The sequence below is a fragment of the Schistocerca piceifrons genome, chromosome 2, assembly GCF_021461385.2.
Source record: "Schistocerca piceifrons isolate TAMUIC-IGC-003096 chromosome 2, iqSchPice1.1, whole genome shotgun sequence".
Lineage (NCBI taxonomy): Eukaryota > Metazoa > Arthropoda > Insecta > Orthoptera > Acrididae > Schistocerca > Schistocerca piceifrons.
Window position 1 is genome coordinate 837,935,885 of NC_060139.1, and position 72,089 is coordinate 838,007,973.

A 72,089-nucleotide genomic window follows, 5' to 3' on the forward strand; every position below is an offset into this window, starting at 1 on the left:
ACATTTTGTGTCTCTTACAACACTGCACACAGCTGCAGTCGAATGATTCGGCATAGGCTTTTAAGACAATCATGTGACAGCGGAAATTTTTTATATCCTAAAATTCTGAATATGTTAGGAGAAAAAATTGTTACCTTCAATTACGGTAAAACTGCCTTTGGCTGGAGAAATTTTAACGAACTGGGAGAATCAGGGACCTGAACAATATTATGCCACCTTAACCAATCTGGTCTCCTTGTGACGGTTCTTTCTACAGTCTTCTCGATTATCCTTGCCGCACCGATCAAGGTGGGCACATCGGTTAGCACATTGAACCCGCCTCCGGGAAGACGACAATTCAAATCCGCGTCCGGCCATCCAGATTTAGGTATTCCGTGATTTCCCTAAACCGCTCCAGCAAATATCCTTTATAAGGCATGACTGATTTTCATCCTCACTTTCGCAACAATCCAAGTTTGTGCTCCAACTAATTACCTTGACGTCGACGGGACGTTAAACCCTAATCTTCTTTCCTCCTTTTCTGTAGATCCTTCTAAAATAGTCATCTTTAGACGCAGGAGAAAGTTAACATCGCAGATAAACATTAATCCCTAGCTCGCCCGTCTGAAAGAGGAAGCACCATGTCATTGAAATTACTGACTCTGCGCATGCTGCACTGTAGTCAAAGTTCGTAATAGTCAATGTGAAGCTTCGTGGCGATTTGTCATAGGCACTAGGCTGTACTACCAGAACAGTGAGCGTCAGGACGTAGCAACGGATCTGGCAGCCCGTCGTTCAGTTGCGCCTCACTGCCTCACGGCGTACAGATCAATACGGGCTTCCCGTTTCCGGATGTGTCCGCACAGGTGGAACGCATGCCTGGCCGCCAGCGTCGAGTCGCTCTCGCACTCTACGAGGGAAGGTATTACAAAGAAAGAAGGCTGAAATACGATTTACTCTCTTGATAGCACTGTCCCTTTGATAACGAACAATAAAATTTTATTAGAATTATTATTTTCGTAATATTGGTATAGTCTGTAACAAACCAAATATACACAAGTAATTTCGACAAAAAGTGCTTTACAGTATTTTTGTTCTGCGTGGTTTCACCTTGAAACCACAGGAAAACTAGGGACTGTTCATTTTTTATTCTGTTATTTTTATTTTTTTATTTTTTATTTTTTACTCTGTAAAACAGCTACTACTACAAATCTGGAGTCCAATTCTTCATGTCTGTCACGTATGCTTCGTATGATGTGGCACTAATTTCGTTAAAGATTATGATGGTACTGGATACTACCACATCAGGACAATGATCATGACGCAGTACCACAGTTTTCATTTTCATTGTCACCGTCAGAGGTTACTGAATTTTGATCACGTGGTAATTCGTATAGTAGCTGATGAGATCAGCACCACAGGATTGCGTTCTATAAGACCATCGCCGAGTAGAGGGTATGACTCAACTCTTACCAAACGGCGGTTATAGACTGAAACTGGACATCATTGCCCCGCTTAGAATGAAAGCTGACACATAGCAATAACTTGCACCACGTAAAACGCAATTTTAAAAACAAATCAACACTTAACAGCAACAAAAACTGAAGTTATCTGGACTGTACACTCTCACACAAGAGGATAGCGGAAGACTCAAGAAGGTACAGCCAGGAAAATCGGAAATTGTGTGGTCTTCAACATGCAGTACCAAAGGTAACTGCTAGCGATCTGCAGCTACAGGTGAGCGTCGTGATTCATTTAGGAAATTCATGTTGTCATTCTTTATGTTATCATAGATTTGAGTTTCTAATAATGTATTGAGTAATTTTTTTTTTCTCGGTGTAGAATTTTTCAATCGGATTAGAAGCAATTCGTAGTTGAAATTAATTATAAAACAATGAGGGTCAGAAAGGCACGTTTATTACAAGGTGACCGGTTTCGATCATCACATGATTAGCTTCAGACCTTGAAAACCATATTTCTGGACAATGGCTGTACAAGGAGCAGGAGCCGCTGAATTACATTAGTCAACTGCTGGAACTCTGTGTACAGCCATTGTCCGTCAGTATGGTTTTGCAGATCTGAAGATGATCATATGAAGACCGAAACCGGTCACTTTTTATAAGCGTTCCTTTGCTTTCTAGACTGTTTCATAATTAATATCAAATATTCTATTTTGATCATTGACTTTCTCCAGTAATACTTTCACAAATAAGCAATTCGTAGTGTAGCCAGTGGTCATGATGTGATCGCCGTGTGCTTTTTTATCACTCCTTTACCACAGGTAGCGTAGGTAAGGCAGAGAGAAATTTTTGGCACAAGACCATGGCGGGGCAGTTGGCATGACTGCAGCCAGAGCGCAGCTTCTCTCCGCCGCGGCACTAGGAGGAGTCCCAGAGCCCAGCGCCCTGGGTGCCATTTACAGTGTGGAAAGATTCTGGGTACTTATTTGACAACCGACTGAGCGGACCTAAAGCCATCCTGGATGTACTGGAACGAGGAAAAGTCGCCGCACCAACCCAGGACCGAACCCGTGACCACCAGGGCCGATGTCTAGTGCTTTGCCCTGTAGAATACCGCAGCCACGGTCATCTGGAAAGTCGACTTAAACGCAGGTGATTTCGCACGGTAACCAGTCGTAAACAAAAAAAATAGTTGTTGACGAACCATCTACGGATTTACGAAATATAGAGAGAAAGAAAAGCTACACTGATGGAAGCACAAAATATGTTTTTTTAAACTTTAAAAATTTAAGACAGGGTAACGTACATATACATAGCTTCTATTGCAATTGGTATCATAACGCAAATTGTATCTAATAAGGCTGCTTTACAAAGAGCATACTGTCGAGGCGTTAAAAATAAACATGATAAGTAGCCACCATAAGACTGTCTGCTGTACTGCCCTGTGTGCCATCAGTTAGAGTTCCAAACTCAGTAACTAAGAGAGACGGTCTCGGTAAGTTACAATATCAGTACAATATGAGGGATTACGCTGTAGTTAGAATTCCAGCTAAAAGATATGGAAAAATCCAATTTACAAAAAGGCAACATTTGTACAATTCTAATGAAAACAGCGTTACAAAAAAGCTGTCTGAGTATACACTGTCATAGTAAGAAAAAGAAATTACACAGGAGGAGGCAAAACACGGATACGTTTTCACAACTTACCTTGTTGATAATCTTTTGTCTCTACTTCTCGTTGATCTGAAGACAGTTGCACAGCAGCTGAAACAGGTTATCTAATTTCTTCTTGATACTGCGATCAGAACGAATTAATACTTAGTGAACTGTTACAGACTGCGTCTCTCTTCAACTGTCAGGTCTTACAAAGGGAGGTACATTTACTGTCCTCTGCTATACAGACAAATGAACATACTGTAACGGGTATAATTGCAGACATTTTTATGTGTGGTACCTTAATGAGTACACACGTCTCTGTGTTGGTTATATTTTCTCTGCATCAAAGAGTCTTCCCACAAACAAGTCAGGAACCTTACGACCTTATGTTTTCTGCATGGCGTAACTGCACCATTAACTCGACCATGCCTGTCAGTACAGCCTTACCGTTTTGTGTCCACATGTCAAGAATTGATCACCTGACCTTTAATCCAGGGCAACATAATAGCTTGCTCGTACAATACGTACTTGGAGGTACTAACCAACCTAAAACAAATTAGTGCCGGCCGGAGTGGCCGAGCGGTTCTGGCGCTACAGCCTGGAGCCGCGCTGCTGCTACGGTCGCAGGTTCGAATCCTGCCTCGGGCATGGATGTGTGTGATGTCCTTAGGTTAGTTAGGTTTAAGTAGTTCTAAGTTCTAGGACTGATGACCTCAGAAGTTAAGTCCCATACTGCTCAGAGACATTTGAACCTAAAACAAATTACTCCTAATAGCTATAATTATTAGTCTGCAAAGGAAGTAAATACTGATGCAATGTTGTTCAGCACACTGTCCTCCGTTAACAACAGAATAATCTGCAAATATACATGTTACATCATGTATAGATGTGAGCACCGTGCGATTCTTTTAAATACGAAATCTCACATTCCGTTACATTTTTACAGCGGTTTAGCAAATTAAAAAATCTTGGCCTGTCTCAAACCCGCATCATGCTTCACTGAAGTTTAAGGGAATTATTGAACTGTATACTGTACCAATTGCTTCTTTCTTTCAGCACGTATTATCACAATAGGTTTAGGACGCCTTTGTAACCAGAATGCGTGCCAACCGTCGCTCGATTTGGAGGCATCTGGCTCGAATTGTGTTGGTGAATAAGAAATTTTCCTCTAGAATTTAGCCGGACTGATGGTGACCTCTGGTCCTGTGTTAAGTGCTACGTTCCTCTGTAATGTCTCAAACACTTCTTTTGCTTTCTTGCGACAACAATTAAAAAATGTATTGAAAGTGCAGTGGCCAGTTTCGACCATCCAAGGGTCATCGTCAGAATGTCTGTAGATAAAAAATAGAAATGCTCAGAGCCATTCTTCTTCTAAATAAACTGTTAACATGGTGCTCGGTGCACAGTCTCAGTTGCAGGAGGCCTCTCTAGCGGTTTCCATAGGCAATATAAATTTGATTTTCCGTATTTTAAATAATTATTCACCGAATTTAAAAAAATTTAATGCTCTCATAGTCCGTTCATTAAGAGGTATGCTCTTCAGTTAAATATTTAACACAATACGTTAAATTCTAAAGCTGGAAATTGTTTAAATGCCTTGATGCAGCGTAACTCACAGCGCACAAACTACCCCTAACACATTCACCTACTATTTCAGAGTGAGAGTCGTTAGCGACTTCCAAGAAACTTTGCAAACTGTTTTCTCTCCAAATCCCTCACGAAATAATGAAAGAAAAAAGTTTATCGCCTACTACATTTTTGTTTCTCACGCAGTAGAACTACTACTTCAAGCGTGAAGTTTTAATTTTACTAATACTACAACCTTTACTTTGCCTTACTTCTAACTCTATCCGCAACACATTCTGCAGATTATGTATGTATATATGTACGTATGTATGTTTTAAAACTGGGGACTTAGAAACGACGGAAAGGCTTCGCCCCACCGTAGCCCTCAGTGGTTCACGACCCCACAATACGCCACAGCAGTCCACCCACCCCACTGCCGCCCCACACCGAACCCAGGGTTATTGTGCTGTTCAGCCCCCAGTGGACCTCCCCCCCCCCCCCCCCTCCCCCGGAGACGGCTCATACCAGACGAGTGTAACCCAAAATGTTTCTGTGGTAGAGTAATTATGGTGAACGCATATGTAGAGATGGTGTTTTGAGTAGCAACTGAGTGTAACTGAGGCGAAATAAGGGGAACCAGCCTTCATTCGCCGAGGTAGATGGAAAACCGCCTTAAAAACCATCCGCAGGCTGGACGGCACACCGGACTTCGACACTACTCCGCCCGGCGGATTCCTGCCTGGGACCGACATGCCTTCCTGCTCGGGAAGCAGCGTGTTAGACTGCGCGGCTAGCCGGGCAGGCTTCTGCAGATAATACCCAGATACATTACTGTACCATTGTATGACGCATAGTTCAGAAGATACGACATAATAAACACTGAGATGTGTGAAAAACTAGCTCCCATAAATCCGAGTGCGAATCATGCAGGCTATACTTATTTGGTAATGAGAGCACACGGCAGCATCCAACGAACTCATTTCTGAATTAGACACTTGAAGCTCTTTTATACATTGGGGCTCGATTAGGGGTACCGGCGTTATTGGTTATACCTATAAGCAACTTCTACTAGCCGTAACTCAACCTTACCTTTGTGTCGACAATGTAAGTATATGGAGCAGTAAGTACAGGTCATGGTTTTATAAGCGGATTGAAAGCTTCACTTTGTCTACTCCTGACGTCTACATTCGTGAAATGAATAATCATTTCGCCAAACTTTATTGTAATATTCATTAAAATTTCAAAAACAAAATTTCAGTTTAAACATTCGTATATAGTGGCAGGAGGGGGACATTTTACCACCGGTTATCCATAATAACGTTGACAATGCAAAGTGGCCTTACGCACTGTACAGAACATGAAGCCTAAAGTACAGTTTAATTCCTGTTTTATCATAACATAAACAGTTACTTCGCAAATTTTACAGATCCAATGATTCAAGGGGTTTCCTATTTTTGGTCTATAGACTGCCTGATCGAAACTGATAATTACATTTTGAAATACTTTTGTGACTGTTGTCGCAAGAAATAATTCCATCGAAAATGTGTTACTTTTTTTCCAAAGTGTCTGATGGAGTGAGGGCATGTGACAACGTTGGTGGTGATTTCTCCGCCGTATTGTGGCTTTAAAATCGTCGGCAAGACATCAAAGGATTGCACCAGACGTAAGACACCACCATCATCACCTTCATCATCATACCAACATACCAGAAAATCCAGAAACATCAGACATCAGTATACGAAACTTGTCATTGTCAGGTTAAAGAGACATAGTGAGCTGTTTTATTTATTACTGATTTTAACCATTTTAATCGCAGTCCACTCTAATAGCAACGAGATAACCGGTTTCGACTGACCGACAACCATTTTCAAGTTTTGCGAAAGTACGACCTGAGGATGGTAGATGGTCCTATGAAACCTATTATCTAGTTATCACTTGACGGTATTGCGGTTATTAAAAACACAGATAACTGAGGGCGGAGGTAGAATGGACGCATCGTGAACTGCTTACAACAGTCTGTTCACAAACATCGAGAAAGAGATACGAATTCGTGAACGCTCTTTAAAGGAAGTTGTCAATAAGGGGGTGGTAGAAATCAAAGAAACTTGTGTGCATTACCTGCTGACCGTTAATGTAGAGTAATGACATTTCGGGAATGCGTTTGTCTGGGAACATATTCAAGTAATTAGCACTGCAAGACCACAGGTGAATGTAAGCGCGAGATGGGCCATTACAACTGTGAAATGCTCGTACATATGTGACTGGTGTAACTGCCAGAATGTTAAATTCAGGCGTGCAAACGTGGATGCATGGTGTTGTACAGTTGCCGGATATCAGCTTGTGGCAAGGAGTTCCATGCCTGTTGCACTACGTCGGTCAATAAAGGGACGGTTAATGCTCGTTGTGGATGAAGCTGGAGGTTTCGCCCGATGATGTCCCATACAAGCTCGACTGGAAACAGATCTGGTGTTTGAGCAGGCCAAGGCAACATGTCGACACTTTGTAGAGCATGTTTGGCTACAACTGCGGTATTTGGGGGAGTGTTGTCCGGTTGGAAAAGATCCCGTAGAATACTGTTCGTAATTGGCAGTACAACAGGTCGAATCACCTGATTGATGTACAAATTTGCAGATGACCCAGACTGTAACTCCAGATGTAGGTGCATTTTGTCTAGCCCACAAAACAGGTTTGTTGTAGGCTCTCAAAAAGCCTCATTCTAACCACCACACGGCCATCACTGGCGCGGAGGCAGAACCAGTTTTCATCATAAAATACAAGAGACTTCCATCATGTCGTCCTTGAGCTGTCGCTTGACACCACTGAAGTCACAAATGGCGGTGGTTTGGGGTCAGTGGAATGCACGCTATAGTGCATCTTGCTCAGGACTGTCCTTGTAGTAACCGGTGTACAACAATTCGTTGTGTCATTGTGGTGCCAACTGATGCTCAAATTGGTGCTGCAGATGCAGTACGATGCGACAGAGCCATGAGCCGAACACGATAGTCTTCTCTCGGTGGTGCAAAGTGGTCGTCCGGCGCCCGGTCTCCTTGCTACAGTACACTGTCGTGATCACCGCTCCGACCAATCACGTGCAGTGGCTACATTCCTGTCAAGTCTTTCTGCAGTATCGCAGAAGGAACATTCAGCCCACTTACACGACCTGGAATCAATGAGTTGTTGATAATGGAGTCTTTGTCGTCCACCTTAAAGGTGTTTTTAACTAATGTCAACTACTATCTCCAGTCTTGTGCGACTGGCGCGAAATTTGAATAAACGTACTCTTTCAAATGTAAAAACAAGCCTACCAACTTTCGTTTAAGTAACACATCTCCTTCTTGATGTTTCGGTTGTTTTCCCATCCGTGATTGTACATAAAGGATGGATGATGGATGTGAAGCATTACTAGATTGCTTTCGATGCTGTGCACCGTGTAAATATTTGCATGAGGTGAGCTTCGAAGGCAGATTTACTTCCTACTTTTTTTTTTCTTTCCTCTTTAATTCGGTGTGTTCTGTACATCGTGTTCCTTCTTGTTTGTCGATGTCGGTAGCCCTACTATCAGAGCAGTAAATTTGATTTTGGGAATTGTTTATTGGACATCTGCCATCGATTTATTGACAATTTCCTTTAAAGTTTCTCCGCAAGCTCGTAACTCTATCCACATATTTCTAAAAATGCTTTTGTGAGCAGTCCATGATGCATCCAACCAACACTACCACTCATTACAGTTCCCTGTGGTTCAACTTTTGCAGGCTAGAAGACGGAACAGTACACTCTATTCGAAGGCCCCGTGGGCTACCACTATTTCACACTTCTGTTAAATCGAATAATTACTTTTCGCCTTTTATTGATGGGGCGCGTAATTTGAAATTCCGAACATGTCAGAATATAACATTTCTTAAACCTAAAGCATGCCAGTGCTTTTAATATATTGATTTATACAGTTTTTGTAATTATGATACTCCCATACTTCTCACAAAGTCATTGGGAATTTAATTTTTTCAATATAGATGACTTTTTCTTTTCTTATCATTTGACATAACTTCAACATATTGTAAGTATTATTCCCGCACTTATACTGTAAGTTTTATTTTACACTTCCTATTACGTAAAATATTCATACAAGCATCACATTATGCATTAAACTCAACATCCTCTTTCTTCCAACATCTCCTATTTAAGTTCCCAACAATTCCTATTCTATCAGCCTTACTGACCCGTTAACATACTAGCAGTGGACATATGAAGTATTTTCATGTTTGTTCTCATGCCTGCTTGATAAGAATTTAAAACACTGGAACAGGATTCTAGGACTGGATGCACTAGCGTCTTATGCGATTTCATTTATGTTTGCCTTGCATTTTTCCTGAACCCTTCCGACAAATCTAAGAATTCCATACGCCTTTCCCAATAATGATTTTACCTGATCGACCCATTTCACATCGCTTATTATTTGTTTCCTCTACATAAATAAATTTGGCAATTTATGGTAAGATCTTATGGGACCAAAATGCTGAGGTCATCGGTCTCTAAACTTACTCACTACTTAATCTAACTTAAACTTGCGCTAAGGACGACACACACAGCTATGTCCGAGGAAGGACTCGAACCTCCGACGGGAAGAGCCGTGCCGACCGTGACAGGACGCCCGAGATGCGCGTCTACCCCGCGCGGCTTTCCTCTACATAATTATAAGACGTAACGTGCACACGATATTCACCACTTATTTTGAAATATGAAACTATCGGTTTCTTCCCTAAGCTATAGGCAATATCTTACATTTAAAGAGGACTGTCATTCACTACAGCGAATGGACGTTTTGTCATCGGTAAGCTAATCAAATTTAAAATGATTAGAAAGTACGTGAAATGGACCACTATTTCAAGTATGTACACATCACCAATACAATATGCTTGTGGAAAGACACGTCTTTCTCTGCCATCCCCCCCAAGACCACACATCATGTCACAAGTAAACCGTTACTTAAAATATGAAATGTACGCAAACATACCAGCAATATTGCACTGTATTTAATGGCGATTCAACTTTTACGTATACTGCTATTAGTTTCAAGTAACTTGCGTATTAATTATAGGCCAAATGAACTTTAAATTAATTAAATAATAAATCATTTAAAAAACTGTAAATATGATACATGTTTCCATAGGGAAAGGTTAAAGACATGTCACGCTGTATCACTTTCTGTGTAAGAGTCTAGCATACGATACTGTGATACATTTGCGTAATTAAAAAGATATAAAACGTACTATACTGAAGAGCGAAGGAAACTGGTACACTTGCCTAATATCGTGTAGGGCCCCAACGAGCACGCAGAAGTGCCGCAATGCGACCTGGCATGGACTCGACTAATGTCTGAAGTAGTGCTGGAAGGAATTAACACCATGAATACCGCAGGGCTGTCCATAAAATCATAAGAGTACAAGGGGCTGGAGATATCTTCTGAAGAGCACGATGATGGCATCACAGATATGCTCAATGATGCTCATTCTGGAGAGTTTGATGGGCAGCGGAGGTGTTTAAACTCAGAAGAGTGTTCCTGAAGCCACTCTGTAGCATTTCTGGACGTGAGTGGTGTCGCATTGTCCTGCTGGAAATGCCCAAGTCCGCTGAAATGCATAATGGACATGAACTGGTGCAGGTGATCAGATACGATGCTTACGTATGTGTCACCTGTCAGAGTCGTATCTAGACGTATCAGGGGTCCCATATCACTCCAACTGCACAAGCCCCACACCATTACTGAGCCTCCACCAGCTTGAACAGTCACCTGCGAACATGCAGGGTCCATGGATTCATGAGGTTGTCTCCATACCCGTACACGTCCATCCGCTCGATGCAATTTGAAACAAGACCCGTCCGACCGTACAACAAGGTTCCAGTCATCAACAGTCCGTCGTCGGTGCTGACGAGCCCAGGCGATGCGCAAAGCTTTGTATCGTGCAGTCATCAAGGTTACACGAGTGGGCTTTCGATGATGTTTCGTTGAATGGTTCGCACGCTGACACTTGCTGATAGCCCAGCATTGAAGTCTGACGCAATTTGTGGATGGCTTGCACTTCTGTCATATTAAACGGGATTCTCTTTAGTCGTCGTTGGTTCTGTTCTAGGATCTTTTTCCGGCCGCAGCGATGTCGGAGATCTGGTGTTTCACCGGGTTCCTGATATTCATGGTACACTCATGAAATGGTCCTACGGGAAAATCCCCACTTCATCGCTACCTCGGAGATGCTGTGTCCCATCGCTCGTGCTCCGACTATAACACCACTTTGAAACTAATTTAAATCGTGTTAGCCTGCCATTGTAGCAGCAGTAACCGAACTATAGCTGCGTGGCCTGCCAGTGTGGCCGAGCGGTTCTAAGCACTTCAGTCTGGAACCGCGCGACCGTAAGGTCGCAGACTTCGAATCCTACCTCGGGCATGGATGTCTGTAATGTCCTTAGGGTAGTTAGGTTTAAGTAGTTCTAAGTTCTAGGGGACTGATGACCTCAGATGTTGAGTCCCATAGTGCTCAGAGCCATTTGAACCATTTGAACAACTGCGCTAGACGCTTGTTGTCTTATACTCGTATATGCGTTGCCGACCGCAGCGCCCTATTCTGCCTGTTTACATATCTCTGCATTTGAATACGCATGCCTATACCAGTTTCTTTGGAGCTTCAGTGTATAATGCATAGATATTATAAAAATGAATGTACATATGTACGTTTTATGTATGTGCAAAAATCCCTCCTAACCTACTGGACCGATTTCAAACGAATTTGGCACACACATCACTTACTGTCCCGAAGAAAACGCCCTGGGGTAAGAACTACCGAACTATGAAATGGTTGTGGGTGGAGGTGAAAAAGCTTTGCAGCCCGCAATGCGCAAATATCCATAATTTAGTCATATGGTATTCTAAAATGATAGCAAATGGAGGGGTTAATGGAAGAGTGTAAGGGAGGAGATAGATGAAAGGAATGAGAGATGGACAGTAAGACTGGAGAGCAAGACATGAGAAAATAGAGGGAGAGGAGGAAACGGTAAGAGAATGGTAGAGGGGGAAACAGAGAATGAGCTGAGAAGAAGATACAGAGAGAAGAGGGAGGAGAGGAGGAGTTGGACGGAAAGGAGGAGGAAGGAGCAAATAAACAAGAGGGAGATGGAGGTGGACAGAGTGAGGGCAATAGGAGATGAATAGAAAGAGACGTGGAGTGGAGGAGAGTAGAGAAAAGGGATGGTAGACCTGAACACACAGTACGGTAAGGAGGAGATGAGCAGAGGGGAAAGGAGGAGATGGACAAGTAGAGACTGGAATAGATACATATCCAGGTAATGCCAAGTACTCAGCTAGTTCAATAAATGAAATTTCTATAGATGTATTGACTTCACTGATGACAGCAAGTGCACACAGCTACCATCCAACACTGTGAAGATCGCTAGATGCGTTCATGAGTTATTAGTTTATTAAGCGTTGACTATTACTAAATATTTAAAGTGCCATTGTTACTACTGTAGTTCTTGTAATATCATTGATATTAGTCATTACACTCGCCTTATCGCCACGATTATTGTGCCATTCTTGGATTTGCAATACGGTGAATTTGTGAATTACCGGTTGATTTTGGGGGAGGGAACCAGACAGCGAAGTTTTCGGTCCCATTGGGTTAGTGAAGGCTGGGGAGGGAAGTCGGCCGTGCCCTTTCAAAGGAACCATCCAGGCATTTGCATGGAGCGGTTTAGGGAAATCACGGAAAACCCAGATCAGGATGCCCGGACGCGGGTTTAAACCATTGTCGTCCCGAATGCGATTCCAGTGTGCTAACTACTGTGCCTCCACAATTTCGAAGTATTTTTTAGTCGTCATCGTGAGGCAGCCGCCGTGTTTGGAGACACAATCTGAACACATGCGATGCGAAGCGGGATTTGGCCTCATTCCTGAGTCGCTGGGATACCCAGCCCCTATTTAACCAGCTCGCCCACAGCTGCCGCTTGGCGCCGCCCACAGCTGGCCCCCTCAGCACTGCCAGCATAACATTTTCAGTGATTCTGCTCCAACGACAGCTCGACACCATACATATGATCATAATTTGGTCATTAGTCGAGGGTGTGGCACGGTGGCGAAAGACTTTCGGGATCCTAGGAAGACAGAATCTATTTGTTCACCTCCATCTGTTATTTGCTAGATCTGTACGAATAAAGCAAGCTGTGTTCGTGAAGATCTCATTTTCCCCCTATCCGTGCTGATTCTTTGTGGGAAACCTATTTTCCTCCAGGAACGCCTTAATGTTTGAGCTCAGAATATGCTACAGGATCCTGTAATAAATCAAACACTTACAGCTACATGTACATAGAGCGGTTGGAAGAAAATACGCAAAAGTCAGAAACACAACACATTACCGTGCCTAAAACGGCGTTGGGAACACTTGGTATTCGAAACAGCTTCCAGTCGTCTCATACAGAGTTCAAGGGAATTTTATTCAATTCTTTATACAACAGATTTGCATGTTCAGGTGATGATGATGGAACCGGATAGCGATCACGCAGCCTTCCATCCAAAGTATTTATTTATTTAACTTGATCAGATTAGGGCTGTCAGGCCCTCTCTTACATCGGACCAGTGTTCCACACATGCAGCATTTCACACATCAGAGTTACATCATGACAATAGTTTAAATAAGAAAATTAGATTACTCTAGTGGCAATATGAATAAAGAGTAATGACTACGACCTAATAAAGTAAATGCTGGCAGTAGTTTTACAACAGGTGCCATACATACAAATTATGATAAAAACGATAATAATAACAGTAAAAAAATCAAATAATAATGATAAACATGAGAAAAATTGGCAACAGTAATGAAGATTCGTGCAGATGTAGATTAATATCTTGGTGTGTAAAGTAGATGTTTAGTAGTATAGCGAGTTTTGGGGAAGGGAGATTTAAGGAGGGGGAAAGAGGGAAGTAATGAGGTGAAGTGCATTCATGTACAGAGGAAGGCATTACTGTTGCTTAAGTAGATACGCCATTAACTGTTTTTTGAACCCGGACATGTTTTTAAGTTCTCTAACATAACGAGGCAGGTTATTCCAGAGTCGGATTCCCGCTACTGTAAAGGACTTGGAGAAGGTGACTGAGTGATGCAGTGGAACAGAGAGGATTTTATTATGATGGGAACGTGTGTTTCTCTCAAGTTGTTCGACATATGCGTTAACGACGAGGAGAGATATGAGGGACAGTGTACATTTATAAGGCAGTAGATGAGACAGAGTGTATGGAAATCTCTGGGTTTGTCTGCACGCAGCCAGGACAATTTTGCATATGCTGATGAAATGTGATCAAAAAGTCGAACGTTACAGATATATCGGACGCAGGAATTCGTGACCAGTTCCAGCCGTCGCGAATTTTCCTGAGAGAGGCCTTGTAGGATAATATCGCTGTATTCAATGATTGGGAGTATAAACGTTTGTACTAATTTCTTTTTCAGATCGAAAGGGAATAGTTTTTTTTATATTTTTGTAGGACATGAAGGGATGCTGATGCTTTTTTGCACGCTGCAGTTACGTGCTCTGTCCAATTTATATTTTCATCTATTATTACTCCCAAACTCTTTGCTGAGCAAGAGAAGTTAATATTTGTCCCATTTAGGATAAGAGATGGTACGGATTCCCGATGTTTTGGGCTAATGAGCTTAGAGTGACGGACAAGTACCGCTTGGGTTTTAGATGGGTTTAGTTTTAGTCCTATGTCCTGTGCCCATTTTGATAGTGCATCGAGGTCAGTATTGAAATTTTCAATTGGTTTCTTAAGAAGTAGACCACGAAGACCAAATAACATTATGATCTGGTGCCTGTGGTGACCAAGGAAGATGCGATAATTCTTCCTTGTCCCACAAAACCAGTCCGGGAAGATGCGAGCTGAGTGAACAGGGACCCTGTCATCTCAGAACACAGCATCGCCATTGGGGAACAACGATTATACCATAGGGTGCACCTGATCAGCGACAGTGGTCACGTAATGGGTCCCAGAGTAGCCATGTTTCACTCTTCTGACGTAAGTCCGGACAGAAGTGGGAAACAGACTGCAAGAACGCTCATCCGACCGACTGACTTTCTTGTATTGCTCTCCAGTCCAGGTTTTATGACATTGTCCTGTTACGAGCATTTACATTACTTATGAGTCGTTCTGGAGTTCCAGCTCGCCCTGCAATTCCATGCTTATGGAACTCCCTTCGTGTTTTTACGATGCTGACACGGCTAGCAAGTGCGACATTCAGTTCTGCAGTAACATTCCCACTTGCTCTTATTTTTCGTCACAACCCTCTTAAATGATCGTCTGTCACGATCATTCGGCACATACTTCCCTCCGTGTTGTGAATTCGAAGATGATACGATACTTCTTAAAACACCGAACACTTCAGCTCCCTTGGTTCGGAAGCATCCAATATATCTTCATTAAGAATTCAATTAGCTCCGACATATGCACTCAGAAATGCATAGAACACTGTCCTGGCTACGACTGATACTTGCAACGTATTGAGGACATTGCGCAGGTGCCATTCGTGGTCAAATACAACATCGCAATCTGCATTTATGTTCAAGCACATATTCTCCATGTTGTTTCTTCATACTTTTGTCGAACCCCAACAGCAAGCCAGAATAGGGTGCACAAAGTTTTTTTTTTTTTTTTTTTTTTTTTTTTTTTTACAATGAAACGAACACCCTTAGCTGCTTACAGGCGTTGACATACGTCAACGGGGACAGATGAAAATGTGTGCCCCGACCGGGACTCGTTCGCAGGATCTCCTGCTTATATGGCAGACGCTCCATCCATCTGAGCCACCGAGGACACAGAGGATAGTGTGACTGCAGGGATTTATCTCTGGCACGCCTCCTGCGAAACTCACATTCTCAACGTACTGTCCCGCACTACATTCGTAGTGCCCCCGCCCATTATACTCATTACTCGCGGCGCGTTGCTGATTCCCATAAGAGTTCGGGCACTGTTTGTGCATTCGCACAGAAGAAGAAGAAGAAGAAGATATTATACGTATAGTTAAGGTTCACCGGCCACTTGGTTCAAATGGTTTAAATGGCTCTGAGCACTATGGGACTCAACTTCTGAGGTCATTAGGCCCCTAGAACTTAGAACTAGTTAAACCTAACTAACCTAAGGACATCACACGCATCCATGCCCGAGGCAGGATTAGAACCTGAGACCGTAGCGGTCTCTCGGTTCCAGACTGCAGCGCCTAGAACCGCACGGCCACTTCGGCCGGCCCGGCCACTTGACCATCTTCTAGTTCTTCTGTGCGAATGCACAAACAGTGCCCGAACTCTTATGGGAATCAGCAACGCGCCGCGAGCAATGAGTATAATGGACGGGGGCACTACGAATGTAGTGCGGGACAGTATGTTGAGAATGTGGGTTTCGCAGAAGGAGTGCCAGAGATAAATCCCTGCAGTCGCGCTATCCTCTGTGTCCTCGATGGCTCAGATGGATGGAGCGTCTGCCATGTAAGTAGGAGATCCCGGGTTCGAGTCCCGGTCGGGGCACACATTTTCATCTGTCCCCGTTGACGTATGTCAACGCTTGTAACCAGCTAAGGGTGTTCATTTCATTGTAATTTCATTCTAACGAGCTGCATAGTCACCGATGGTATCTGTTCTTTCGGACTTTTTTGTCGGAGCCACAGCTTCTAAATGCTAAGTAAAAGGAAACAGGGCCCGCAGTGGGCATTAATGTAGACGATTTTCATTTAACTCGTACGACTAGCTAATTTCAAAGAGTTGTCATTTTCAAGCAGATGTGTAATATTACATTTGACATGCCATAATTGTCATACTGTTTTTCACTACATGTAAAAAAGTAAGCGTTATATACCATCCTTACTTTGTGAATGGATCAACTTTAACGTGACAACTTTAAACATCATATTGCGAACTTTGCTCTCAGTACTACAGCTTGACAATTCCACGGTGCATTGCAGAGGATACCTTGGGCCACTACTTTTCTTTCCTGTTTCACTCACAAATAGTACGAGGAAGAAAAGACTCTATGGACCCGTTCAAACACTAATTCCTCTTATCTCGTCTTCGCAGTCCTTACGCTACGTGCGCGTTCGTGGCAGTGTAATCGTTCTGCAGTCAGCCGCAAATGCAAGTTCTCTAGACTCTCTCGGTTGTGTGTCGCGAAAAGAACTTCACCTTACCTCCAGGGATTGCCAGTGGAATTCGTGAGGCATCTCTGTAATACTTGTGTTTTGATCGGACCTACCAGTAACAAAGTTAGCAGCAGATTTCTGAATTACTTCATTGTCTTTCTTTAACCTGAGCTGGTTTGGATCCAAAACACTCGAGCTGTAGTGAAGAACAGGTCGCACAATTTTTCTAGGGGATACCGGGGAGGAATGTTCTACTGAGGCAGAACGGTGTTGGTGGTCTAATGTCATCTAAGGGTGCTAGATTGCGGTTCAAATGGCTCTGAGCGCTATGGAACTTAACATATGAGGTCATCAGTCCCCTAGAACTTAGAACTACTTAAACCTAACTAACCTAAGGGCATCACACACACCCATGCTCGAGGCAGGATTCGAACCTGCGACCGTAGCGGTCGCGCGGTTCCAGACCTAAGCGCCTAAAAGCGCTCGGCCACACCGGCCGGCACCAAAACAACGTCTGTTATGGTGTAACAGGGGTGCAACTGTTGTCGGTCGCCAGTTACGTAGTCTGCCTATAAAAGTGAGCGAATTCGTTGTTCTGTTACAACATTCTGGGCCGTTTCCAACTAAAGTAAATCTGTCATAACTTTTTTCTTCACAATCAGCGTTTAGTCCACATCAATCAGCATTTTCTTGTCTATCTTTGTACAAAATGTAGTTGGGATAAAGTGTTTACGATGTTTACTGAATATTTTTCCATTAGATATGCATTGCGGGAGGAATGATTTACTGCTACAATCCGTTACGCCCCGGTCACCTTATATTCTTTATTTGATGAACATTCTTTATTTGCCTTTCTCGTTTGCAGACGATACGTCATTATGTACGAAAAGTGGATAGACTAAACTGGCCCACGAAAAACATGAAACAAACTGTTGAGTCGATAATTAATAAAACGGTGACCCACGAAAAAACATCTGAAAAATATGTCGTGTCTTTGCCTACTATGAAAAGATATCTAAAAAAGAAAGAAGACAAGTCCATCTCAGTAGCTGAAAAAGCTGAGGAAAATATCAATGTGTTTTCAGTAAGGACCAAGATATCTCAAGGATCTACAAAAGCCATGTTATGGTATGACTGTGAAAAAACTGTGCAGATTAGTGTATCATCTCCTAGAACGGAATGGATGCACGCAATAGAACGAAATGGATGCCCGCAGCCCTTCAACAACGAAACGGAAACGATTAAAGCAGATTTGTTCCTTGGATTTCTGGATCGCCATCCAGAAGCACTGCAAGCAGTGGGCTCATAATTTACGTGCTGGCATAGATAGTGAAAACGACGAAGCCCAACTTACTTACACTTACTGACTTACTTACTTACTCACTTACAGGCACTTATTTAGTTTATTAATCTAACAAGCGAAATATATTATTTCGCGTTAAATTTATTTGAAAATTTTATTGAAAAAGTGTCTGAAAAAGCTGTTCCTAGTTTTTATATTTTTTTTCATCACTGAGACCTCCAAAATTTGCTCCTAAGTTAGGTGGGTTGTTTCGCCTCAGTCTCCTTCAAGAGCTACACATATCTACAATTCTCTCAACAAAAGTCGACCTTTCGCCCTTCCTACTGTAGCCATACTCGCTCATTTCATTTCGTATCGCTTTAGTGTATGTGACTTTACCTATTCATTGCCACTTCCTAATTCACTAAGTTAATATTCCCTGCGCGTAGCCTGCACATTTTTGGAAGCTGGAGTGCCGACACTCGTTGGTAGCGGGAGCCCCGAGTCGGGCCCTCGCGAATCGGAGAGGCGTGCAGTGGTCGGCCAATCTGAGCCAGCTGCCTCTGTTAACTGGATGTGAATAAAATTGTCGGTGGGACTGCGCGCCGCTGTGTGCCGATAACAGCGCTCCAAGCGGATGGCAGTAATTACAGCGGCTGGACAACACGCGATCCAGATACACAGATAACCACCCGCTGGCAGTGTGCGGGGGTGCGTGTGCGAACGTGCGTGCCATAGACCGCGAAGCGCCACAAGGGAGCGGACGGGCAACAGTGACGCAACGGTAAGCAGCCAATCCGGGAGCCACCTAAGAGTAGCTTCACTGTGAAGCCGTGAAGACGTCATGTTATAGCTTTACCGGTATTCTTTTTGCTTTTGGTTTGAGGATCTCTTCTATGGTATGAGAAGACAGATTCAAGCCTGCATCCGAACAAAGAGACGTTCCACCAAGTACTGACTTTGTTCAGGAGTACTGTGAAAAACCCCATATGGGGAACAAACCCAATTCTTTTTTTTATGACATGATTTATCTACAAGTTAAAAATAAAGTAGGTCAGAGAAAAAATTTGATGCACAACATGATTTCGAACGTCGTTCAAAGGACGTGTGAAATGTTTGTCGAATCTGTTTTATTTCTTACTTTTGTACAAATCGTTTCACACAACATTTGACCGTTTTGCTAGTTTTCTCCTTAATGATCCGGTATTTATCTTTCCTTAGGTGGCAAAACTGCATTCAAAAGAGAAATGTAAACTTTCAAATATACAAAATCGACCACTGCAGAAATGTCGTACGGGGTGTTCAAAAAGTCTCTCCGAAGTTAGCCGCGCGTGCCGTATGATTGTTTGGCTGCTTGGGTTACTTCCCTTCAAGTGGACTCTCCCAACATTCCGCTGTTTCGTTTATCTCAGCCACCATAGTGGTATCGTTGGTGTGCGTCGTTACGTGTTGACGTGACTTTTAAGTTTAGTTCCTTAGTTCGTTTGTTTCGTTTTTGTCACTGTTAAAATGCTAACCATTGAAGAAGGTGTGTTTTTTGTCGAACAAGTGTTCAAAGCTGGCGGTAAATACCCAGTTTCAGTTCAGCCGGCCTGCGTGGACGTGCGGTTCTAGGCACTACAGCCTGGAGCCGAGCGACCGCTACGGTCGCAGGTTCGAATCCTGCCTCGGGCATGGATGTGTGTGATGTTCTTAGGTTAATTAGGTTTAATTAGTTCTAGGCGACTGATGACCTCAGAAGTTAAGTCGCATAGTGCTCAGAGCCATTTGAACCAACCAGTTTCAGTTCGTGAAACATTTAATTCAGTTTTCCCCGAGACACCATTCCTACATCGCGATACTGTGCGAGATATTATTAACAAATTCGGAATACGAGTTCAGTGACAGATGCATCGAAATGTGGTCGTCCTAGCGTTATCCTGAGGATAAACTACTCGATATTTCCGATGAAATGTCCATGAGTCCGAACAAGTCAGTAAGAAAACTTGCCCACGAAATCGATGTTACTGTCGAAACGGCCCACACAGCTGTAAGGAAAAAATTAGAACTTTTCCCATACAAAGTGACAGTCGTGCAATAACTGAAAGAAATTTTCTGAAATAGTAATCAATTGTTTTTCTGTTTATGTATCGATCAGGTGCTCGATATTTGGCGCTTTTCCTGCTCTTAGCTAAGACTGCTCCTCTCTGCGGGAGTTTACTTCTGTTGCTTGATGGCGGTCACAGATAATCTTGACCGAGAAGCCGCATTTCGTTGGTGAGGTCAGGTCTTCTCTATCTTGCTCCGTGAGATATCGCCGTCCTATCGAATGTAAGCAGCAACTGGTGGAGGCTTATTGGCTCGACCAAAGAAGAGAATTTTTACTTTTTCCGTTCTTAGCGAAGACTTCTCTGACCTGCGGCTGGTCTGCATTTATCAAATGCTCAAATGTGTAGAAATCCATTGGGAGTTAATTGCTAAGGTCATCAGTCCCTAAGCTTACACACTACTTAACCTAAATTATCCTAAGGACAAACACACACATCCATGCCCGAGGGAGGACTCGAACCTCCGCCTGACCAGCCGCACAGTCCACAACTACAGCGCCCTAGACCGCTCGGCTAGTCCCGTGCGGCCTGCATTTATCGTTCGCTTGCTTTCACCTTCCTACAATCAGGATTACTGTTGATGTACCGTTCGCTCGCGACGGTTCTGATGTTTGTATCCTGCCAGGGTACTTAGATCTCTTGTTTCTTCACATAGTCAACATTACCAAAGTCTAATACGTACAGTCAGGACGCTCTCTGGTGCGAAAGTTTGTACTGTCTGACAGCTGGAGCGACACTAGCGCCACTAACGGTGAGAAATCAGTCAGTCATATGCATCGTAACGATAATGTTTTTTTTTCAGTTGTTTTCTACTCAATTAACGGAATAGTTGGTATATTTTTGAGTTCCATTCCTTGGGGTAAATTACCAAGAGACATTAATTATCGTGAAAGAATGTAAAAACAACAGAATCACACTGATTCAGTAACAAAATCTACAACTTATTCATGAAGAAACACTATCAGTCATGTATATTTGTGCAGCTATCTACGCTGAAACCAAGCCTTATCATCTGTTATGCCCATCCCCCTCCTCCTACCTTCTACAAGTCCCTTCAAATCCTGGAACACCATGCACTCCGCCTCGTCTATCGCATCCGCCTCCCACCACCCACGCGGGTCCTCTACAACTTAATTCCTTTCCCATACCTCCTCCTCTTACCTGAATGGATACGGATCATTTACACCTCCTGTAAACTTGATCCCCCTCAACCACTTGTCTGTCCCATCCTTTTCCACCCCTATCCACTGCCGCGCCTGTACACCTGCATCCCACCCGCTCTCCATCTTACCCTTGCCCAAGGTGGCTTCTGCTAACTTCCCCCGCCCCTCCCGCATGATGCCCTTGTCCCCTCCATCCACCCCTCTTACCAGATTTAATCCTCCCCTTCCTCCTCCTGTGTTTTTCCTCCAGGGCACCCTCTTTTCCTTTCTCTCCCTCCTCACTTCCTCCATCCTCTCTCCCTCTCCTCCCCCCTCCCCAGACTCCCACCCCCCATACCCTCTCCCCTCCTCCTCCATTTCTTCTCTCCCACCGGCATCCTCCCCCCTCCCTCCTCCCTTCCCTCTTCCTTATGGCAGGCCCCCAGCTTTTCCCTGCAAACAGTATGTTTTTAGTGCGCCGAAGTTCGTCGCCATTGTGCTCGTGTTTTTCTTCCCATCAGTTTCTCTTCTTCAGTGCTCCTACGTTCACGTGTGCAACTCTGTGTCTCCGTTTGTATATAGTGCTGAACTTCCTTTATTTTAATAATGTGTGTCTTCTGTTTTTATCCTCGATGTATGTTTGTTTTTATGCCTTCCTGTTTAATGTATGGTTTTCTATGGCCGAAGAGCTGCATAGATAGGCTGCTGCCTGCCTACCTTTTTCTGTAAAGGTTTGAAAATAACAATAAATGAAAAAAAAACTGAAACCAAGAGAATACAAACCCTTATTTCAGGCCTGAGAAGCATATATTTCTATGTTTTCTGTTGTTATTGTTATCGTAGGCTCTTCCCTATGGAATCTAATGATTCACCTATTTCTTCCACTTCACTCGACTTTATAATACACGAATACTTTTATAAATGTATTTACGTTTGCTTCAAAAGTGAATGTGTCGAAGATTCTTGTCGTTTGTGGCTCGAATTTAGTAACAATTCAGGAACTGGTTCCTTCTGTGTTGGTAAAAAGTTCTATTGCTATTGACGACTTATTATCATGTCTGCGTGGTTTTCCCTTACGCTACAGGTGTGGTGGCGTATTTTGTACGTTGATATTATATTCGTATGGATTCTTTTCGTTCCACCCACATTCAATGATTTGGCTGAAAGTGCACAGAACGTAGCTCCGATTTGTTGGGTAGACTTATGACGTCTTTCAGCAAAAAATTAAGTCTTCGTATGTTTACTAGTAATTTTTGATGTTAAGGAAAAACGATATTATTCAGGAAATATTTGTACGTTACAGGAAAATTGTAAATAAACTGTCCTATGAGGTACAATTTAGTATCTCTCAGGGTTCTTAATAAACTAATGAATGACAAATGTGGTGTCATTTTTAGTTATTGCTGATAGCTGTGGCACTATTGTAAAACCTATGTTGCAGATCGATATAAACTCTGTATTCGCACTCATCCGATGTAGTCAAAAGTGTTATCGTTGTGGGGAACAAAAACGAGCGAGTGTCGTGACTGTTACGTCCGACTGTGGTGTAACAGTTAGTCACTTAACGCCTCAAGAGCAGTTCTACTTCCACCTCGCAGTCAATTATTCTGTGAATAAACCATTAGATCTTTCTTATCGCTTTTTATCGTTACCATAAAACAGGTTTAGTATTATTTCCATGCTTACCTCTACAATACTATCACTACCTCTACTTTCAGTTAATTACACCGTCGATAGAAATCACTTTTAACTAGATATTGCGTTTCATGCGACCACGAACTAATAACAGCTATTTAAGTAATTTCACCTACGAGAAATATTTAAAACAATTTGCTACGAAAGGCAAATCCTCAGTATCTGTATTGGTTCAGAACATAAATTCTTGTTGTACTTTGACTGCGTACGTGACTCAGTTTATTTTTCGTTAGCTTCTACTGTTTGTGTATGTCCATCCTTCTGATTGAAAGTCTGAGGGTCTGCGACCGTTCACTTACAAAATAAACAGTCCTCCTTTCGATGTTATTTTTTATGTAGCTACCAGTTTTGGTGATTCAGTACCAAATTCAGTACCAAGCTTTAAACTTCATGAAACGCAGAATTTTAAATAATGAAAATGAATCTAATTAACTGCCAAGAGAAACTGTGTGCACAATGAAAACTGTATAACTAAAATTCACTACCAAAATATGTTATGAAAATTGAGCGATATGAAGTGCAGTGACTGACTTGCAATAACGACAAAAGCAAATTACTGCCCTACTCGGTAAAAACAACTGTGTGAAATTACTGACATTGTTCACTGTAAATTAATTTGATTCCTTAGAACGACATCTGATAATTCTGACTGTGTACTGTTTCCTCATAAGAATGCAAGGTGAGATCTGCCCTAAAATAAAAGTGTCTTACCTCTTGCTCAACATGCAGCAGCCAAAGAAAAATATTCTTTTGCAGTGAACACATGGTGTGTAGTGGGTCGATCACTCTGTTGTAGAAATAATTCAAAAGCCAAGATCGCTTAAATACTGTTTACTGGATAACCGGTTTCAACACACTAAAGGTGCCATCATCGGATCTTAATGTAGATTAACATTTATAAACAATTCATATCCGATGATGGCACCTTTAGGGTACTGAAACCGGTTATCCAGTAAACAGTATTTAAGCAATCTTGGCTTTTGAATTATTTCTACGAAAAGTAATCTACTCAGTTTTTTATTATTAGTTATCTGAGGGACAAAGAACAGATACCATCTTCATATAGTTAAGGCTAACAGGCCATTGACCCCCTTCTTCTGTGCGGATGCACACGCATTGCCCGAACTCTTAAAGGACTCGGTAAGATTGTCTGCCGCGAGTAATGAGTGTAATGGGCAGGGGCACTACGAATGTAGTGTGTGGACTTTAAGTTGGGGATGTGGGTCTCACGGTGTGCAAGGGATAAATCCCTGCAGTTGCACTATCCTCTGTGCCTCAGATGGATAGAGCGTCTGCCATGTAAGCAGGAGATTCCAGATTCAAGTCCCGGTTGGGGCACACATTTTCAACTGTCCCCATTGATGTATATCAACGCCTCTCGACAGCTTAATGTCTTGATTTAATTATCATTCAAGTTTTCCTTCATTTAATAGTTCTGACAAACAAACACTTTTTTTCTTATGCACGCATGGGTTTCCTTTAAAAATTCCTCAAAAAATATTCCCCATTAATACAAATCATGAAATAGTTTGATAAACAAGTTTTCATTTCCATAATAAAGTATTCCATACAGTTTCTTCCAGATTCACAAATAACAGATCTCATTCTCTGAAAAACTTAACTGATCGCTACTGTGTCTCAAATAAGGATGCCCCAGCGTTGCACAACTAACTGGAACCACCAGTAAAACTAAACACAGATCTTATTCACTACTCGTGCAGTACGCTCATTCATCATTGTCCCAGTGCAGTAAAGGTGAGTTGTTTACAATTGCAGAAAACCTATGAAAACCTTACATAATCTCCTTCCCTCAGAAAAATTTCGCATGGATTGTTTTACCCATGGTAAGGCAAATAGAATAAGATTACAAATAAGTTACAAAGAGGTGAGTACAATAAGGTACAGTTTTAAATAACGTTCCGGGTTTTAGGATTCAGGTTACAAAATGAACACGAGAATACTCTAATTTGAGTTTTACGTGTGAAGATTGTCTTCATACAGGAAGAAAGCACGCACACAATTTGCCGAGTTCTGTGGATTGTAGGTACAGGGTGCATCACTGATAACCATCTCATATCATTAATCTTAAGGCCAATATGGGAATACAACTGATCGTAAAATATTGAATCATTTAGCACCAACGAAGATACTGTTTAGTGTCCCTTGTCATTAATCCTGCGGCTAAGAAAGGGAATGCAACTAGAGCAATATTGATACATTTCTTGAAGCATTGGTAAAGTTTTATCACAGACAGACTCAGTAAGGCAACTGATTGTCCATCACTGACAGCAATCTGAGGATTGGTAGTAAATGTAGAATTATATATGAGTAGACTCAGGGAAGTAGTTTTCCACCAACAACTCGTATGTCCAGTTGGTCTCGCACCTATCTTCGCACACAGTAATGCTAATTTCTTTTAAGTGCGTCCAAAAATTAGTTAAATTAAATTAATTGAATTTGTGGTTCTTATAATACATTTAAAAAACCTGAATTGCACATTTCTCTATGAAATGTCCATTTTCCTAGCAAATATGTGAGACAGTACGGTAGCATAGCATGAAACTGAGAGATGAAGCTTATGTAGAAAACATGACTATTTGTAGATTACAGCAGTCAGTGAGATCAGAAAAAAATCTACATACGCAAAGAATTATGCAATATTCTGTGCGAAATATAAAAATCAAGTTTAGCAAAAGGAGCAACTGATAAAACTTCGTTACCTTGTGTAATGGTGACAAATGACCATGAAAACATACTAAAGAGCTAATGTGTACGTGATAATAGATCATATGTTACCTGATCGCGCAGAAAATGTCTGATTACTCACAACTAACACGTGAAACGTAAGAACAGTGGTAATAAAAATACTGCGTATATGAAAAAAACACACATCCCAATAGGAAGAAGGATATATCAAAAAGAAAGGATAAACAAACAAATGTAAAAGCAAAGGAAAGGGAATAAAGTGAACTTCGAAATTAGTCTCAGTCAGTCTGTGCGATATTTTATTCGAGTGTGATGTACTGCTCTAGTGTACTGATGAGCTTTCTAACTTCTGTACTGTATGTATACTACACTTTCACTGAAATCTCATAGCTTTGTAATACAGCTTTTATCTTAATTTACTTTCCAAACAAATCATATTCACATAATAACACGTTTCATGTCAACTGACTTACCAAAAATGATCATGTCAGTTTACTGGCCAAAAAAATCCTACCCAAATTTCCTTCAAATATTTCGTTATATCGTCATAGCCACATAATATAATCATTATTCAATCCCACATTAGAATCGTCAGCACATTATAGTCAACATCTTTCTTCAGTCGCCGGCCTCGAGTGGCCGAGCGGTTCTAGGCGCTACAGTCTGGAACCGCGCGACCGCTACGGTCGCAGGTTCGAATCCTGCATCGGGCATGGATGTGTGTGATGTCCTTAGGTTAGTTAGTCTTACGTAGTCCTAAGTTCTAGGGGACTGATGACCTCAGAAGTTAAGTCCCATAGTACTCAGAGCCATTTTTTTTTCTTCAGTCATAGTGTGTATAAAATTTAATTCGACCTTACTTCTCAAATATTTTACTACTTTAATTTCTTAGTACTCATTTGTTTCTCATCTCTGGGTACACCTACTATGTTGTCAACTTAGTGTCTTCCTATACTCATTTTCCATAATTCTGTTACTAGTCATGACATTTACCTTAATTATAACCTGTAATAATGAATGCTTTTCGTAAGTGAGCTCTCGTAAACAGGCTCTGTGATAAACATATATTCCAAACAATACTTCATTCGAAAAGCGATGCAGCCAAACTGATTATCAGACACATATTAAAATGAGAAATATTTTGTCAGGAAGGCAATGTAATAAAAAAATCATTATGGTAAACCAGTAAACAAAATGAAGTACACATTCTTAGGCTGAGAAAAAGCATACACAAAAGTTCTTACAAAAAAAGCAAGGTACCGGTGTCAACCCAAAATGTCACCAAGATATCAGTGTCAAAAATGTGTTCGTCCACCAATATTTGTGTAATGAATGAGCTCACATAAGGTAACAGCTATGTTAAGCAACAGTAGTATTACGCAACAAAATTATATACATTTAATAACGCTAACCTAAGCCTTGGAAAGAAAATTAATTAAGAAGTGATAAAATGCCAAAAGGAAAAAACATAATTGATCAGTAGCAAATTGTTCATTAAAGTACTCATTTTAGCACAAAATAAATCCGTATACCAATCAATAGTATTCTCATTCATGTTTTCCATCTCTCTCTTGGGTCATCTAAAAAAAACTGTCATTCAACAGTGCATCCTATGTGCAACTATATCTCATAAATATGGAATATATGCATAGTAGCGAAATTCAATATAATATATATGTATATCACCATGTCTGTCATAATCTGACATGAAGACAGAAAGGGGTGTAGTTAGCTGAAAAAATACATACTTCAACATGCTCTCACATACCATATGCAGCAAATAAGGAAAAACATCGCAAAACATCATAAAGCACATAGTATGTCAGAAATATGTGGCATAACAGTAATGATTCAATGCAGTTTTCAAGGCAATAAGATCTTGCAAAAATCCCTGTACCACAAATGGTTTGTAATGTATCATGTGATGGAGCTTTTCCTCCTTTTAGAAAGTATTTTTTCCGCTTCTACCGCATTGCTAGGTGCTGTTCAACAAATCCTGTAAGGTCCATTGTGCACCGATTAAAGCTTATGAAGTAGTTGCTTACTTTTGTGTGACACTGGATGAGATTTCACAACCACTTTCTGACCAAGTATAGCTTTTTGACATTTACCTTAGCATCATGCGACCTCTTTCGTCACTCTGCAACTTTCTTTATGTTACTTATTGCTAAGTCTAATACCTCTTTGTGACGTAATTTGCCTTAGTTAGGATGTAGTACAAGCTCTCTGATTTGGTCTAGTGGCACAAGTAAAGGAGGCAATGAAGTGGAATGCTCTAAAACACGCGAATGTGTCCATCCGAATTATGACGTTCTCAGCGAAAGGGTAATCTACGATGTTGATTGATTTTTCACTTCAGACTTTAAGAAAGATTAGCTTGTGGCCTATAGCGAGTGATGAATACGGAATTAATTTTGTGATATCTTAAAATTCTTACCCAGATGCCTGACCAAAATTGGGGAGTATTGTCGAAATTGCCTTGTCAACGTGTCCCACTTCACGTAGGAAATACCTTATGCGTAAGATACAATTTTCCCAATGGCTCTCTGTAGTGCGGTGAGTGAGACAAGTTTAAACGTCATCTCTACAGCAATAAAAACATATGAAAATCAATTCTGAGTTCTTCAGAGTGGACCTATAGGTTCTAAAGCTGCTAATTATTTTAACTTTGTAGGAATAATGGGAAACAGTGAAGCACGGTGTTTAACAGTAGTTGGCTTTACTTTTTGACACTTTTTGCACACATGTAAAACTTTTTTGATGCTCCTACTCGTGTTATTAAATGAGCGTAATTCAGATGGTGTACCAAATGAATTAATTCACAAAATCATCAGGAATACATAAGAACCAAAGTGAGTCGTCGACAGTACGTTGCTTAAAGAGACCGTTCTTGCCGTGCAAGGTAATACTGTCATATCTCCAAGTTTATTTTGTCGTGTCATTTATTTTCCGGGTCTCCCCATACAGGATTCTTACCCTGCTCCTGTGCAATATCTTTTAAAGAGGAAGCAATAAAGTTCTCAAAGGCAGCTTTCTGAATATGCATTACACAAAAGTTTTTCTGCAAATTCAATTCTATGTTGTATTTTTCTAAGTCAGTGGGAGCTCGAGATAAACTGTCAGTAACAACAGTTTGTGAACGAGGAATATCAACTACAGTGAAACGGAATTCTTGAAGTTCCCATGCCCAAGGTTTTAATATGTCATTATACGATTTTGAAGACATTAAAAATTGTAATGCACAACGATCTGTTTAAATTATAGCGAGTTTGCCAAACAAGAAAAAACGAAATCTGGAAAATGCCCAAATGACTGCTAGCGCTTTGTTTCAAATACCGTGTAAGGTCTTTCTCATTCCGTTAGAACATGGCTAGCAAAAGCTATGCATCTTTGCACAATGATACCATTTTCCTCAAATTCCTGGGGTAGATGGTCACGTAAACCAACTTTTGATTAATCTGTTGCCAAACAAAACTCACATGACAAGTCTGGATGGCACGAACTAAAACATTCAATGCATCCTTCAGATTTAGAAACTCTACTTGCACCTGTTCATCTCAATGTAATATTGTGTTTTTACCAGTAAGAGAGCAAAGTTTTGGAGTAGTAAGAATTTCCATACACTGGAAGCGACGATGAAAGTTTATTAAACCAAGGAAGCTTAGAATTTGACTTTTGGGGGTAGGAAGAGCAATGGTTCTGACTGCTACAAGCTGTTTGGGGTCAGCCTCTGTGCCTCTGAATGAGATGATGTGTCATAAAAACTTTATTCTGGTCTGGCCAAATTCTGATGTTTGCAGACTGATAGTAAATCTGTAGCAGACTATTGCGGATAAGGTTAACGGCATTCTGAGCAACAGGTAAGTCACTTTTATTTCAGGGCATTTCTCACCTTGCATTCCCAAGAGGAAAAAATATATAGTCAGAACTGTAAAGTGTGCTAAGTAAGCAGATTAATTGTCAGTGAACAGTGTTGATGATTTCATACAGCTATTTTTTCTGAATAGGACAGTAATTTATTTTTGTGGTTATTGCAAGTGAAATAGTGTAGTTCATATTACGCGATCCATAATGCACTTCGGTACTGAGTTTCAGTTGCATAGTTGTCGTTAAGCACACAATTAGTTTCTTTTGGCAGTTAGTTAAATTCACATTCATTATTTCAAATTCTGCATTTCATGAAGGGTAAAGTTTTGTTTCACGATACTGTTCACATGCGCAAAACAGGGCCGACGAACAGTCAGTATTGCTCAGCAGCTGAACACGATATCTGAAGTATACGTTACACGAGGAGAAAGGTTTGGGAAATATAATATTCAGTGTTCACACATATAAAAATTTTGTTCTGTAGAACGCTTACATACGGACTGAAACCAAAGTGAAGAAAGACGGAAGTCTGAGAAGTTGCATAAACGGGAACTGTGAGATATTTAACATCAGGTTTGATGATCACGAAGTACATGACGTTATGGAATTCTACTATCTAGACATCTAAATAACCCATGACGGAGCAAGGAGGGCATAAGAAGCAGACTAGCACTGGCAGAAGGACATTCTTGGGCAAGAGAAGTTTACTAATATCAAACATAGGCCTTAATTTGAGGAAGAAATTTCTGAGCATGTACGTTTGGTGCAGAGCATTATATGGTAGTGAAGCATGAACTGTGGAAAAAACCGAAAAAGAAGAGAATCGAAGCATTTGAGATATGGCGCTGCAAAAGAATGCTGAAAATTTTGTGGACTGATAACGTAGGGAATGAAGAGGTTCTCCGGAGAATCGGCGAGGAAAGCAGTAAACGGAAGACACTGACAAGAAGAAGGGACAGGTTGGTAGGACATCTGTTAAGGCGTCATGGGATGACTTCCGTGCTGCTAGATGTAGCCGTAGCAGGAAAAACAATAGAGGAAGAGATAAATTGGAATACATCGAGTAAATAATGGAAACATAGGTTGCAAGTGCTACTCTGAGATGAAGAAGATCGCACAGAAGAGGAATTCGTAGCGGGCCGCGTCAAACCAGTCAGAAGACTGATGACTGAAAGAAACGGAAAGGTCTTACTTTTGATCATGGTAAGAACTTTCTGTTGAGTACAAAACTACAACAATAATTACACGTATTTTTTATGTTTGTGCCTGAAAACTATACTTGTATCAAAAGTAATTGCTTTGGATGCATAAAAGCGCCAAATTTTCGCGGTCAAATAATTTTTAATACTTATAACAAGCAGTTTATAATATGTAAAGATATAAAATACACGGTGTGGACAAACACTGAATAACGTGCAGTTCTAATGTGCAAAACAACCAATTAAACAATCAAAAAACAAAGAAAAATCGCAGCTCCCGATTTCTCCCTTACATATTCTTTTATTTCTTACTGTACCAATGCTAGTTTTGGTAGGGCTTAACTCTACTAAAGACAAATGTTAGTCGATGGCGAATCATTTCCAAACAAGCGTTTCGAGAGGACCTCACGCTCACTGATATTTGAAGAAAAGCCTTATCTGTTTATAAAATCAATAAATAATTTTTCTTCTGTTTTCCGGAGGACCATGTTAATCTCGAACTAGTTTCCGAAACGTCTTTTGTTTACCGGCGATCAATTGTCTGTCTGTTGTTCTGTCTGGAAATATCAATCAACTGCGAATTAAACGTCTCATAAGCTTTGTTCTCTTACATCCAGATCGTGAGACGCGATCTCTTATGTTAAAACGTATGGATGAAGATCCTAGGTCAGTATCACTAACATTCCTTTATTGTTTACCAGTTCCAATTCATTGACGATCCATCTTCAGATGAATACAAATTATTACCTAATTCTATGTGTATCGGCGACCAGGCATTACGCATCTTCATAATTTGTTGAGCTGAATCGCTACATGTACACACTTGAGCAGTGTACTACTGTCCCCGATAGGCAAGTGGACCTACGCTTTTTATCCACACACTTTAACGTAACAGATCGTCTGTGTCCCAATTTGACAATGTCAAATAACAAAATCATAAAGGAATTAAGTAACCAACAATAACAAAGAGTTTATAAAGTATACTTGCTGGAAGAGGACAGCATCAAGCATGTTTACCAATGAAGATTGAATAAAGAGCTAGCAAGAATGGCAAAACCTAAAGAACGTAATATACAGAGTAGCAGGAGAAGATTTCGGTAAAAAGACGAAAAAAATTGGAAATGAAAGGTCCTAAAAATACGGAATGAGCATATAAACAAGGCTGTTAAAGAAAATCAGAATGCATATATTAAATACATAAGCAACCCCACAGTGGAAAAAATACAATCTTATAAGGGGAGAAGAAATATTGCTAAATGTGTAGTAATGAAGGAACGCCAAGAACCAAGATCACTGGGATAGATTCATTTCTAATACAGGGAATGATGTTCACGGGAGACAGCAAATGGCCTATAAAATTTTAAAAACTTTAGACGTAATGGAGAAAGAGAAGATTTAAACAATATTGAAAAGCACAGTGGATAAATTACTACAAAAATTATGATATGATGGTACACCAAAAGAAACTGAAATTGAAATAATTGATGCCAACGGATTAGATTAAATACAGCCTAGCGAATTAAAATCTGTCTTAACATAACTTAAGAATAAAAAACGAGAATAAGAGATGATATTAAAGCTGAATTGCTAAAACATGGAGTAATGATGCTACATCTTCGACTGTTACATCCCTTAAACGAATGTTGGAAGAGTGGAAGAGCAAAAGTAATCCCGAAGAGTGGAAGATTGCTGAAGTGATATAATTTTCTTTAAAAAAGGCGACAAAAGTCTATGCAGCAACTGCAGAGAAATAAGTTCACTAGACTCAGTATACAAGATATATGCTAAGATTTTAAACCCAAGACTTAAAAACATAACGGAAACCGTACTGCATGAAGAACAAATGGCTGTTAGGAAAGGGTGTTCTACGTTAGATACAGATTTTATTTTACTGTGTATAATACAAAAACGCAGAGAATACAAAAAAGAAACAGATTGCTTCTATCGATTTTAAAATATCAATAGACCGAAACGTTGGAGAATAATGATGAATCGCGCATATCCAAAACACCTAATAAAAATTACGTATCAGAACACGACTGCCTTTCTAGATCTCAGTGGAAAAATGACTAATAAGATACCAACCAACAAAGGAGTATGACAAGGCTGCTGTATCTCCCCAGCTTTGTTTAACATTTACATACATGAAATAATGCAAACATGGGAAACGTAATTTCAAATAACTTAGTATATGCTGATAATGTAGTGATACTACAAGGTAAAGAAGAGGACCTTCAGAAATGTATTTACTTACTGAGACAAGCACGTGTGAAATTTGACATGGAGATATCAACAAAAAAAATTAAGTCAGTGTACTTCATGGGGAAAGAACACATTAGAACCAAAATAGTAATAGATCAAACGCTTTGAGAGCAAGTAAACCACTTCAGTTACCTAGGATGTGAAATGACGTAACGCTACAACAAAGATATAGAAATTAAACTTAGTAAATTTAGCTGGGTGCATAGAGCAATTAATAGAAGCCTTGAAAACAAAACTAGAGAAGCTACTAAAATTAAATTCTGCAGACCAGTTCCTACATTGCTCTATGGAAGCGAGACCTGGGTGCTTAGCAAAGAGCAAGAAAGTCGTATTCAGACACAAGAAAAGAAATTCCTGAGACGAGTTAAAAGTTGCATAATGGAAGACATACAAAGGAATGAAGATGCTAGGGAAGATCTAAAATGTTTTAGTGTGAATGATAAAATTGTAGAGTATAGGAGAACATGGAACGAACACCTAGAAAGAATGGAAAGAGCAAACCCCCCCCCCTCCCCCCTCTTAAAGGCTAGAAAATATAAGTGCCAAGGAAGAGCCGATAGAAGAAGACCCCGGTAACGATGGGTACTGTAACGGGCAGTTTCGCCTAACATCTGAGGAGAAGAACAAGAAGAAGAAATAACAAAGTAAACATTCCAGTAGGTGTGAACCAAGAGTTGGTCAGGTCTGTCTGCTGTCATGCCGATGTGGGATCAGGTCAAATCTAGACTACCCAGGTTTATAATTTGTGCAGATTTGAACATTTAAGATATAGTATTAAAGAAGCTTATTGAAACGTGTCCAATAAAAGTGCAGTCTTTTCCTGAGGACTATGTATCAGGTGTAGTAACCGTTCCTAGGCATCCAGGTTATTTAGTGAATCCATACCGCGATATATTCACTCGTCCTGGGTTGAACACTGCCATTAGTGGATTACGCTTTTCATCGACAGACACAGAGATGTGCGTTCTTAAGGATGAACACATCGTGTGTCAGTGGGCAGCCATTTTCCTGAGCTCTCAGCTGAAGGCCGAAACGTCGGATCGGAAGATACAAGAAAGAATGGCGCGGTATGAAAACCCAAGAACTTTAGATATCATGAACGTATTTTTTTGCTGCAATAATTAATTTTCGAGAAGAATTCTAAGCACTAATACGTACATTCTACTGTTTGGTTTCATGTGTTGTCTTTCCTACGACAAAACGTGGTTCCGAAGCTTCTCTGATAATTTAATTTGGTATATTTTCTAATTTACAAGAATAATAAAAAAGAACTCAGTTATATAGACGAACAAATAATTTTTGTATTTTTTCTTTCGTTGAGGAACACAGTTGTGTAGTACTTCTTGAGTGAAATTTGCACCGTTTCACTGTACGTTCAGATTTCACTTATTTCACACTATCGCGATTTCCGGCCTATAGTCATTCTCATGTACAAAGGTGAACTGGAAATCAGTACAGCGTACGGATTATATAGCGTAGAGCGTAATACGAAGAATAGAAAAGCTGTTACATATTTAAGTAGCATTACTTACGGACCACAAAATACTCGACATGTCTGAATGACACGTTATCGTCATAGTATTCCATCATATATCATATACCCCGGTCGACGCATTAAAGGATGGGAGCACGAGTCAGAAACAGGTAATGTGGTTGACATTGTTCTCAGCGGAAATATTTCATCACACTATGTTGTGCTTATGATGGCCGATACAGTGCTGTGAAGTGCACGTACCATGTCCATACGTCAAGCAATATCAACATTTGTCACAACCACTTCAGAGATAGTTACAATGCAACACATTCGTGTAAACTAAATCATCTTCGGGGTGCCAGGAACGGTGAAAGGTGGCTACACTGAGCCACAGCGCCAGAGATTGCGCCAAAGAGTTTTATTCCGCCGCCTCCACTGGCAGTGCTTGTTCAGAAGTTGCTGTGGTCAGTCGTAGTTCTGAGGTTGCCGTAGTCAGTGCTTGTTGAGACGATGTTGATAGCAGTACTAGTTGTGAGCATGTCGTGTGCAGTTGTTCTGATGGGCTAGACACCCGATGCTGTTCGATTGGGGATGTTGTAATGATCAGAGTGTATTCTTTCGTCAATATACACTCCTGGAAATTGAAATAAGAACACCGTGAATCCATTGTCCCAGGAAGGGGAAACTTTATTGACACATTCCTGGGGTCAGATACATCACATGATCACACTGACAGAACCACAGGCACATAGACATAGGCAACAGAGCATGCACAATGTCGGCACTAGTACAGTGTATATCCACCTTTCGCAGCAATGCAGGCTGCTATTCTCCCATGGAGACGATCGTAGAGATGCTGGATGTAGCCCTGTGGAACGGCTTGCCATGCCATTTCCACCTGGCGCCTCAAATGGACCAGCGTTCGTGCTGGACGTGCAGACCGCGTGAGACGACGCTTCATCCGGTCCCAAACATGCTCAATGGGGGACAGATCCGGAGATCTTGCTGGCCAGGGTAGTTGACTTACACCTTCTAGAGCACGTTGGGTGGCACGGGATACATGCGGACGTGCTTTGTCCTGTTGGAACAGCAAGTTCCCTTGCCGGTCTAGGAATGGTAGAACGATGGGTTCGATGACGGTTTGGATGTACCGTGCACTATTCAGTGTCCCCTCGACGATCACCAGTGGTGTACGGCCAGTGTAGGAGATCGCTCCCCACACCATGATGCCGGGTGTTGGCCCTGTGTGCCTCGGTCGTATGCAGTCCTGATTGTGGCGCTCACCTGCACGGCGCCAAACACGCATACGACCATCATTGGCACCAAGGCAGAAGCGACTCTCATCGCTGAAGACGACACGTCTCCATTCGTCCCTCCATTCACGCCTGTCGCGACACCACTGGAGGCGGGCTGCACGATGTTGGGGCGTGAGCGGAAGACGGCCTAACGGTGTGCGGGACCGTAGCCCAGCTTCATGGAGACGGTTGCGAATGGTCCTCGCCGATACCCCAGGAGCAACAGTGTCCCTAATTTGCTGGGAAGTGGCGGTGCGGTCCCCTACGGCACTGCGTAGGATCGTACGGTCTTGGCGTGCATCCGTGCGTCGCTGCGGTCCGGTCCCAGGTCGACGGGCACGTGCACCTTCCGCCGACCACTGGCGACAACATCGATGTACTGTGGAGACCTCACGCCCCACGTGTTGAGCAATTCGGCGGTACGTCCACCCGGCCTCCCGCATGCCCACTATACGCCCTCGCTCAAAGTCCGTCAACTGCACATACGGTTCACGTCCACGCTGTCGCGGCATGCTACCAGTGTTAAAGACTGCGATGGAGCTCCGTATGCCACGGCAAACTGGCTGACACTGACGGCGGCGGTGCACAAATGCTGCGCAGCTAGCGCCATTCGACGGCCAACACCGCGGTTCCTGGTGTGTCCGCTGTGCCGTGCGTGTGATCATTGCTTGTACAGCCCTCTCGCAGTGTCCGGAGCAAGTATGGTGGGTCTGACACACCGGTGTCAATGTGTTCTTTTTTCCATTTCCAGGAGTGTATATGAGGTAATAAAAAAATTTTTGTATTTCAAATTTCCTAAATAACAATGCTTCTTGGTCATAAGTTCAGTCAACAAAGCATCTGGCTTGTGTTCATGTATTAGAGTGTAATTCTGATTTCTATGTGCAATCATAGTATTTCTGTTTTTTTTTTATTACTTCATTGTAAATGGCGTTTAAAGCATCTTGTCGTATTGAGGAAGAACCGTGCCAGATGTGTACGTTGAATCACACTTCCACGCACAGAACAGTTACACTTGTGCTTTGTTGTTTCGTAGCTTTTATAATTGCTGGGGACTGAATTAATGAATTGTGTTAACGGAAATTTCCTTTCATTCTTTGTTGTTCTATGCAGTCAGATTGCGTACTAATGCTACTCAGGGCCAACCGGTTACGAGACTTCGTAATCGGACAAACAGCGATTAAAATTAAAATTATTAGCATTTTATTTAATTAAGCCCCCATGCAACGGGCACGGGTTATTTAATTGGCTTGGTGCATGACCTACTCTTATAGCATCCGATCGTATCAGCATCTTACAAACATACAATCCATAAAAGCCGTCCTCAAAGTATAAACGCAAAATTTCCGAGATATACAACGAATCGTGATCCCAAAAGCAGTGTAAATTTTCATATGAGAAATATTTTTGAACGGCTAAAGTGCAAGTACCAGAGAAGCACCTGTCTTCTTCTTCGAAGCTGTGGAAGGTATACACCGGTTCTACAAAGTTAGCTTCTCCTGCACAATTCGTACCGCGCATTTAATGCTTCTGACACGCTCGTCTCTCTCAGAATTATAGTATAATTTCTGTAACGTGTTCGACACTACACTGCGAAACCCTGTGCTGAGTGCTCCACTGACCTTTCCCCACTGAACTAGCAGCAGTACCACATCCTATATAGCGAACAAACGACTGGTTAAGCGTATTAGATTATCTTCACACCTATTAAAAATTTCTTAGCCAAAACATGCATCCCTCCCAAGGAGAGAAAGGAGGTGGAAACTTTACACTTGTTTCTGGATAGTAAGAGCTAAGAACCTAGAAAGAGCGATACTCCTGTGGTGCACTTCCGTCATGTCGGTAATAGAGAAGGGTAAATGGTGGTGCGATCCGTTTCCGCAACTGAATGAGAGGCAGTTTGTTTTTTGTCACACGCGTTTCGCTCCTTTTATTTACTAAGCATCTTCAGTGGCCTATAATAAATGTTTATTTTCGTATATACAGGGTGATTCAAAAACAATACCACAACTTTAGGAATTTAAAACTCTGCAACGACAAAAGGCAGAGCTAATCACTATCTGTCGGCGAATTAAGGGAGCTATAAAGCTTCATTTAGTTGTACATTTGTTCTCTTGAGGCGCTGTTGACTAGGCGTCAGCGTCAGTTGATGCTAAGATGGCGACCGCTCAACAGAAAGCTTTTTGTGTTATTGAGTACGGCAGAAGTGAATCGACGACAGTTGTTCAGCGTGCATTTCGAACGAAGTATGGTGTTAAACCTCCTGATAGGTGGTGTATTAAACGTTGGTATAAACAGTTTACAGAGAATGGGTGTTTGTGCAAAGGGAAAAGTTCTGGACGGCCGAGAACGAGTGATGAAAATGTAGCACGCATCCAGCAAGCATTTGTTCGCAGCCCACGAAAATCGACTCGCAGAGCTAGCAGAGAGCTGCAAATTCCACAATCAACTGTATGGAGAGTCCTACGAAAAAGGTTAGTTATGAAACCTGAACGTCAACTACCCGAGGCGATGGATCGGCCGCCAGGCAGCCCGTGACAGAGCACTTCATCACTAGCCTCCAAGAAGCCCTGATCTTACCCCCTGCGATTTTTTCTTATGGGGGTATGTTAAGGATATGGTGTTTCGGCCACCTCTCCCAGCCACCATTGATGATTTGAAATGAGAAATAACAGCAGCTATCCAAACTGTTACGCCTGATATGCTACAGAGAGTGTGGAACGAGTTGGAGTATTGGGTTGATATTGCTCGTGTCTCTGGAGGGGGCCTTATTGAACATCTCTGAACTTGTTTTTGAGTGAAAAAAAACCTTTTTAAATACTCTTTGTAATGATGTATAGCAGAAGGTTATATTATGTTTCTGTCATTAAATACACATTTTTAAAGTTGTGGTATTCTTTTTGAATCACCCTGTATATTAACTGCATTGTGTAGTAGTTACAAGTGCGTTACTATGTTACATTTCCTCGTTTTCTATCTTGTTTCTTTAGGTTCTAAACAATTTTTGTACCACAAGTTTTGTGAGGTCAGTTATTCGTTTGGTGTTTTTTACGATTTTTAATGTTGCTATTCCACGTGTACTGTTCGGAGATGTGTTTATTTGGTCCCCATAATTCAGAGGGCCGATTTGCAGCGTTTCCTCACCCAAATCTATCACAATACTTCGCTTGAACTTTTCATTGCATGTTGAACATGTGCGTGTTTACAGGGTGTAGTGTTGCCAACTGTCGCTGTGTGTTTATCATTCGTCTTTTGTTTGCGCTGTGTGTGTGTAGGGGGGTGGGGGGCAGGCTTGTGCTTGACACGTGTCTGTCTGTGTGTGTATTATGTCATGTGTGAATGTGTCATTCTTTGTGAGAGTGGATTTTGTTTTGTGAATATTTTATTATTTATGAGAGGGGATATTACCTGTGTGTGTGTGTGTGTGTGTGTGTGTGTGTGATAGAGAGAGAGAGAGAGAGAGAGAGAGAGAGAGGGAGGGAGGGAGAGAGGGGATTCGTGTTTTATTCTGGTTATGCGTCACATTTGTTTGTTATTGTTTTAGAGGCTAACATGATCAGTGAGTTGTTGCTTAATATTACTTGGTCGTTAATTACTTCCTTTTTCATTCAAGGGCTTTTTGCATATGTAATTTTTCCTGTAATATCATGAATTTTTGATTTTTGTTCTAATTATTCACTCCAATAATTTTCGTGTCCTGTTCCATGTTGGACAGGTCATATCAATGTTTCATCAGATAGAGCTTAACTTTTTACTTTTATATAGTTTTTTGTTTGTCTTTCTATATTTAATGATGATGTTTTGTTGTGTTCAGCAACGGTAGAATGGCTGCTCTCATACTTCCAGCTTCTTATTTGTCCTCTGTACCTAGTTTAGAGTTCCTGGCTGTCATCCCCAGGTATACTGATTCACATTCTTTGCATTCTAATTGATATATACCTGATCCTTGGTACTTATCTGGATTGTCTATTGTTGTTTGTAAATGTGACTGGGTGTGTTCTTGTTCTGTAGGCATTGTGTAACCCTTGTTTCTTTCGTATGGTAGCTATTCTGTGTGATAATTTATGTTTGTATGTTAAAGTGTAACATTTCTTCCTGTTGGTCATGTCATAAGTGTTACTGTTTTGTTTTCACCTAAGCAACACTGCTGTCCTGAATGTAAGTCTAGGCTGTTATATACTGCGCCGTCTTGTTCGATACACCTTGAATGTTGTATCTGTTGATCTCCGTGGTTATAATGTTTCAGATTTCGATACCGTAAAATATCTGCCAAATGATGTTTTTGATCTGGTTAAATACCCTCTTGGTAACTAAATAGTCACAGCTTTGGCTGCCGTTTCTTGGTATCAACAAATGTAGAAAAACACCACCAGTATCCATGCTGGCTATAAGTTTTTCCTGTTTAATTAATTTTATACTATCGCGTTCCGATCCAGTGTCTTTAATGCCCTGAAACTTTTTGAGGGAGCTATTCAGTTCTGAAATTGCCTTCGGCCCTACCACTTCGGGTTCTGTTCTAAAGTGCTCTTTTGTCTCTACACCTTCACTGCATCATAAATTTATTTAATGGTCTTTCCGAAGTTTCTCCTTAGTCTCATGTGCTGGAGCCTGCTTCTCCATCATTTTATTTTCCTTTATAAGTTAACACACCAATGTCGTGTTCCTGATAAATCTCGCAAGGCAATCTCTTTGTACATTTCCAACAATCAGCTAAGGCAATTAAAATGTAGCGGAATGATTTTCAAAATATCCAGATGTCATATAGGAGATGTATAAGAATAATGACTGAAAAATCACGCAAAAACGCGACTCCCAAAATAAGGCAATGTTCATCTAGTTATCTACGAAACAGACTGCTGCTGACCACATGTCGCATTTTTCAGTACTAGCATCTATTATATATGAATTTCAAAAGTGAGATCCTTATCAGTGAGCCACTCCTTAAACTTTTTAGGACTTCCAGAAAAGCAGAATTACTTCATTAAACACCATCTGAAATGTTACTTCAATGGGTACAAACAGATTATTAACTAAAAAAATTATTTTTTGGACCCCTTTCTATTTCTTTCAAGTTTTGTGCACTAACGCTTTGCTACAACCCCACAGTGCCGTGATCAATAAACTTCAGATTTAATTTCGATATAAGTCGCTTATGGTACTTTCTTTTAATTGCGTTCTGGGAATATAAAAGTATTAAATGTACAGCATTTCACAGATGTTTTTTCAAGACTTTCCCGATACTTCGTAACATTGTAATATTCAAACATTGGATTAAATTTTCACCTCCTAAGCTGAGGTCGCTAACGTATGCCCTCGGTTCTCAGATTGCCAGTTTGAACCCTGGTGAGATAGTGATCGCGTGAAATTCCTGTTCGTCAGACTTCCCGTTAGTGTTCTCGATTCACTTTAAAACATCTCCACAGTGTCCTATGTGATACTGTTGAAGTTGGGGACACTTAAGCCTGGCAATTCTCTTGGAGCTACTCAAGACGAGTGAAATATAGTCCGGCACCGATTCCACCGTCTCTCACAACACATGGTTCACGATGTACACACAACACCCATTACAGACAACTACTCTCAACAGATACACTTAATGTATAACTTTCATACGTCACGTGGAAAGGAATAGTTGAGCATGGAGGAAGAAAACTCCTTCCGATTTGGCGGGTGAACCTATCACTCTACCTACCAGAATATCACACCCCTCTTTCTTTTTATTGTTGAATAAAATGAACTAAGTCATGCTTTATGTCGTTTGGTTTTCATTGAAAACCAGCTGGTGTATCCGGCTTCTCTTAAGGAGATGATATGAGATTGTGTGTTAATTGCACTACAAGAATAAGAGGTAAAAATCTTTTATTGAAAACACTCTAACTATTTACAATACTTGTTAAAGTAGAAGAGGTAAATTTTTTTTGAAAACATATTCTATTTGCACTACTTATTTATAAACAACATTTCAAATTTTGCCATCCCGTCTGTATACTATGTACAAGTCTTTCGAATTTCCTATTCGAAAGCAAGCTACGTAGGAGGGCAGTAGTCTTTGATGTTGATGCTGCGATATTTTAAAATTTTTCCTTGCGCTTTGTTAATGTAGAACTGTAGGCTAATGTGATTGGGAATTGCAGTCTTTTAAATTGAAATAGCAGTTCAGTAGAGGTCGATGTTATTCTGGGGACAAATAGTGTCTGTCCTTTGTACTTTCCAGCAATAAGTTTGGCTTCGATGGTGTTATTCCATAGCTGACGACCATCTTCGTTCCATTACATAGTTTTGTGAATTGAGGTTTCCGAGTAGTATGATGGGCGATCCAATTTTAATTCGAAGGCATTCCTGGTCCTTGCAAAGAGTTTAGAAATTCTGTAGGGAAGTTCACATTTTCTTCAACATTTACTATGGTGACGGTAGATTTGTATGTTCTGTCTTCCCTGGGAACTTTTTTGAGCATTAAAGCTGATATCGTCGACAATATTATTTTTAGTTGCAAAAATTGCCTTTTCAAATAGCCAGTCCGGATTGGTATACTTGTGAACAATGTTTGGATAAATTTGCCCGATGAGTTCGTTCCCAGCAGCGTCAGTGTTGCAGAAATCACTGTTGAGTTTAATGAGGCCGGCGGTCTGGTCAGTAGGTCATGTGCCTCCACTTGTTTGTAAAAGTTTTTGAGCAAAATGTGCTGTTGTTTAGACATTCGATGTTTCAAATCTCACATTTTTGTTAGTCGCAGTACGTGTATGTGTGGCCAGTTTTTGCTAACAAACACACTAAGCATACTTTACACTCTTTTCATTCTTTATTTTCGATTTATATTCAGTCACTGTACCACTCTCATTACCCCCACTTCATTTTGGTTTTTATTCACTCACTGCACTACTTTTTCGGTTCCTCCCTTCTTCAATGACAAGAAACTGTCGTTCGAATCCATGGTGGGCGATGCTTTATATACGCCTACCAATAAGTGGCCCCACCACTGGCGAATTCCAGAACATATAAAAAACGCTTCGAATGGTCCACAGTGTTCCAGGACGTTCCAGAGAATTCTAGAGTGTTCTGGAATGTTCCACAGTGGGATGTTCCGTGATGTTCTCTAACATTCTGCAATCTTCCCGAATGTTCCACACTATTCCCGAACATTCCAGAACATCGCAGATCATTGTGGAACTTTCTGGATCATTCAGAAATTTTGTGGAATGCTCTCGAATACTTTTGAATATTCTATAATGTTTTAGAAAACTCTAAAATGTTCTGGAACGTTCTAGAAGCTTCTAGAGGGCGAAACTTCCCAGCCCTTGTATCTTCAAAATCACACCCAACACGTAAAAACGAGAATCGTCTTCAGAGACGGGGGACAGAGGGCTACCACGCTATATAACTCCCTTGATCATACCGGGACTCATTTTTGAGTTTCAGGAGCACGCACGTTGTACATTTACTTTCAATGAAGATAATGATTAATAATAAGAAGCCCATGTAAAGTAATATAAATTATGTGATGGTCTGGGTAGATGTCTGCCTATTAAACATTACGACCCTCTTCATCTGTCGGCGGTCTCTGTTAGTCAACAGACGAGGTCGGCCTGTACGCTTTTGTGCTGTACGTGCCCCTCGCGTTTCCACTTCACTATTACATTGGAAACAGTGGACCTAGGGATGTTTAGAACTGTGGAAATGTCCCGTACAGACATATGACACTCGTGACACCCAGTCACCTGATCACGTTCGAAGTCCGTGAATTCCGCGAAGCGACTCCTTCTGCTCTCTCGCGATGTCTAATGACTACTGACGTCATTGACATGGAGTACCTGGCAGTAGATGGCAGCACAATGCACCTAATGTGAAAATCGTATGTGTTTGGGAGTGTCCGTATACTTTTGATTGCATAGTGTATGTGTTCAGAAAAGAAATGAAAATCTTGGATTTTATTGGCTCTAAGCACTACGGGACTTAATCATCAGTCCCCTAGACTTAAAACTACTTAAACCTAACTAACCCAAGGACATGACACACATCCGTGCCCGAGGCAGGATTCGAACCTGCGACTGTAGCAACAGCGCGGTTCTGGACTGAAGCGCCTAGAACCGCTCGGCCACATCGGCCGGCTTGGATTTTATTAAATTGGTGCACAAGTCCACAGCGTTTTTGTTTTGCATGTTGTTATCCCGGTTGCCGTGGGTTAATTTACCGCTTTTCATGTTTTATTTGCAGTTCACTGTTGATGTGTGACTGCACATTTTGTCATTTAGAGATAGTGAGTGGAGCTATGGACTCTAGAAAAAGGAGTGCCAAGTGGAGAAATTGGAACATTTACGACATATTCTTCCGTCTGGGTTGAAAAGAGAGATGACAGCAGAGGAGGCAGCCAGAAACATTTGAGCCGTATGTGGGGAATGTGCCACTGAGCAGAGTACGGCAAAAAAAATGGTTTTCTCATTTTAGGGAGTGAGTTTGCACGTTCAGGAAGACCTTCGGGGTTTGATGAAGATCGTTTAAAAGCATTAATCCACAATGATCAACTTCATTGCACTCGCGAACTGGTAAATGTGATGAACTGTGACATTTGCATTCAGTGGGGAAGGTTCAAAAATGGGGTATATTAGTAACCGCGTGCTCTAACGCAAAATCACAAAAATCAGCGGTGGCTAAATGTGCGTCTCTGTTTCCTCGTCATCAATTGATGTGAACAACACTGACCATTCCTATCCTGTTTCGTTACTGGTGGTGAGAAAAAATGTCTTACGCTAACGTAAAAAAGAAAGGAATGGTTGAGCCGAGAGAGAGCAGCAACTCCTCCTAAAAAAACTGCGCGCATCGACAAAAGATAATGTCACGCATCTGGTGCAAAAGCGACGGTGTGGTGTACTAGGAATTGCTTCCTCGAGATGTGACAATATTCGTTGTCAACAACTGAGACGCCTTGAAGATCCGGTCCAAGAACAACGATCAGGATGACAGCGGGAAGTGATGCCACTCCACGATAACGCCCGGCCGCATTCTGCTACACTGACAGAAAGTACTATACAGGAGACGGGCTGGGATGTCATTCCAACCCCACCTTATTCACCTGATCTCGCGCTCTCAGATTTTCACCATTTCCGCTTTATGTCGAACAACCTTCAAGCAACTTCCTGTGCGGTTGAAAATGCGCTCCGAACGTTCTATTCTAAATGCGCCTGCTCGTCGTGAAACACTGTCCTAGGCACATAATGATGAAAAGAGGCATTTTACCCTCTTATAATTTGAAAGGTATTGATGGTTGTCATTGTCATGTTGGTCATTTCGAAGACTGGCCTGATGCACATCATCATAATACTGCAAATCTCCTCCTCATCGCAGCATAACCACAGCATCCTACTTTCACATGAAGCTGCTTACTGTAGAAAAACCCACGTCTCTCTCTACAATTCTTACTCCGCCATACTTCCTCAATTACGAAACTGTCTTTCCCTTGGTGCCTCAGGATGTGTCCTGTCAGTCGGTGCCTTCTTTTGATCACGATATACCGTAAAAATCTCATTTTCACAGTTCCATTCAACGCCTTTTTTTAATTACACGATTTATCCATCTAATTATCAGAATGCTTCTGTAGCATAACATTTCCAAGGTTTCTGTTTTCTCCTTACCTCAAATAATTGCCGACCATAGTTCAGACCCACATAAGGCTATACTACAGACAAATACTTTCAGAGAAGACTTCGTAACACTTAAATTTGTATTAAATAATACATTTCTGTTTTTCGGTAAAGCTGTTGCTGTTGACGCAAGTTGTGCGCTCTTTCTTCTACCATCATCATTTATTTTATTCCTCAAATAGCGAGACTCGCCTGATACTCTTAATGTCTCATATCCTAATCGAACTTCCTTAGCACCACTTCGTTTAATACTATTCCATTAGCCTTGTCTTACTTTTGTTGATGTTCACCTTATAACCGTTTTACAGGATACTATCAGTCTGTTCAAATGATCATACAACTCCTTTCCTGTTTCGGACAGAATTACAGTGTCACAGAAAAAGTTTTTATTTCTTCTTCGTGAATCTTAAGTCTCTTTTCAAATTTGATCTTGGTTTCCTTTACTGCTATGTGTGCAGATTGAATAACGTGGTCTGTCTGAATCCTTTCTCTACTATCATCACTCCTTTGATGTACCTTGACTGTTATGGAAACATATCTCTGATACCTTCAGTATTTCAAAGAGAATTTTCCAGTCAACATAATCAAAAGCTTCCTGTAGGCCTAAAAATGCTATAAATGAAGATTTGCGTTTTTTTGAATCTGTCTTGTAAGATATCTCGTAAGTGTTCGTAAATTCCTATTGAAATAAAATTGTTTGTCCACGTGGTCTTGAGCTATAGATAAGTCTACTGTTTGAAATAGCGACCATACCTTTGAAAGGTATTCCCTACTATTATTGTTAAAACAAATGAAAAGTCTATTTGACAGCTACGTAATTACGATAGATTGACCTGTCTAGTAAATCACAGTCACTGTTTTCAAAAAATTAAATAACATCTCCCAGGATACAAGAAACGAATGTTCCACCAGTTAATTACTCACATAACCTCTTGTCCCAACTATACACTTTCATGCCTTATTCATTCTTCACCACAGGAACCTCAACTAGTTCCCACTTCCCGATTGTGAAATCTGTCTGGGCAGATACTCTTCATGTTCCACAACTGCTATTAAAGCATCTTTACAATACATTCATTCATTTCTTTCTTCTTCCTACCTATTCCACTATTAGCTGCATGTTGTGATTTTTAATGGCCCTATTACACTACCTCTATCGTGATCAAATAATTTTGGTACAACATTATCGTTTTTCATAGTAGTTTCTACATAATAATGTCTGTCCGATCTCAATCATTGTTTAAAATGTCAGTTTTAAATATCTATTACATAGCCAATGAGTAATTTCAAAGCTACGATAATTGTGTCAAATGTTTAATTCTACCCAAAACAACTGTAAAATAGGTACTCTTTTATATGAATACGAGTTTTTTCGCTGCCGTGAAACCCCTTTACTGAGAATCGAAAAAAATGAACAAAAACTTCCCTTCACTCTCCACTGTGAATGAAAAATGTAGCAAAAATATGCAAAATTATTACTGGAGAGCTTTGTTTGTGATCGGTGCTTAGTTTCATTCTGTATGCACTCAAATCACATGAAACACACATTATATTCTCCATCTGTTGTATAATGCTTGTACCTTTTTTCATTTGAACCGAAGTAATCTACAAGCGAGTGGTGAAACGTTCTGTCTAAAAACGAACTAAAAAGAAATGAAATACGACAATTATTACACAGTTTGTGTATTGTGTATTTCTAGATTTTGGGATAAATTAAGAATTTATAACTGGTTTTGAATTCCTATGCATGAGGCTGCTCTACTGTGAGTGTGTAACGCACGTGCAACGTAATGCAGCCACTGTCAGCAATGTCTGGGGACTTGATTTCTAGGAAGTGGATCAGCAAAGAGTGAACTCTATTAAGATCAGTGGTGGAGATGGTGGACGTTAAATTATACGTATGGAATTTATTGAAATGGAAAATGACTTTGTTGTTTCGTGCGCTAGCAAATATTTTCGATGACTGAATTCTAGTTTTTCTCCTAATTCTTGTATCAAATATCAGGACACTTCTTTCAAGTAATTAATGAAACTGCCGTTCTTAAAAGAACGGTAAATGTTGGAATTTGTTGATTACTTCCAATGAAAAGTACATTTAACTTTGTTTGTTAAGTTTATCCTCACTCATTTGCTACGTTTTTCTTCGTGGATGCATACGTATATGTGTGTGTGTGTGTGTGTGTGTGTGTGTGTGTGTGTGTATAGCGAAACACTTTATTTTCTTAGGAAATATAACCAAATGCCTGTGCTTCATTGTGGACATGTCAACGTTGTTTTTGCTGGTGCACTGTCTAACTGTCGATACACGGGGATTCTGATCAGACTAATATTTATTAGCATAGTCATCAGGAAAACTGCGTTCGAGCATTTGGGATTAGTCTGGCTCATTAATTCCGCCACAACTCAACGAGCACAAAAATGGGAATGGTAAGCAATCTGAAGTACATACTGCATGGTATAGAAAGATATGTAGCAAAATCTAATGTGATATATTTAACAGCTTCCTACATAACACACATGTATATGATAAATAGACGTACGATCACTGTATACATTACTGAGCTGCAATGACTGTCTCTGTTGTTCTAGTTGTATGGTTTTCAGTCCGAAGACTGGTTTGATGCAGCGCTCCACTTCATTCCATGCTACAAGGATCTTCATCTCCTAATAACTACTACAACGTACATCTTTTGAATCGGCCTACTGTATTTATCTCGTGGTCTTCCTCTACTCTTTGTGTCCCCCACTTCCATTCAATTCCAAACTGGTGATCCTTTCATGTCTCAAAATTTATCCTGTTCTTGTAGCCAAATTGTGTTACAAATTTCTTTTCTCCTCAGTTCTATTCTCTATCTCCTCATTAGTTACGCGATCTACCCATCTAATCTTCAGCATTCTTTTCTATCGTTACATTTCAAAAACTTCTATTCTTTCCTTGTTTAAACTATTTATCGTCCATGTTTCACTTGCACGCTTGGCTGCACTGCTGTCAAATACCTTCTGTAAAGACGTTCTTAAATCGATATTCGATGTTAACAGATTTCTCGTCTTCATTCTTTTCTTTCCATTGCCAGTCTACATTTTACATCCTCTCTACTTTTGCCATCATCAGTTGCTTCCCTGCCCAAATATCAAATCTTACCTACTACTTTTAAGTGTCTCGTTTCCTAATATAACTCTCTTAGCATCACCTGATTTCATTTGATTACATTCCTTTATCCCTATTTTCTTTTTGTTTATATGCATCTGACATCCTCCTTTCTAGACACTGTCCATTCTTTGCAACTGCTCCTCCAAATCCTTTGCTGTATCTGACAAAATTAAAACGTCATCTGCAAACCTCAAAGTTTTTGTTTCTTTTCCCTGAATTTTGACTCCTGCTCTAAATTTTTCTTTGGTTTCCTTCACAGCTTGCTCAGTGTAGTGATTCAATAATATTGGGTTTCCTTCACTCCCTTATCAGCCACTGCTTCCCTTTCATGCCCCTCGACTCTTACAATTTCGTTTACTTTTTCTGCAACTTGTAAATAGCCTTTCACTCCCTGTACTTTACCCCCGCTACCTTCATAATTTCAAAGAGAGTATTCCAATCAGCATCGCCAAACGCTTTCTCTATATATGCTATATATGCAATCAACGTAAGTTTCCCTTTCCTTAACTTATCTTGTAAGAGAAATTGTAGGATCAGGGTTACTCCGTGTTTTCCTACATTTTGGCGTAATGCAGACATCATCCACAACCTTAACTTCTACCAGTTTTTTCATTCACCTGCTAATAATTCATGTTAGAATTTTTCAACCGTCATTTATTAAACTGTTAGTTCGGTAATATACCTATCAGCACCTGCTTTCTTTGTAATTGGAATTATCATAGTATGCTTGAAGTACAAGTGTGTGTCGCCTGTCTCTTACGTCTTGCACCCCAGGTGGAATGGTTTGATCATGCCTGGCTCTGGCAAGAGTATCAGTAGTTCTGAGAGAATGTTGTCTACTCCTTGCGAACTTGTTTCGACTTAGGTCCTTTAGCGCTCCCATCTCTTCTTCATTGATGTCCTCTTACCTTTCGATAATGTCGCCTTCATTCCCTTCTATTAGACCTTTATATATTCCTTCTAACTTTAAGCTTTCCCTTCTTTGTGTAGTACTGGTTTTTCATCTGAGCACATGGTATCCACACACCAGCTTCTCTTTTCACCAAAGGCCTCTTTAATGTTCCTATCTTTCCCCTAGTAATACACGTTCCTATAACCTTAAATTTGTCCTCTAGCTATTTCTGTCCAGTCATTTTGCGTTTCCTGTCAGTCTCATTGTTAATTCTCTGTATTCCCTCTCGCTTGCTTCATTTTTTGCATTTTTATATTTTCTCCTTTTATCACTTAAACCCAATATCTCCTGTGATATCCAAGGATTTCTGCAAGGTCTTGTCCTTTTAGCTATTTGATCCGCTGCTGCCTTTGCTATTTCATCTCTTAAAGCTACCGATTTGTCTTCTACAGTATTCTTTTACCCTGTTGCATTCAATCGTTATCTGATGTTCCCTCAGAAATTCTCAACAACCTCTGATTCTTTCAATATATCCAGGTCTCACTTCCTTTATTTCTTACGGTTTTGCAGTTTCTTCACTTTTACCATTCAGTTCATAACAAACAGATTGTGATCAGAGTCCACATCTGCCCCTTCAAACGTCTTGTAGTTTAAAATCTCTGTCTTACCATTATATAACCAAGCTGAACTCTTCCGGTGTCTCCAGGTCTCTTCGACCTACACACCCATCTTTCATGATTCTTGATTGATTGTTAGTTATGATTAAATTATGCTTTATGCAAAATTCTGCCAGGCAGCTTCCTCCTTCATTCATTTCCCCCAGTCCATATTCACATACTATTTTTCCTTCCCTTTCTTTTCCTGCAATCGAATAATACTTTCTTCTATCTAATCATACACTTCTTCAGTCTGTAGTTCTATAAAATTCAACTGCAATAACTGATGAAACTTATTCATAACTGCACATTATATAAGACAGCGATAATTTATGCCTATCAGTAGTCAGTATCAACGGTATGCATTTTGAATGGGTGCATCGGTTGCAGCTGCCAAGGAAATTGTCTCAGTACTGCAAGGGCCACAGGTAACTACATCGACGTTTACTGGAACAGCCGCCGTCACGGTAAGAGTAATAAGTCACACCAAACAAGGCCTGAATTAGATGTTATCTATATGTGACTCTACATACGGTGAGAGTAATTAGTCATACCATACAACACCTGAATTTTGTGTTATCTGCATGTGGAGCAACGTACATGTATACCATTACGGTGAGAAGGACTCGTGTTAAATATACGAGCTTACAAAGTCGCGTAAACGCAGTTCTAAAATAAGTAAGAAAAATAATCAAGTGCGTGAGAATGCAAGCCATTACGGTAATCGTTGCTTCTCACGAGTAGTCAAAAAAGTACCTGATTCCAAGCTTATATAAGATGTAATGGCATACTCTTAATAGTAATTACTATATAGTATGAGCTACTTGGCTTTGCGGGGCAGAAAGCTTGCTCAATAAACCACAATTTGCGTTTGCTCAGCAATGCTCCCATGTGTGTATTCGCTAAAGTGTCCGACTGAGTCAACTGCATTAGAACAAATACTGTCACTCCGTTTGAAATGTCTCCTATGAATTCGATGCTCTGTTTCCCTGGTGGATGACAGTTTTGGACACATTTTTCCATGAGTAGTTTAATTTTCTCCCACATACCTAAAAATTTTACAGGGTTCCAGGAGGGAAGTAAACAGTGGATTGAAACGCATGTCCGAAATCGCCATCCCCTGACGCAGCAGAGCATCTCCGTCATAGAAGCAGCAGCTAGTTCCAGCTTCTCCGCAGCAGCTGCTAGTTCCAGTTTCTTCACTGGCAATCATGCCAATCAGTCGCGATCAGTGAATAACAAATCACATTGCGAGATGCTCCGTCTGCGTCCGTAAGTGTACAAAGTCACATTTACTGCCTAAGGGGTGGCCTAGAAGCAGGCGCTACCCCTGTAACTTCAGCACTTTGTAGCATCGTTGGATGACATTACCGAACCTGGATTCCTTTCATCGATTTATCTCTCAAAGCACCAATCACAACCCCTTGAAGTTTGTTGCAACATATTTGAGACACCATGTTTATTAAGAACTTGAAATACAATGATAGAAAGCAAAACAGTTAATTAACATGAAAGTGACTGAATAGTTACAATCATAAGAAATCAAATGCGAGTGGACTGAAACTTATTAAAACTGTGATCTGAAAAAAACATGTCAGCCTATAGAACCAATAGAAATATTCATCAAATGTCTGTTCGATTATTTTAGAGCTGCTGTATTGAGGAAAGATATTGGGGAAGAGAAGCTGAAATGATCATATGACACTAGTGGCCGAATGACGCTGTCTGGATTTCTTCTGTCACCTGGTCAAAGTGACTTTACTTGACATCTCCTCAGCAATTTTTGTATCAATGAAGATGAGATGAAATCATTATGATTATACAGACACCCAGTCCCCAAACGAAAAACGTGTCAGAGTCAAATGGGACTCTAACTTGGAACCTTACAATCTAGAGGCAGTGACACTAGCAAATGTCTCCTTTTTTTTCTCGAAGTATGATTTAACAACTTTAACATTACAAAATGACATCACAATAACACAAGACAAAATAAGTTTATGAATAGTTGTGCACATTGTAACACACATAAACTTCATCCTTAAGTGCGTAATATTATGAGAGTGCACTTTCGGCTTGTTTTGTAAGTTGTGGTCTATAAACGCCGTTCCTTTGTTGCAATCGTTGTTAGTTTCTATCGTCTCTTTTCGGTGTTGACAACTAAGCTCGTGAAATATCTAATACACCTTTAACTGATGGCCATCCAGTACTTTGCTCTAAACTGGGAGGTCCCATCTGTGGCTGCATTTTGGGAAGTCCTTCACTTGGATCATCTTCAAAGTCGACCATATTATTTTGAATTAAGAAACCCATATGTAACAGTTAAGGAGGAATGCCCCTGAATGGGCTGCATTTTTAGCATTATCTTCACCGTCATACTGCAACTGATCTATAAATGAGAGATAGCTCAAAATTCTTACACACAATTAGAGTCATTACTCAAAGCATTTTACAAAAAGTCATTGAGATATTTATTATATTTGGGTACTGACAACAATATTTATAATAGTATAAAAAACGAAACACTATTTCATTGCAGTACCATTTACTTTGGAACCACTGACTGCACAGCTTGGAAAAAAGTCAAAGTACAGACAACATTCAAATAAGTGTTTTATGCCTCCAATTTCCTTCCCTGATGCTGATCTGTGATAAAGACAAGTCATTTATTTTAGTACAACAAGAATATTTAAAGATGTAGCTCAAATATCAAAGACATCATCATCATGTTATATATTTTTCAGGGAATAGTAGGCATGGGAGGTAGATGAAGTCATTCTAAATGCTGCTTCTTCTGCTGCTCTTTTCATTGAATGTTGACTTACACCACATAAAGCGTAATGTATTAATTTATTGTATCTGTTGAATCACAATGGAAGTGGAGGCAAATCCATCACTGCACGAAAGGTCTCCTTCCCCTTCCAGTACATTGCATTGCTCATCAGGCTGAATATTTAAACTGTAATGTCGACTATCAGTTACTGGCGAAGTTATAGTAACACTGTGCATCTTACACGAGCTACAGGCAATCACTAACCCACTTGAAAGACCCTTCCTTGCTGAAATGTCCTCAGAAACGTCAATACTATCTTCACAATTGCAGTACTTACATTTCACAGCACTCTTCAAAAGTCTATTAGCATATTTAGGTTCACAACAACATTTTCGTCGTTACTCCTGCTCACAATACTATTAGGCTTGTTCTTATTACATTCAGAAAGCGAAAGTTGTCTAGAAGCACTGCCTGTAGATACAGTTTCCGCAGGAGACTTTTGAAGCAACTGATGTGTATTATTCAGTTGTGTTTGGAACTGGTTGCGGCGAAACTTTTGTTTGGGACTAAATTTCTTTACTCTCGGCATTTGTAGCACAGGAAACACACACACAGAAACAAAACAACACACAATAACTACAAAACCACACACGTATGATATTCCAAAATCATATATTATTTACATTCGAACCATAGACTTCTAGACATGTCTGCACTTTGGCTCAAATGGTTCAAATGGCTCAGAGCACTATGGGACTTAACTTCTAAGGTCATCAGTCCCCTAGAACTTAGAACTACTTAAACCTAACTAACCTAAGGACATCACACACATCCATGCCCGAGGCAGGATTCGAACCTGCGACCGTAGCGGTCACGCGGTTCCAGACTGTAGCGCCTTTAACCGCTTTGCCACACCGGCCGGCTCTGCACTTTGGTTCCGGGAGTCAGTGCCTTCTACAGTACACATTTGTTAACAATCCGTAACTGACGACGGAAAAAACGGAAGAATAAAATAATGCATTATGTATCCTGACGCATTTCAAACTGACAGATGGGAGTGACCCCTGTGCAACATTACGTTCAACCTCAGTTTTAGAACGAACGGAAAATGATAATGTCTATAAACTATACATTTTTTAAATTACAACTAAATGCTCTTTTCTAGAGCCCAATAATTTTTTTTCAAATTTTTGTGTCATTTTCATTCCCCTTAAGAATGAATAAGTAGAGTGCTTCCACACCGCCACCAGCTTTAAATGACTGTCTATGGGGTATAAACTTCGCAAAACACAGAATTTTTTTTAGATCACGAGGAGCGGACGTTTATAAAGAGTACGACTGCTTTACAGTCAAGTTTAAATCTTGAACCATTTTAAATTTACTTCATGTAGAAGGCTCAATTCAAATTCTTTTTCCTCTCTGTAAAGTATCAAGAGAGCCCGATCAGTCTCTCATACAGATAGTACAGCCTCGTACAGGCTTGTTTTATAATTGCTCGGTCTAGAATCTTTAAAATATATTTATTATCTTATGTTAATCTACTATTTTTCATAGACTGGTATCAAATAAAAGACTGGGCTGCGAAATGTTCGCAGTACTTCATTACAAGTTTTTCAGCACTCTTGTTTAACTTTACATTTGGCTAGATGATCCACCAAAGGTCTCGAATGTAATTCAAATTTAGTTTTTACTGAGCAGGCTATTGTTTGTGTTACGTTAATTTTCGTGTCACGCTTCTCCATTTCATTGTTATGTATGTTAGGAGAAATTATTATTTCATTTGCTTTATTTTTCCTCAATAGATGAGTACTCGCATTAATTTCGCAGTATTCACGCATGTATTAACAAATTCCTCTACTTGGTCGGATAATTATACTACTATTGTGTCTATCAATATAAAACATGCCCATCAATCTGGAAAATTATTTTCTGAGAACATACGTCTGAAGCGCAGAATTACATGGAACTGAATCACAGACTCTCTGAAATCCGGAGATGCTGTGTTGCAGGAGGTTGCTGTAAATTAAGTGGACCAATAAGAAATCAGGATGTTCTATGGAGAATCAACGAGAAAACGAATATGCGGATAACACTAATTAGAAGAACGAGCGTCAGGAGACTGTGTATTATTAGAGAGAGCGTGATAAAAGCAGAAATTATAATGGAAGATAGATAGTCCAGTTCATGAAACGAGAGTTGGTAGTTAGTTTGTGGTCGTCAAGCTGTGGCCCACGGGTCGCATGGGGTACAAATCAAATAAGCTATCCATGCGGCCCGAAGCTCTCAGCCGAATTTTACACAATGGTGTGAAAAATTTAAGGACGAAAGTAATCTTCTTCTGTTGTATCACAGCCAAGTAAACAGATCGCTGAAACTTGCTCCATACATCAAAAGAGCTGCTACATTATAGTTGAGAAAGTAACTGAAAGAAATAGGCAATGAGACGAACAGATATGACACTTTTATTAAATGATAATAATTACACTGTAGCTAGTGCGATTTGTGACGGTCCCCTGAACATGGCAAAAGGGGAACCTGATTCTTAAGGGGAGGTGTAATAACCACGGATAGCAAAGCAATCTCTGCAACGTACTGACATACTGGCCACAAGGCTGACAAAGAGTTCTCGCAGGGCGTTCCAATCCCCCATCACGATTATGTTTCGCAAAACAGTGTCATAATTTCCTTCCAGAAACTAACAACTGAATCCAAGAACGTCAAATAACGTTAAGGTGACATAAGAGAAGCAAAGAGCCGCAATCAGGCATTGAAATACGAGGGTGGTTGAAAAATTTCTCGGCATCACCACGAGAGATCAGCGCTAGTGCAACGAGTTGTTCACGTGATATTCATTGGACTGTTGCCTGTAAAATAGTGCCACGCCAATGCTCTTGGAAGAGAGCTGTGCGGTGACGTGGCTCTGTTGTTCCCACGCAGTAATTTGTGAAGATGAAAAAAGTCGAGGCTCTAGCAGTGATTAAGTACTAGGTAAAGGAAGGTATGAAAGCAAACGACATTCATGCCGATTACCAGATTACACTAGGGGACTCTGCTTCTTCATATTCACCTGTTGCCAAGTGGACAAATGAATTTAAATTTGGTCGGGAGAGCTTAGATAATGATCAACAGTAGTCGGCCAAGATGTGTCACTACTCCAGAAATCAGTGCAAAAGTGCACAAAATGGTCATGGAGGATCGCCGAATGAAAGCGCGTGAAATTTCCCACGCTTTCCAGATGTCATCTGAAAGGGTATAACGCATTTTAACTGAAGAATTAGAAATGAAAAAATTATCTGCAAGATGGGTGCCGCGACAAGATAATGCGCGTCCGCACACATGTGCAGTCGCTATGGCAAAATTAGATGAACTAAGGTATGAATTGTTGCCACACTCGGCTTATCCACCTGGTATGGCTCCGTCAGACTTGCACCTCTCCCCAAAACTGAAACTTTTTTTTGGTGGACGAAGATTCACTTCAAACGAAGAATTGTTAACCGGAGTTGACAACTATTTTGCAGGCCTGGGGGAAACACATTTTCGAGGTGGGATCGAGGCACTGGAACATCATTGGACTAAGTGAATTAATCTACAAGGAGAATAAATTGAAAAATAAAAAAAGTGTCATTGGTATAAGTACGTTTTTTATATTCCGTTCCGATAACTTCTCAAAGTCGGACGCGGATTTCCTACTTTACGCGAGCGGTCGCCTTAATTGCCTTGTCTTTTCATCCGAAAACAAATTTTCCACTTCTCATCCACTGCGCATTATCCTGACTGTTCGAAGCCTCGCCTGATTCCCATAAGAGTACAGAAGCAGAGTGCATCTGCACTGAAGGTATCGTTGTTCGTCTTCTGGCGCATATATACGTGTGTGATGTCTGTTCCTTGTCTGACTTGCCGGAAATAACAGACACCACACACAACAGAGCGAACATTAATAAGACCGGAAAACTGCAGGGAAGGATTCTGAATGCACTGGAGGAAAAATGATCCTACGTACACGTTGCGGAAATGGACGGTGTGGTGCAAGACAGCACATCGTCCCGGAACACAGCACAAAGCTCCATCGCATCCACGTCACAACAGATGTTCAAAGTGGCCTCCACGGGATGCAATGCACGCGTTCACACGTCGCATCACCATTTTCCGCAGTTTTGGTACGTTCCCGCCTCTCTCCAAATAGCGCCACAGCCGTCGTGAATACGCTATTGAAGGGTCTGAACTACAGGAACTCTTTCAGCATAAACAACGCTTTACACATGCTCCAAGAGGTGAAGGGTTTAAGTCCTTTGAGCTAGCCGGCCACTCTATAGTCCCTCCACGTCCTATCCAGTGTCCGAGGTAGATGTTGTTGAGGTGTCAGTGAACTGTAATGCGGAAGTGGTATAGTGTTCCGTCATGATGAAATCACATAACTATCGTGTCACCAAAGGCAGAGCATTCCGCAGAAAATCCAGGTACGTTCCTCCGGCGATGCATTGTGGAATAATATCCGGTCCAAGCATGTGGTTGCCAATAAGCACTACCCAAACTCTGATGCTGAACCGATGCTGATAGGACGCGTCACTGTCTGTAGCCCACAGATGACGACAAAGTGGATCTATGATGCCAGTTCTGGTAAAGGCTGCTTCGTCGGTAAAGAGGGCTGATGACAGATATCCCTTAATTGTGATGGTCTGGTACAAAAACCACCGACAAAGTCCTTCACGCAGAGGGAAATCCGCTCCACTCATTGCAGGTGATATGGATAGTAGCGGTTGTCAGGTAGAATACACATAATCGTTCTTTGGCTTTCACATGTTGGCGGGCAATTTACCTCGAGCTTGCAGTAGGGAGCAACTCAGTATCCTGTAGAATCCGGTCCTCCACATGTGGGGTACGTACAGTCTGTCGCCGCACTGCACGTTCAACTGTCTGCGAGGCCCAGCGATCACACAAACACCCAAAAGGGCCTGAAATCTTCTTCCATATGGATGGTGTCTGTGACGCTACTTGTTTTGCTACAGCCGTGCTACCTCTCAACCGTTTCCATCTGTTTGGCCGTTCACATACACCATATCGGCTTGTTTCCTACATGATTACCGGACCATTGTGCTACTTACAAGCCGGCCGGTGCGGCAGAATGGTTCTAGGCACTTCATTCTGGAAACGCGTAACCGCTACGGTCATAGGTTCGAATCCTGCCTCGGGCATGGATGTGTGTGATGTCCTTAGGTTAGTTAGGTTTAAGTAGTTTTAAGTTTTAGGCGACTGATGACCTCAGATGTTAAGTCCCATAGTGCTCAGAGCCATTTGAACCTTTATTTTTTTTATTTATTTATTTTTTCCTACTTACAATACGCTGCGTCAATAACACAGCCTGCAACACATACGGAACACACGGCACGTGCTCAGAGGAACTGTCATTTGTCAGCGCCATCTACCGTGGCAACGATGCATTTTCGGAGACACGTTCACAGGAACTGTTTTTCTCAATTTCCACTCAGGACTCCGTCCATGCATTTTGTCGACTTTATTAATGTTCACGTTAAGAGCTTCTTAAAAGAGTAGTTTCCCTGCTGAGAAGAAATGAAAAATGCGTACAGATGCGTTTGATTGCCATTGGTGATCTCTGCTCTGAGGCAATTAAAGTTGGCCGCTTATCCCATGAGTAGAGCGGTGTGTAAGGCGGCCTCTCCCGGACTACACAATGTGAGAGGGCGATACGCCGTTTTGTTTGTCTTATAGTACTGAAAACTCACGGGCTTTCGCAACGCGTACCGATTAGCTGCTATGGTATAAATTTAAAACGGAGTAGCCGATTAGCTGCTACGGTATAAATTTAAAATGGAGTAGCCTTAATCCGTTAACGTGCGTTACAGAGACGTAGCAAAGAATAGGCAATTAAATTAAGGTTATTGTTATTCAGCGCAATGAGTAGGAGAAAAGTGATATTCAAAACATTTTTTATTGGGTCACATTGCATAATGCATTTAACTGTAAGTACGTACATGTAATTAATCAACTAATCACCGCTCGCGCAGGCAACACAGCAACATTTCGTCAGGCAATTACAGTGTTACAACTTGGTGTGTGTGTGTGTGTGTGTGTGTGTGTGTGTGTGTGTGTGTGTGTTGTGTGCGCGCACGCTCGCGGGCCACTAAGGATGAAGCAATATGAAACAGAGAACAGTCGACAGGAAGTGTTTCGAATGATATCGGTTTTTAATGAGCAGTAGTAGAGGCCGGAGACCAACTTAGCGGGTCCTTACTGTAGCTATTCTGTTTGGGGCGAAGGGGGGGGGGGGGGTTATAAGATACTAAATTTGTGTAGGTTGTCTGTTGAAGAGTGGAAATGGAAAACGTTCTGAGTGTCATTTTTTTCACAAAACGCGTTTTAGCGCGGTTCTGTTCTCGGTACTTTCTTAGAAGTCCCTAGACTTTTTCCAAATGACATCAAATCATGGAGACAAAGTATCAAACATTCATTAGTAGATGTTGCACCGTGTTTCTGCCAACCAGTACTTCCCATTGAAGTTCCCAGTCATGGTCTCCTCCTTTATCATGGGACGGTCTGAAGAGTGTTTCGTGAGTGAGCACAGCTGTTTGAGCTGCGACAGCGATTTTCCAACTGTAGAGAATCGAAAAATGCTAAGATTTTCACAAGATTGTTGAGTCAGCTAAAGCTATGGATCCATCCCACGTAATTTCAGTGCTCGCAACTGACATCTTTCATTTTAAAGATGATGATGAAACATTATTGTCAATGCAGATTTCTAAATGTAGTATTTTCTGTGTCAAAGTCTCTCATATTCATCCATCTTAAATGGTTATATAAAAATTCTTACTCTGACAAACGAGAATGTAAAAGATCAATATATGTAATAGGGGAAAGGCCATTGCAGTTGCATTCACTTTTGTACGTCTTCTGAAACTCCAGCCATGTTTATGAGTTGCAAAACAGAAGGAACTCTGGACGATGTAGCCATTTCTTCCTCAACAGGACAGGGAGTTTTACAGTAAACTTCGCAACATATGATCCCAAGAACAAAGTTATGTAAGAATGTAGTCTACACTGAGAGATTTTTCCTTGAATTTAATTTTATTACTCTCTTGTAAATAGTTTAAAAGAAATTTAAATTGTTTTTTGTTCACTACACTTCTACTAGTTACAATATTACTGCTCTGTTTTTGTACTTGTATTGTCACAAATAAAACGTAGTGCCTCAGTATTAATGGCATCTGAAACAAAAATTTCTTATTTGCACTTAGAACCAGTGAGTTCCATGGCACAGCAGTAGAACTTTCTTAATAAACTACTGTTCTCATTTGTCTCAGTACCGTTTGCAGTCATAAAGTGGGCAGCATAATTCTGTGGTAACAGAATACCTTCTAAATTTTTTGGGTGGAAATAAATTATATACAAAAAGACATACAATGGTTCCTGATTCTCCTGACAAATGTTAGTAACTTTCTCATTTCCAGTCTTCAATTAATAATATGGTTGGTATATATGCAGACTGAGGTGCCACACCACAATGTCTTGAGCAACAAAATTTGCTGGCCACTGGTGTAAGGGCAACTCTGATAATCTGAGGTGAAGAGATTAGCGGGCATCATCAAACAAGTCAAAAGACTGCTGACGAACAAAAGAAAAGAAGTCGAGGAATTGCAACGGCTATCTTCCAAAAGGTTCTATTGTTAGCAATAAACAGAGATGTTGTTGAAGCATTTCTTAGGTTATTGTTAATTAAAACTACCTTATTTAACCAATGAAAGATATCCTGTGCGGTAGCGTAGTAATAGTGGCCAAAGTTGGCAGTCGGCACCAGAGAGACTAAAGGCCATCTAATCCACATACGTCGACCTTAAAAATCAAGTTTAAGGTGTGGATAAACAAAAGAAATAAATAGATTACTGTCCAAATGCATCGAGTCTGCTGGAACAGCACTTGATTAAGCCAGTACCACTTGTTTTTTGGTAATAAATATCTTTGGCATAGCTGACATACCTCCAAACTTTTAGTGTCTGGTGAAATAATAAGTGTTACATCTAGTTTACGTCAATGGGCAGAGTAGAGTATTAATTGTATCATTCGCTGCTGCTAGGTATAGCAGCTTCATTTTTTAATGAAAATGCAAAATTGAAGATGTTCCACAGTACTAATTTCTTAACAGCTTCAACTTACTATGTCATCATCAAACTGTAACTGACAGTCGTCATAAAAGAGGCTATAGTGCTACTGAATGACAATGAAGCTATTAAAACTGTAAAGACCCGGCCTATTCCGGGCCACTACGCATTTGGACGGGTAAAAGATGTTGTGATTGGCGCCTGGGCGTGCAGTTACAGTGGTAGCGAGGCCCAAGTGAAGACAGGCCGCGGCGCGTACGTCAGGAAGGTAGGCCTGACACGCTCGCTCAGCTGAGCAGACAAACAACGCTTCTGCGCCAGTTAACTCGTAATTGCGTGTTTACTAATGAGAATTGCTTCTTCTACTGGAATTCGCTATTATGGAGTCGTATTGTTTATTAGTCCTACAACGAACGAAAGTCCATATGCCTACTAATAATCTGTAACGGTTGTACTTCGTAGCATAAAATTTTATCGGTTGGATGAGGCACTACATCTTGTATGAAATGAGGACTGTTAAATAGTAGAGAGTAAATGCTATAATGAGCTGTTATATAATTTATGCAGAGCATAGATCTTAAATTACAGCTACTGCACGGTTGTGTATTTTGTCATAGTACAAGTAATCAGTAAGATTCTATTAAAACAGATTTCAGTACAATAACCAACGCTCGTTAGTACGTAAACATTCAGTTACGAGGTAACACGATTAGGAACGCATTTCGTCTGCTGAGCTGAGCAAACGAGGTAGCTCGGGCCTGCCTTCGTGACGTACGCGCTGCGGTTTGTCTTTCTCGTAGGCCTTATATGTGGTGTATGAGGTGTCACAAAAGCCGTCAGGTGCCGACGCCACACTGCAACACACCGGCGTTGTGTTGGTTGCCTGCTCAGCCCCTGCGACTACACGACGTCCCGGCTCCGCCATTTGCTGCGCGACCTGCAGAGCGCCTTCGTGTACACCGGACCGAAGCACAGATGGCGTGTTAATCAGCAAGAGGGGTCGCTCCTGCCACGAACCTTTTGCTGCATCGGCCAGTGTCACGTACAGGCAATCAGGAGGGAGTGTACCTCCGCCTTGTGGATTTTTATTGGACCGCGCCCGCGCTGATCACGGCAGTTACGTCGCCACCAGCCGAGGGAAGAAATCTGCTCCGGATCCAGCGCCGCCTCGACCGCATGCTGCCTTCGCCGCCAAGGAACCTCGGGAACTAGAGCAGGCCTGTTGGTATTCTTTCAGGCTCATTCTGCAAGACTGTAGACACTGTGAACCCGTACAGATCGTAACTTACGTGTTATTCTGTTCTAATATGCTCTGCTCAAGGAGAGCAAAGACTTAAACAATTGGTAGTTAAATTAGCGAAGAAGGAACTCTCACTGAAGAAGCTTTCATTGTATAGTTTCCTCAACCAAGATTTGTGTTCCAAGTACTTGTTTACTCGTGAACTTATTTTCCAATTAGAGACTAGATACAATGTTTGCTACTTGTTTGTGACGGTCGACGAAGACCATTTGTGATGAATTCATTGTATTCTTAAATATAGAGGATGACCTACATGCTCGAATGTTTGTTACAGAAGTGTTAAAAATTCTGGAGAATGTCTTGAACAATTGATTTATAGATGTTCCTCCACTGCAATGTGACACAACTACGGTGACACTACGAGCATACGTCCACGATTTAGTACAGCCTGCTGATAACTAACTAGTCGAATGCACAGTTGTTAGTTCAAGCCGCCACCGTAGTAATTGCTCTGAAGTTGCTTACAGGCAAGGAATAAGATCAGTCTTCGAATTTTTTGGACGGACCGTGCATAACAAATGAAATAGATGAATTCAATAAAATAATGATAAATAAGATGAATACAAGACAGGAGTCCTGAAAAAAACTGGAAAAGGTACTACATAGGGAAGAAGATGCAGAAACAAATTGTTAATCGTGAACCTTTCAACAGCGTTCATGGTGTCAACGATAATCCGCTCATGGGATCAAGATGTTGAATTTGGTGGGCTCTTCATGCTTTTAAGCTTTTAAGTGACAAAATGTTTTAATCAGCGTAAGAATGAACTATAGGCCAGTATGCACTCTTTGGGAATAGTAATTACTAAAACCGCTGAATTTATTACATCTTGATAAGTTTATCATGAGTCATCGAGAGGACATGTCCGAAAGAACAGATACCATATATAAAGCTCATCGGAAATTTGACCATCTTCTTCTGTGCGGATGCACAAACAGTGCCTGAACTCTTACGGGAATCGGCAGTAAAGCTGCGAGTAATGAGTATGATGGGCAGGGGGAACTATGAACGTAGTTTCGGGACAGAAAGTTGCGAATGTCGGTCTCACGGGAGGCGTGCCAGAGGTAAGTCCCTGCAGCTACTCTATCATGAGTGTCCTCGGTGGCTCCGATGGACAGAGCGTCTGCCATGCAAGCAGGAGATCCCGGGTTCGAGTCCCGGTCGGGGCACACACTTTCAACTGTCCCCGTTGGCTTAAATCAATACCTGTATGCAGCTAGGGGTATTTATTTCATTGTAATTTCATTCTAACCAACTGCATGGTCCCGATGGTATACGATCTGCATATATATAATGTCCTTGTTACAAATCGGTCACTTCAAGGACATTTCCTGGCCCTGTAGCGTGAATTCTACTGGCCCGCAAACCACTGCCATTTGCGACTTCCGTGGTGTCAAGCGAAAGCTCATTGGAGAGTAGAATGGAGGACTGTTGTATTTTCCAGTGAAAGCTGGTTCTGCCTTGTGCCACTGATGGCCGTGTGTTGGTTAGAAGGAAGCCAATTGAGGACCTGCCGCCAACCTGTTCGCGTGTCAGACACAATGGATCTGCACCTGGAGTTAGGCCCTGGGCTGCTATTTCGTATGACAGAGGAGCACTCTCGTAGTTATCCCACGCACCCTGACTGCAAATCTGTACATTAATCTGATGATTCGACCTGTTGCGCTGCCGGCCATGAACATCATTCCAGGGGGTGTTTGCCAACGGCATAACGCTCGCCTACATACCACTGTTGTAATCAGACATGCTCTCCAGATATCAGCATGTTGCGTTGGCCTGCTCGGTCACCAGATCTGTCTCCAATCGATCACATATCGGACATTATCTGACCGCAACTCCAGCGTCATCTACAACCGGTATTAACATTCCCTGTAGTGACCGACCGAGTGCAACAGCCATAGAACTCTATCCCACAAACTGGCATCCAGAATCTGTTCAACACAATGCATGTACGTTTCCACACTTGCATTCAACATTCTGGCGGTTATAGCGGTTATTAACAGACCAGTATTTCATATTAGCAATGGTTTCTCTCGCGCTTACATTAACCTGTGACCTTGCAGTGTTAATCACTTATATATGTTACCTAGACAGTATTACCGAAATTTCACAACTCTACATCAAATACTTTTTATGTTGAAGTGACAAGCGCCATTAAGCACGTATGTCAATCTGTAATGCGATTAAAATTTTGATTAGACGAAACATTTAAGTGTTACCTAATTCAGTGTATCAAACTTGAACTCTAGTTGTTCTGAGCGAAACATGTTGGGGAATAGTGCGTAAATAACGAGGAGCTTCTCTCCTAAGACACAGTATAAATATGAGCTTATTCTCTCTCATCTTCCAAACCCGCATGAAAAGGTGTCGATACTAGCCAAAATTTAAAACGTTATTTTGACAGACGACATTAAAGCCTCTTCCTGTTATTTAATAGGCACTACTGACGTCTACATGCTAACAATCTTAGCTTTACCTGGTAACTTTTAATTTTCCGGTCTTTCAGTAGTTGGAAGACTCCTTGATATTTTCGTTTATTCATCAGTGTCCTATAAACTCATTTCCATTTTCTCGCTGTCCAGCATAATTTCGTAGCCCTCTACGAAGTCGCCTACCGTTTTTACGGAAACCCAGCACTTATTTTCCATCATATTTGAATTTTTTATTCCATATCCTAAACACCTTATTTTTCTATCAAACTGTAGCCATCCCAGAATTCCTGCAACTCTATATCACCATTTTGTTTATACGGTCGTGAGGAGCACGTTCGTGTCACATTGTACTATTTTGGAATGAATAACACTGTAATAAAAGTAAACCAGGAATCCACACATTGAAAAGGAGATAGTGGTTGTTGTGTGGGATGACAGGGAGCGGCGCTAGGGAGAGAGGGATGATTAACACACGTTGTAAAACCATTTACGGCTTTTGGTTGGTGTCAGTCAGCACGCATTATTAACCAGTTGACAGATACCATTTTTATGAGGTTGCTAATAATTATTAATTCAGATTAATAGCAGTAACAATTATTCGCATGAAAATCAACTCCATAATAGAACTACAGTTGAGAGCGGCCATTTACACTTCATTTTTAAAATCACAACTGTAAATGCATCAAATTTTTTTGGATCCATGTCAGTCCTTTAAAGTGTTACGACCGAAATGCAAGGGTCCAAGAAGTATAGGTCTCACCACGGGAAATGTTAAGGGCTCTTATTGGCTGTAGATGAAAAAATTACACGCAGAAAGGGTGTCTTCCCTGTCCCATAGGCGGTCCAGTTTTTGCAAGCCTCATGATGAAAGTGAAATTATTAACTAAAACTCTTCAGGAATTTATTAAAGCTGACTATAAATTATCAGAAACACGTAACGCGAGGTATCGAAACTCAGGAATATGACATTGTTGTAAGCCTACGTGAAGGAGCAGAAGGATGGACATGTGCGCCAAACAACTAAACTTAATGATATAGATTGTACGTAATGAGTTAAGACTTTGTACTGTACCAGGATCTGAAACTGAATCTCACTCATTTAATGCGCTTCTAGTTGCAGCTTGCCAGTACCCGTCAGGGGCTGACAAAACTTTGTCATGGGCGCCTGTCCTTTCTTCCCAAACTCATTGATAACCATTAAATTATATGATCATTCTATGCAGATATTGCTTATACTATCAACGAACCACTAAGATGTGGCACAGGGGTAAATAATTGGGATTGGTAACTTGAGGTGTCCGTGATAACAACCGTAACCTACAATGAGCTCATACCTACCACAACGCTATAACCACTCCATTATAGACATTATTTAAAACTGTGGTATTGTGCGGATAAAATTATATATTTACCAACAGTACAACCTGATTCTCTGAAATACTTTTATTTATGCGTTTGTTATTTTTCAAATGTCGCTTTCCTGCCCATCGATAATTAGTGATTTAGTGAATACTTAGGATTTTTACAGTAAAAATTCCCATAAAACACCGGTAAGGCCTGAAGAAAAAACAGCAAACTACATTAAACAACAGTAATTCACCTGAATCCTATAACAAAATCTTGAGTGAATATATCGACTACTATCAGTTCCATTACTACCATGCTACTACAGTTTTTACTTCATTGCCTCCGCCTTTGTAGACGAAGATTGTAAAATTTTTCCAAGTGGCATCTCACGCTAGCTATTGTAATAGAGCCAAGGGTGAGGACACTATTATATACTACGATGGTCTTCTCAGGATGACGTGCAGGACATTGGATGCGTGCTACCAGCTACTCGACGGTCGTGTAACCAGAAATAATCCATTAACAACATAATTCTTTATTTAGCGAAGGTGCTTAACGGAAGGGGCCCTCAGAATCCATATGGCTGCAGCAAGACGGAGCACCTTCTCAATACACTTTTTCAGCACGTTAGTTCCTAAATGTACATTTCCCAGGGCGGCAGATGGGTCGTGGTTCATCAGCAACATCAGCTCCTTTGAAATGGCCACCAAGAGATCATGACCTCACCATATTTGATAACTCGTCGTGGAGAACGGCACGCGCATCAGCACATAGTCATCCTATAAACGAAGAACAGCCCAATGACTTAGCAAAGCAGCGGCGGCAGGTGTGCCCTTGGAAAACTAGGGCGTGAAGAAGTCAGGCGGGCGGCGGTAGTAGCTTGCGCAGCCATGTAGTACGGGAGGCGGGCTACACACGCTGGTCCAACACCCACACCCCTTGAAGGCTGGTGGGGTAACGCTGAAGGTGGTCCCTCTTCAGAAGGCAGCCGCTTCAGCCCTGGAAGCATCAGGTGTAGCAGCGGCCCGTTGACCGCGACGCCGCTACACCATGCTGAGTGGCTGGTGTAGGCATCAGTCGGAGACACGATAATGCCAAGTTCAAGCGACAAGTACTTACAGGCATTAATCCCGGTTAATTACCGAAGGGCGCCGCTTATGGTCACAGAGATGATCAAGGCGACACACGGTACCCCAGTTTCGGGTAATTCAGGACATCGCTACAGTGTTGATGAGGAGATGGAAAGAGTTGGGAGTGGAGGGGGTGGGCAGATGGAGGATTGAGAAAGAGATGGTAGGTGAAAGGGATGAGGCGATGGACAGAGTGTTCGAGGTGAGGAGGTGTACAGCGAGAGGTGTGAGATGGGGATCAAAAGAGAAAAGAGAGGGGGAAGGAGATGGACAGAAAGTGAGCTGGAGAAGGGGGACAGGGTTGAGGAGGAGATGGAAAGGGGGTGGAGGAGATGGTTAGAGATAGACATAGAGGAGATGGCCAGAGAGAGAGAGCGATGGCGAATAGATTGAAAGAGAAGGGGTGGAAGGACGGGTAGTTGGGTTGGAGGAGTGTTCAGGGACAGGGGTGAGTAGGAGAAGGAAAAGAGGGTGTGGACCATGCACCATGGCGCATCATGATCCTGTAGATAGCTGGCTGGCCTGCCTTGCCAAGGGTATGAAGTCTGGATAGAGAGGTGCTGCGGAACACTGTAATAACCGGTAAATCACTGAGTCTTTAAAGAATCGAATTTCCATGTATAAAACAGCTTCAAACGACTCATCACTTTACAGATGAGTTAATGTGTTAAATATTCTACATTAACCATGCAAGCGAAGCTTGTTTATAAGTCTCTAAGTGCTCTCATTATGGAACACTGGAGGAATATAGCATGCGTAATTTGCGCTCCATTTTAAGCGGCAGTAAGTTTTGCACGCATCTCAATATAAGCAGCAGTAAGTTTTGCACGCATCTCAATATTTATGGCGTCATATCTCCTGAACTAGGTGTCTTACAACGATTTAATTTTGTATGTATTTTCAGTGATGTATATAGATACGTCTGCAAAGCGTTTTGGAAATATAGCTTGTAATAAAAAAGTAATAATTGAAAATGTAATGACGGATGTTGAAATTTCCCTGCACACCATTATAAGCAGAAGCTAGTTTATCACGTATCTATATCTTTATGACGTTATATCTCCATAACTATATGTCGTGCAATGATAAATTTTTTCAGTTACATTCAGCAGTATATGTGGATACCGCTTGCATAGTGTTTGGCGAAAAGAGTTGGTACTAAAGAAGTAATAAATTAAAACATAATGTCTAATGTTTAAGTTTTACTGCAGCAGCAAGGAAAATGCAGTAAGCGATAAGCATTTGTGTTTCTTTATTTTGTGGGAGATACTAGCGAGAAGAAGTTTCGTAAAGATTTAATATCGTTTAAAGTTTGTTAGAAGTCGCTAAGTGTTCTCGTTCTCAGATGCTGGACAAGTAAAGTCCGGATACTTGTGTGCCGTGAGTTACATCCCCTCAAGACAAACATACAGTTTCTGTGATATTACGCTTATTGGGTTAAGAGTTTAATATATGATTATCCCGCGTCCGGCCATCCTGAGTTAGATTTTTCATGATTTCCCTAAATCGCTTCAGACAAATGCCAGGATGGTTCCTTTGAAAGGGCACGGCCGACTTCCTTCCCTAATCCGATAAGACCGATGACCTCGCAGTTTGGTCATCTCCCACAAATCAACCCAACCCAACCCTTAATATATGGTTATACCTCCTAACGAGTGGATTACGACAGCATTTTAAATTCCCCCAATACCTGCGCGAAATATTGAAAATTATTATTACTTTTTTTTTTTCTTTTTTTTTTTTCCCCGGAAGGCGTTAGACAGGCAACCTGCAACTAGTACTGGGTTCCGCAATATCGCTTAGTGATATATATATACTATAATCGTTAAAGGAAAATTTATTTTTTATGCTGAATGATGCAACAGTTACAAGAATCACTATCTAAATATTAAATTTCGACCTCTGCATTAAACAGCTTGTTTTGAGATAATAGTTTCATTTACTAATTTACAAACATGTGCCAAGTTTACCGCCATGCAACTAAGGCAAATAATCTCTCCAACTAGTGGAATTGTGGAGCGGGGTGATACGGTAGTTGGCAGCAGGACTGATAAGGTAATTATTGACTGGAGGCCGAACGTTCGCCAGTGTGTGACAAGAGTTGTAAAACTTTGGTGAAAAGCTTTCAGATTTTCGGCCGGTTGCCAGTGTTAAAATACCGCGACGTTTTGACGTCTTCCGACTAGAAGATGATTAGTATGACATTCGTAGAAACTATGCGATATTTTAATACTCCCACCCGGCTCGAAACACGAGAGCTATTCACCAACAGTCCGCACCGGGAGAGCCTACATTCACAGATATGGTAAAACTTGTTGTCGTGCCGTTCATGACCAAGGCACCAGATGGCATACTGCAGAAGAAAAATGTGAGGCTCCACAATGTCTTGCTCAATGTACGGACCCACGACTAGCCTGGTTTGTCACTTAAAAAGCGTGTACCACCCTCCAACGAAGAACTTTCGCCAGCTGACACAGCGTGTTTTGGACATGGCAGCAAAATTCATAAAGATGACATTCGTAGGCTGTTTGCCTCTATGTCACACGAATACAAGAGTGTGTTCGTGACTGTGAGGGGTATCAGGTGTACTTGATGCTGACTATCACTCACTAGAAACAGTAACAACGGTTAAATATCTAGAAATATGCGCCTGGAGCAATCCACAGAGGAGCGACCACATAAATTGGTCTGACATTTGCATTTTCTAAAACTTTATACTGTTAGCATTTTCCGCTACAAAGATGTTTCTCAAACTCCCGTAGCATGTGCTATAAGACAGGCATCATGGAGAATTCTGTGGTTAGAATCTGTAGCGTATATGTTCCAAGAAGGATCAGCATCTGATCGAATATTTCCACTATCGTGCCAATGAATCTAGGCTTGTTACCTACCTTACCTAGGACTGAGACTATGTGATCGTTTCATTCCATATCCAAATACAGGGGCTAAAATACCTACGTGTTCAAAAATTTTATGTGACACGAATGTCATACGTGCATAGTCTTCCCGCTATATGTCCTTGAAGGGTTTGACGCTAGACTTCCCTTAGGCCAACGTTCACATTTGTTTTGTCTGGTCCGTACACAATACGATACTGGAATCTGATTTTTAGCGGAACTAAATCTCACTGCTATCAGTGTCCATGTCCGTAGATACTACTGTTTATGTTATATTGTGTTTACGTGTAAGTTCTCCAGAACTCACTCCTGTAGACTTCTTTTTGTAGGTGGAAATGAAGCGTTTGGTGTACGAGACACTGATGAAAACAGCACAAGAACTGTTTACCCGTTCGGCTGAAACTGGAGCCATTTTTCGTGAAACATGTGATAGCTTTGAGCGTGTTGAGCAATTATTAGGACGCAGATTCCATTTGTGCATAAAAGTAAGCGGACGACATTTTAAGCAACATCTCTAAACAGTATTTACCACACGGCAGTTTGAACATCGTCGCGCCAAATTCTTCATGGAACCCTACTTGGGAAACGATAATGTCATACAAAAAAAAAGTATTTCTCTTCATCTCCTCCAAAATCTGTATAATTTTGTTGACGTATGAGCCATTGCAGCTCTCTGGTTATCGATTTTTCACCTAAGTGCATGGTTTGTCCACGAGGGCGTGGTAAGCAGGATGTTGGCGTGCTGTGGAGGCGATTGGAGGGAAGCTAAAAGTTAAGTCCCGTCACGGTGGAGAGGAGAGTTGGCAATCGGCACAGTGGAGAGAGAGAGAAAGGGAAGTGCTAATTTGCCTGAGTCCAGCTCGGTAGCTTGTGTGGTTGGCACCTTACGTCAATGAAGGATTGCTCTTCATTTCAGTAAGATTGCCACATGTGGAGCCGAATTCACACGTTTAGGTGATTGTGTTTGCTTACCCACATATGCCTTTTCGTAGGCCGGCAAGAGTGGCCAAGGGGTTCTGGGCGCTACAGTCTGGTGCCACACGACCGCTACGGTCGCAGGTTCGAATCCTGCCTCGGGCATAGATGTGTGTGATGTTCTTAGGTTAGTTAGGTTTAAGTAGTTCTAAGTTCTAGGGGACTGATGCCCACAGATGTTAAGTCCCATAGTGCTCAGAGCCATTTGAACCATTTTTTTTTGCCTTTTCGTCACCGTACTCACAACCGCAGTGGACTTGTCTCTAACACAATAGTAACAATTTGAATTGACCGTAGTATGTTGCGACGGGTAAAGAAAGTGATTTGTCCGTTATCTTGTTCCCGAGCAGTGACGTCTACGGATCTGTTACGCTATTAAGTTTCTGTTTGTCAGACGCTGTCATTTATACGTTACATTTTACGAAATTGCTTGTTAAAGTGTTTTTTTTATTTTTATTTTTATTTTTTCTCAAGTCATGATTTAGTCTGTCGCAGGCTATATTGCGTACCGGGAAACTTCAAATATTTAACTGTGGTCTCTATCCTTGTGGAAATTTATCGTATGTACCGTTTAATATAACAGATTAGGTGCTGTATCCATTCAGGTACTCCAAGTTCATAAATCTTGGCATTCGTGTAGGTCTGCAGCAGGCCAGGATAATAATCAAATCTCGTCATTTAAGTGTTTTTAAAGCTTGGCTTTAAAAATATATTTGTATTTTTAAATGATTGCTAATTTGTACTATATTAGGTCAAGTAGTCTCAGCTCTGGGTTATTTAATGTTTTATTCCGTTCGCCTTAGCGTTGAAGTAGGCCTTGTTATTAATTATAATATGATTCTTGTGTGTTCATGAGTAAGCACTTATAGCTTCTAGCTTTCGTTTTGTATTTGTGATCGGTTATAAGTTAGTGGGTCAGGGTGGCCGAAAGTGCTGAATTCTATGAAAAATTCTCTAGTGG